Genomic DNA, 60948 nt, shown 5'->3' on the forward strand with positions numbered 1-60948 from the left:
AGCTCAATAAATACCATCGCGGCATTTCTTCGGTTCTTCACAGCTCTCAAACCGTGAGGGGTATTTATTGAGCTCCCTCTGTGACCTGAGGGACTTGCCCGAAGTCACACAGGTCACAGAGGGAGCTCAATAAATACCATCGCGGCATTTCTTCGGTTCTTCACAGCTCTCAAACCGTGAGGGGTGTTTATTGAGCTCCCTCTGTGACCTGAGGGACTTGCCCGAAGTCACACAGGTCACAGAGGGAGCTCAATAAATGCCATCGCGGCATTTCTTCGGTTCTTCACAGCTCTCAAACCGTGAGGGGTATTTATTGAGCTCCCTCTGTGACCTGAGGGACTTGCCCGAAGTCACACAGGTCACAGAGGGAGCTCAATAAATGCCATCGCGGCATTTCTTCGGTTCTTCACAGCTCTCAAACCGTGAGGGGTGTTTATTGAGCTCCCTCTGTGACCTGAGGGACTCGCCCAAAGTCACACAGGTCACAGAGGGAGCTCAATAAATGCCATCGCGGCATTTCTTCGGTTCTTCACAGCTCTCAAACCGTGAGGGGTATTTATTGAGCTCCCTCTGTGACCTGAGGGACTTGCCCGAAGTCACACAGGTCACAGAGGGAGCTCAATAAATGCCATCGCGGCATTTCTTCGGTTCTTCACAGCTCTCAAACCGTGAGGGGTGTTTACTGAGCTCCCTCTGTGACCTGAGGGACTTGCCCGAAGTCACACAGGTCACAGAGGGAGCTCAATAAATACCATCGCGGCATTTCTTCGGTTCTTCACAGCTCTCAAACCGTGAGGGGTATTTATTGGGCGCTTCCTGTGCGCCGGACTGAGCCTGGCGATGGGTGGGCACGGGTGGCAGGGAAGGGGTCGGCGGGCTCACCATTCCTCCAGCTTGAGCTGGTAGAGTTCCCGCCGCTCTCTCCGCCGTCTTTCCCACGCCGTCTCCCCGTACAGCTTCTGCACGGCCGTCAGCCCGCTCCCGGCCAGCGCCCTGCCAAGGCGACCGGGCGGGCTAGCCAAGGGAGACCGAGGCACCGGGGGCGCGTACTACGCTGTCCCCTCCCAAGGGTCAAGAGGTAGTTTAGGGGGCGTCGGGTCCTGTTTGGACAGGAGCGTGAGGGTGGAGGGCTCAGAGGGCATCCTGGGTGGCCACTCAGCACTCCGCACCCCGCGGGCGTCCAGCGAAGAGCCCGGCACGCGGCAGACACTCATTCATTTATTCCATCGTATTTATCGAGCGCTTACTGCGTGCAGAGCACTGGACTAAGCGCTCGGGAAGTACAAGTTGGCAACATATAGAGACGGTCCCTACCGCTCGGCCTCGATGAGGGGGACGATGGTTGGGGCCGGAGGGGCCGGCCCTGCCCTTCACCACCGCGGGCGGCCCCCAGAGACTCTGATAATAATAATGATGGCATTTATTAAGCGCTTACTATGTGCAAAGCACTGTTCTAAGCGCTGGGGAGGTTACCAGGTGATCAGGGTATCCCACGGGGGGCTCCCAGCCTTCATCCCCATTTTCCAGATGAGGGAACTGAGGCCCAGAGAAGTTAAGTAACTAGCCCAAAGTCACCCAGCTGACAATTGGCAGAGTTGGGATTTGAACCCATGACCTCCGACTCCAAAGCTACTGAGCCACGCTGCTGCTCTCCGGCACGTCCGTGCGGCCCGGCCCCACTCACCCCAGCAAGGCTCCGAACACGCTGCCGCCCACCAGGCCGGCCAGGCCCAGCTGCATCCGGAACAGGCCGCCCGTCACCCCTGAAACGCAACCGGACGAGAGAGGGGTCAGCCCCGGGGGGGGGGGGACGGCCGGCAGGGGGAGGCCCGCCTCGGTTCGCCGCGCCGCCTCTGTCGCCCGGGTGACGCGGGGGAGTGGACACCACCTTGGTCGCCCAGGGTGGTGGAAAAGAAAGAAAGAAAGGAAAGAAGGAAGAGGAAGGAAGGAAGAAGGGAAGGGAAGGGAAAAAGAAAGAGAGAGAGAAGGAAGGAAGGAAGGAAGGAGGGAGGGAGGGAAGGAAGGAAGGAAGGAAGGAAGGAAGGAAGGAAGGAAGGAAGGAAGGAAGGAAGGAAGGAAGGAAGGAAGGAAAGAGGGAGGGAGCGGGAGGGAGGAAGGAGGGAGGGAGGGGGAGGGAGAGAGAGAGAGAGAGAGGGAGAGAGGGAGAGAGAGAGAGAGGAAGAGAGGAAGGAAGGAAGGAAGGAAGGAAGGAAGGAAGGAAGGAAGGAAGGAAGGAAGGAAGGAAGGAAGGAAGGAAGGAAGGAAAGAGGGAGGGAGGGGGAGGGAGGGGGGGGAGAGAGGGGGGGGAGAGAGAGAGGAAGGAAGGAAGGAAGGAAAGAAAGAAAGAAAGAAAGAAAGAAAAAGAAAGAAAGAAAGAAAGAAAGAAGAAAGGAAGAAAGGAAGAAAGGAAGAAAGAAAGGAAGAAAGGAAGGAAGGAAGGAAGGAAGGAAGAGAAAGAAAGAAAGAAAGAAAGAAAGAAAGAAAGAAAGAAAGAAAGAAAGAAAGAAAGAAAGAAAGGAAGGAAGGAAGGAAGGAAGGAAGGAAGGAAGGAAGGAAGGAAGGAAGTAAGGAAGGAAGAGGAAGAAAGAAAGAGTGGGCTGGTGGCGAGGAGGGTCAGCCGGCCCTCCTCCGTTGCAGGGGTCGGCCTGGACCCCTCCAGCGCTCTCACCTCCGGCCACGACGAAATGGCTCAGGGCGTCCTTGTCCCGATACACGGTCAAGGCGGTGCTCACCGAGCTGCAGGCAAAGGACAGCGGGGGAGTCAAACGGCCCCCGGGAGGCCCCCCGACCCCCAAAATGCGCGGCCAGCATAGACTGTGAGCCCACTGTTGGGTAGGGACTGTATATGTTGACGACTCTCATCCTATCCCGTCTGGACTACTGCATCAGCCTTCTCTCTGATCTCCCATCCTCGTGTCTCTCTCCACTTCAATCCATACTTCACGCCTCTGCCCGGATCGTCTTTGTCCAGAAACGCTCTGGGCATGTTACTCCCCTCCTCAAAAATCTCCAGTGGCTACCAAGCAATCTGCGCATCAGGCAGAAACTCCTCATCCTGGGCTTCAAGGCCGTCCATCCCCTCGCCCCCTCCTACCTCACCTCCCTTCTGTCCTTCTCCAGCCCAGCCCGCACCCTCCGCTCCTCCACCGCTGATCTCCTCACCGTACCTCGCTCTCGCCCGTCCCGCCATCGACCCCCGGCCCACATCCTCCCCCGGGCCTGGAATGCCCCCAATCCCTCTGCCCCTCCGCCCAGCTGGCTCTCTTCCTCCCTTCAAGGCCCTGCTGAGAGCTCACCTCCTCCAGGAGGCCTTCCCAGACTGAGCCCCTTCCTTCCTCTCCCCGTCCCCCTCTCCATCCCCCCCATCTTACCTCCTTCCCTTCCCCACAGCACCTGTACATATGTATATATGTTTGTACATATTTATTACTCTATTTATTTATTTTATTTATACATATCTATTCTATTTATTTTATTTTGTTAGTATGTTTGGTTTTGTTCTCTGTCTCCCCCTTTTAGACTGTGAGCCCACTGTTGGGTAGGGACTGTCTCTATATGTTGCCAATTTGGACTTCCCAAGCGCTTAGTACAGTGCTCTGCACATAGTAAGCGCTCAATAAATACGATTGATGATGATGATGATGACTCGGACTTCCCAAGCGCTTAGTCCAGTGCTCTGCACAAAGTAAGCGCTCAATAAATACGACTGAATGAATGAATGAATGAATGAACCTCCGTGCCCAGCAGGCACGCGACAGATACCGCCGACCGCCCCCCGGGCGTTGAGGCTTGGGGGCGGGAGATGGCCAAAGCTTTATTTTTTAAAATGGTATTTGTTAAGCGCTTACTATGCGCCCCTCTAGACTGGAAGCTCGCTGTGGGCAGAGAACACGTCTACCAACTCTGCAATATTGTACTTTCCCAAGCGCTTAGTACAGTGCTCTGCGATCAATCGATAATAATAATAATGGCATTTATTAAGCACTTACTATGTGCAAAGCACTGTTCTAAGCGCTGGGGAGGTGACAAGGTGATCAGGTTGTCCCACGGGGGGCTCGCAGTCTTCATCCCCATTTTCCAGATGAGGGAACTGAGGCACAGAGAAGTGAAGTGACTTGCCCAAAGTCACACAGCTGACAACTGGCGGAGCCAGGATTTGAACCCATGCCCTCTGACTCCAAAGCCCGGGCTCTTTCCACTGAGCCACGCTGCTTCCCCGTGGGACAACCTGACCACCTTGTAAACTCCCCAGCACTTAGAACAGTGCTTTGCACATAGTAAGTGCTTAACAAATGCCATCATTATTATCATTATTATTCTATGCCTCAGTCCCCTCATCTGTAAAATGGGGATGAAGGTTGTGAGTCCCACATGGGACAACATGATCACTTTGTATCCTCCCCAGCGCTTAGAGTGGTGATTTGCACATAGTAAGCGCTTAACAAACACCATAATTATTATGGCAGTAATAATAATAATTAATAATAATAATTCTCTGAGGCCCAGAGAATAATAATTATTATCATTATCATCCCCATTATCATCCCCATTATCATTATTATTCTCTGGGCCTCAGTCCCCACATCTGTAACATGGGGATGAAGATTGTGAGCCCCACATGGGACAACCTGATCACTCTGTATCCTCGGTGCTTGGCACACAGTAGGCGCTTAACAAATACCACCATTATTATGGCAATAATAACTAATTAATTAATTATATATGATTGATCATATATAATTATATATTATATATTTCATATGTAATTATGATAATTAATAATAATTCTCTGGGGCCCAGAGAGTAATTATGATAATAATAATAACTATTGTAATGAAGATAATTATTGATATCAATGTTGATTGATTGATGTTGATATATTATTGATTATTGATATTGATAATTATATGATAATGATAATAATTATTATCATTATCATCCCCATTATCATTATTATTCTCTGGGCCTCAGTCCCCTCTTCTGTAACACGGGGATGAAGATTGTGAGCCCCACAATGGGACAACCTGATCACTCTGTATCCTCGGTGCTTGGCACACAGTAGGCGCTTAACAAATACCACCATCATTATGGCAACAATAACTAATTCATTAATTAATTATATGTGATTAATCATATATAATTATATATTTTATATGTAATTATGATAATTAATAATAATTCTCTGTGGCCCAGAGAGTAGTAATGATAATAATAATAACTATTATAATGATGATAATTATTGATATCAATCAATGTTGATTGATGTTGATATATTATTGATTATTGATATTGATAATTATATGATAATGATGATAATTATTATCATTATCATTCTCTGGGCCTCAGTCCCCTCATCTGTAACACGGGGATGAAGACTGGGAGCCCCACATGGGGACAACCCGATGGCTCTGTATCCTCGGTGCTGGGCACATAGGAGGCGCTTAACAAATACCATCATTATTATGGTAATAATAATTAATAATAATTAATAACAATTAATAATAATTCTCTGAGGCCCAGAGAATTATTATTGTGATGATAGTTATTTATATCAATATTGATATCAATCAATACTGATTGATATAAATATTGATTGATTGATATTGATGTATTATTGATAAGTGATATTGATAACTATATGATAGTGATGATAATTATTATCATTATTATTCTCTGGGCCTCAGTCCCCTCATCTGTAACACGGGGATGAAGACTGTGAGCCCCACATGGGGTCAACCCAATGGCTCTGTATCCTCGGTGCCTGGCACATAGGAGGCGCTTAACAAATACCATCATCATCATGGTAATAATAATAATTAATTAATAATCAATAACAATTAATGATAATTAATTAGATAATAATTAATGATAATTAATAATGCTGATTCTCTGAAGCCCAGATAATAATAATAATAATTGTGATGATAATTATTGATATCAATACTGATATCAATCAATACTGACTGATATAAATATTGATTGATTGATATTGATGCATTATTGATTATTGATATTGATAACTACATGATAATGATGATTATTATTATTATCATTATTATTCTCTGGGCCCCAGTCCCCTCATCTGTAACACGGGGATGAAGACTGGGAGCCCCACATGGGGACACCCCGATGGCTCTGTATCCTCGGTGCTTGGCACATAGGAGGCGCTTAACAAGTACCATCATTATTATGGCAATAATAATTAACTGATAATCAATAACAATTAATAATTAAATAAATAAATGATCATTAATAATGCTAATTCTCTGAAGCCCAGAGAATAATAATAATGATAATAATAATTGTTGATATCAATCAATACTGATTGGTATAAATATTGATTGATTGATATTGATGTATTATTGATTATTGATATTGATAACTACATGATAATGATGACGATGATTATTATTATTATTCTTCTCTGGGCCCCAGTCCCCTCATCTGTAACACGGGGATGAAGACTGGGAGCCCCACATGGGGACACCCCGATGGCTCTGTATCCTCGGTGCTAGCTGGGCACACAGGAGGCGCTTAACAAATACCATCATTATTATGGTAATAATAATTAATTAATAATCAATAACAATTGATAATAATTAATTAAATAAAAAATAATTGATAATTAATAATGCTGATTTTCTGAAGCCCAGAGAATAATGCTAACAATAATGATAATAATTATTGATATCAATACTGATATCAATCAATACTGATTGGCATAAATATTGATTGATTGATATTGATGTGCTATTGATTATTGATATTGATAACGATGATTATTACCATTATTATTCTCTGGGCCCCAGTCCCCTCATCTGTAACACGGGGATGAAGACTGGGAGCCCCACATGGGGACAACCCGATGGCTCTGTATCCTCGGTGCTTGCTGGGCACACAGGAGGCGCTTAACAAGTACCAAAATGATTATTACTATTATTCCGAAGCGCTTGGAAGGAACAGTTGGGCGGCAGATAGGGACGATCCCCACCCAAGAGCAGTCTCGGGGGGGGAGGCAAAGAAGAAAACGAGTAGACGGGTGGCCCAGCAGACGAGTGGCGGGATGAGACCCCACGACCTTCGGACCCCCGTTAGTTCCCGCGCCCACGTGTGGGGCTCCGCTCCCGTTTCGGGGACGGTGGGGGTGTCCCGTACATCCCCCGGGCCCCGGCGGGGCGGTTCTCACTTGAAGATGGTGACGAAGGCGGCCGTCCTCCAGCTCCAACGCCAGCCGTAGCGCAGGAAGCCACGCAGGGCCACGCGGTGGGCGGATTGCTGCGGGGGGAGAGACCGAGGTGGGTGGTCCAACTTGGACTTCCCAAGCGTACTTCTCCTCCTCCCGCCCGCCCCCCCGGGCCGGGACCGTGGGCCGTGGCGGCTGCCGGGCGCTTACCACAGCGTCCAGGCGGCTGTGGTACATCTCGGCGTGGCTCCGCTCGATGTAGCGCTGCTTGGCTTGATAGAAGGCGGGCAGGCCGCCGTAGGCCCAGCCGATGATGGCCCCCGAAACCGCCGCTTTCAGCACGTTCTCCACCTCCTCCGCCACCGGCTCCGTGTCACTGAGGCGCCGACGGGAGAGTCACCCCGCCGCCCCCGCCGCCCCCGCCATGAAGCCCTCCTCCCTCCGTCCCTCCACCCCGCACCCGCCGCCGCCCCCTCCTCCGGCTTCCGACTTCGGCGTGGCTCGGTGGGAAGAGCCCGGGCCAGTCGCTTGTCGGCTGGGTGACTTTGGGCAAGTCACTTCACTTCTCTGGGCCTCAGTGACCTCATCTGGAAAATGGGGATTAAGACTGTGAGCCCCCCCGCCCCCCCGGGGATAACCTGATCACCTTGTCACCTCCCCAGCGCTTAGAACAGTGCATTGCACATAGGAAGCGCCTGATACCATCAATATTATTATTATTCTCTGGGCCTCAGTGACCTCATCCATAAAATGGGGATGAAGACTGTGAGCCCCACGGGGGACAACCTGATCACCTTGTATCCCCCCACATTGCTTAGAACAGTGCTTCGCACATAGTAAGCGCCTAATGCTATCACTATCATTATTATTCTCTGGGCCTCAGTGACCTCATCTGTAAAATGGGGATGAAGCCTGTGAGCCCCACGGGGGACAACCTGATCACCTTGTATCCCCCCTCATCGCTTAGAACAGTGCTTCGCACATAGTAAGCGCCTAATACCATCAATATTATTATTATTCTCTGGGCCTCAGTTCCCTCATCTGTAAACTGGGGATGAAGCCTGTGAGACCCACAGGGGACAACCTGATCACCTTGTATCCCCCCTAATCGCTTAGAACAGTGCTTCGCACATAGTAAGTGCCTAATATCATCAATATTATTATTATTCTCTGGGCCTCAGTTCCCTCATCTGTAAAATGGGGATGAAGACTGTGAGCCCCAAATGGGACAACCTGATCACCTTGTATCCCCCCACTCGCTTAGAACAGTGCTTCGCACACAGTAAGCGCCTAATACTTAGAGAAGCAGCGTAGCTCAGTGGAAAAAGCACGGGCTTTGGAGTCAGAGGTCATGGGTTCAAATCCAGGCTCTGCCACATGTCTGCTGTGTGACCTTGGGCAAGTCACTTCACTTCTCTGAGCCTCAGTTAACTCATCTGTAAAATGGGGATGAAGACTGTGAGCCCCACGTGGGACAACCTGATCACCTTGTATCCCCCCCCCATCACTTAGAACAGTGCTTTGCACATAGTAAGCGCTTAACAAATGCTATTATTATTATTATTAATACCATCAATATCATTATTAGTCTCTGGGCCTCAGTTCCCTCATCTGTAAAATGGGGGTGAAGACTGTGAGCCCCACAGGGGACAACCTGATCACCTTGTATCCCCTCCAGCGCTTAGAACAGTGCTTCGCACATAGTAAGCGCTTAACAAATGCCTTTGCTTAAGGGACAGAGTCCGGGCCTGGGAATCTGAAGTTCACGCGTTCTGATCCCGGCTCTGCCGCTTGTCCGCTGGGTGACCTTGGGCAAGTCACTTCACATCTCTGGGCCTCAGTGACCTCATCTGGAAAATGGGGACGACGACTGGGACTGAATCTTACTCCCCGTTCAGACGTAAGTAGGAGGGAGAGCGAGGATTGAACCCCCGTTTTGCATTTGAGGAAACGGAGATCCAGAGAATTCATTCATTCATTCAATCGTATTTATTGAGCGCTTACTGTGTGCAGAGCACTGGACTAAGCGCTTTGGGAAGTCCAAGTTGGATGATGATGGTATTTGTTAGGCGCTTACTATGTGGTAAGCACCGTTCTAAGCGCTGGGGGTGGGGGGGGGATACAAGGTGATCGGGTGGTACAAATGAATGAATGAATGAATTACTGAATGAATAGACTCTGCACAAATGAAATAAACAAAATAAATAAATAAATAATAAACAGAATAAATATGTACAAATAAATGAATGAATAAATTTATTTTATTTTGTTAGTATGTTTGGTTTTGTTCTCTGTCTCCCCCTTTTAGACTGCGAGCCCACTGGTGGGTAGGGACTGTCTCTAGATGTTGCCAATTTGTACTTCCCAAGCGCTTAGTCCAGTGCTCTGCACATAGTAAGCGCTCAATAAATACGATCGATGATGATGATGATGATAAACAGAATATGCACAAACAAAATAAATAAATAAATAAACACGCACAGACAAAATAAATAAATAAATAAATGGAGTAATAAACATATACACATATATACAGGTGGTGTGGGGAGGGAAAGGAGGTAAGGCGGGGGGGATGGGGAGGAGGAGGAGGAGAGGAAGGAGGGGGCTGAGTGTGGGAAGGCCTCCTGGAGGAGGTGAGCTCCTTCGGTAGGGCTTTGAAGGGAGGAAGGGAGCGAGCTTGGCGGATGGGCGGAGGGAGGGCATTCCGGGCCAGGGGGAGGACGTGGGCCGTAACACCGTAATTATTATTATTAATTAGACTGTGAGCCCACTGTTGGGTGGGGACCGTCTCTAGATGTTGCCAACTTGGACTTCCCAAGCGCTCAGTCCAGTGCTCTGCACCCAGTGAGCGCTCAATAGATACGATTGACCGATTGCGACTATTACTACCCGTGCTAGGCCGCGCGTCGGCACTTACTCTCGGTCGAAGAGGCTCCTGAGGCGGGCCCAGCCGGAGTCGGGAATGCTGGGGGGCTGGATGCAGCGCGGAGGAGGCGGCGGCAGCAGCTCTGGGGGCGAGTCGGGGCTCCGCTGGGCAGACACGCGGGGCAGGGGGAGGCGCCGCTCCTGGGACCACCACCGCCTCAGGGACCCCCCCGGGGGGCTCTCCATTCCTACCTGGGAAGACACAGCGGGAAGGTCAGCTGAGCCCCTGGAGCTCATCCATCAATCAATCAATCAATCGTATTTATTGAGCGCTTACTATGTGCAGAGCACTGGACTAAGCTCTTGGGAAGTCCAAGTCGGCAACACACAGAGACGGTCCCTACCTTATCACCTTGTAACCTCCCCAGCGCTTAGAACAGGGCTTGGCACATAGTAAGTGCTTAGTAAATGCCATTATCAAGTCACTTCATTCATTCAATCCTATTTATTGAGCGCTTACTGTGTGCAGAGCACTGGACTAAGCGCTTGGGAAGTACAAGTCGGCAACACACAGAGACGGTCCCTCCCCAACAGTGGGCTCACAGTCTAGAAGGGGGAGACAGAGAACACAACCAAACATACTAACAAAATAAAATAAAACAGGTTCAATAATAATAATAATAATGGTATTTGCTAAATGCTTACTATGTGCAAAGCACTGTTCTAAGCGCTGGGGAGGTTACTAGGTGATCGGGTTGTCCCACGGGGGGGCTCACAGTTTTAATCCCCATTTTACAGATGAGGGAACTGAGGCACAGAGCACTTAGAACATAGTAAATCTTCAGAGTATTTATTTTACTTTTACATATTTATTCTATCTATTTTTTTTTGTTAATGTGTTTTGTTTTGTTCTCGGTCTCCCCCTTCTAGACTGTGAGCCCACTGTTGGGTAGGGACCGTCTCTATCTGTTGCCGACTTAGACTTCCCAAGCGCTTAGTACAGTGCCCTGCACACAGTAAGCGCTCAATAAATACGATTGAATGAATGAAGTGACTTGATAATGGCATTTTTTAAGCACTTACTATGTGCCAAGCACTGTTCTAAGCGCTGGGGAGGTTACAAGGTGATCAGGTTGTCCCACGGGGGGCTCACAGTCTTCACCCCCATTTTACAGATGAGGTCACTGAGGCCCAGAGAAGTGAAGTGACTTGCCCAAAGTCACACAGCTGACAGTTGCCGGAGCCGGGATTTGAACCCATGACCTCTGACTCCGAAGCCTAGGCTCTTTCCACTGAGCCACGCTGCTTCTCAAAGTTCAGGGCTCAAAGCTCATTAGGTTCTTCTAGACTGTGAGCCCGCTGTTGGGTAGGGACCGTCTCTATATGTTGCCAACTTGGACTTTCCAAGCGCTTAGTACAGTGCTCTGCAAACAGTAAGCAATCAATAAATACGACTGACTGTTCAAGGTCAAAGGTCGGGGGGAGCGCAGATGGAGCCAAATATCATCAAGATTATTATGATACTTTGGGGAGGTCGTGTGTCCCCCCCCTTAGAACAATAGTAAGTGCTTCACATATGTCATCATTATTAGTAGTAAGTAGTAGTAGTAAGCGCTTAACAAATATCATCATGATTATTATGATACCTTGGGAAGGTCGTGTCCTCCCCACCCTTAGAACATAGTAAGTGCTTCACAAATGTCATCATTATTAGTAGTAGTAGTAGTAAGCGCTTAACAAATATCATCATGATTATTATACTTCGGGAGGTCGTGCCCCCTCTCCCCACCTTAGAACATAGTAAGTGCTTCACAAATGCCATTATTATTATTAGTAGTAGTAGTAAGCGCTTAACAAATATCATCATGATTATTATGATACTTTGGGAAGGTCGTGCCCCCCCCCCCCCCTTAGAACATAGTAAGTGCTTCACAAATGCCATCATTATTATTATTAGTAGTAGTAAGAATAGTAAGTGCTTCACAAATGCCATCATTATTATTAGTAGTAGTAAGTGCTTAACAAATATCATCATGATTATTATGATCCTTTGGGGAGGTCGTGTCCCCCCCCTTTAGAACAATACTAAGTGCTTCACAAATGCCAACATTATTAGTAGTAGTAGTAGTAGTAAGAATAGTAAGTGCTTCACAAATGCCATCATTATTAGTAGTAGTAGTAGTAGTAGTAGTAGTAGTAAGCGCTTAACAAATATCATCATGATTATTATGATACTTTGGGAAGGTCGTGTCCCCCCCCTTAGAACAATAGTAAGTGCTACACAAATGCCATCATTATTATTAGTAGTAGTAGTAAGCGCTTAACAAATATCATCATTATTATGATACTTTGGGGAGGTCGTGCCCCCCCCTTAGAAGATAGTAAGTGCTTCACAAATGCCATCATTATTAGTAATAGTAGTAGTAAGGATAGTAAGTGCTTCACAAATGCCATCATTAGTAGTAGTAGTAGTAGTAGTAGTAGTAGTAGTAGTAGTAGTAGTAAGTGCTTAACAAATATCATCATGATTATTATGATACTTTGGGAAGGTCGTGTTCCCCCCCCACCTTAGAGCATAGTAAGTGCTTCACAACTGCCATCATTAGTAGTAGTAGTAGTAGTATGCGCTTAATATCATCATTATTATGATACTTTGGGGAGGTCGTGCCCCCCCTTAGAACCATAGTAAGTGCTTCACAAATGCCATCATTATTTGTAGTAGTAGTAGTAAGAATAGTTAGTGCTTCACAAATATCATTATTATTAGTAGTAGTAGTAAGCGCTTAACAAATATCATCATGATTATTATGATACTTTGGGAAGGTCGTGTCCTCCCCCCCCCCCCGCCCCACCTTAGAACAATAGTAAGTGCTTCACAAATGCCATCATTAGTAGTAGTAGTAGTAGTAAGAATAGTAAGTGCTTCACAAATGCCATCATTAGTAGTAGTAGTAAGCGCTTAACAAATATCATCATGATTATTATGACACTTTGGGGAGGTCGTGTGTCTCACACACACACACACACACACACACACACACACACACACACACACACACACACACACACACACACACACACACCCCCTCAGCAAGGCCGGCCGGAAGTGGGGCTCGCGGGGGATGCCGGGAGAGGCCTGGATTGGGATGAAGGGGGTTTGGGGTGAAGGGGGTTTAGGGTGTTTAGGGGGTGGGGGTCGGCTTCGACCCCACCCCACGTGGCTCGGGGGTGGCCTCACCTGCCACAGGGGCGACCACCGACCCAACGACCACCGCCCCAACAACCGCCACGGCCGCCTGGGCCTAGTCCTGCTCCTCCTCCTCCCTGGTCCTGCCTGCCGCGGAGGCTGCCGGGAGGTCGCGGGCACCGCCCCCTGCCGGCCGCCCGGGGACACGGCGCCCCGCGGGGAAGGCGCAAAAAGGGCGCATGCGCGCTCTGCCCCCCCTCTCAGGGAGCATGCGCAGCACTTTTCATTCATCATTCATTCATTCCATCCTATTTATTGAGCGCTTACTGGGTGCAGAGCACTGGACCAATCAATCAATCGTGTTTATTGAGCGCTTACTGTGTGCCGAGCACTGGACTAAGCGCTTGGGAAGTCCAAGTTGGCAACATCTAGAGACAGTCCCTACCCAACAGTGGGCTCACAGTCTAGAAGGGGCAGATGGAGAACAAAACAAAAATATACGGCCTTATGCTAAAATGGTTTTATTTCCACAAGATCTACAAAAAAGACGGAGGCTTCAGCCGCGTCGGAGGGACCGGGCGAAGGCGCATTTCCCCCGCCCTGGTTTAAAACTGGCCCCCAGTGTTTTTACGTAATAATGATGATGGCATTTGTATAAAATGGCATTTGTTAAGCACCTACTATATGCAAAGCCCTGCTCTAAGCGCTGGGGAGGATACAAAGTGATCAGGTTGTCCCATGTGGGGCTCAGAGCCTTAATCCCCATTTTACAGATGAGGGAACTGAGGCTCAGGGAAGTTAAGTGACTTGCCCAAGGTCACACAGCAGACATGTGGTGGAGCCGGGATTAGATATATGTGTGTGTATATATATATATATATATATATATAATGGCATTTGTTAAGCACCTACTATGTGCAAAGCACTGCTCTAAACGCTGGGGAGGATACAAGGTGATCAGGTTGTCCCATGTGGGGCTCAGAGTCTTAATCCCCATTTTACAGATGAGGGAACTGAGGCTCAGGCAAGTTAAGTGACTTGCCCAAGGTCACACAGCAGACGTGGTGGAGCCGGGATTAGATAGATAGATAGATAGATAGATAGATAGATAGATAATGGCATTTGTTAAGCACCTACTATGTGCAAAGCACTGCTCTAAGCGCTGGGGAGGATACACAGTGATCAGGTTGTCCCATGTGGGGCTCAGAGCCTTAATCCCCATTTTACAGATGAGGGAACTGAGGCTCAGGGAAGTTAAGTGACTTGCCCAAGGTCACACAGCAGACATGTGGTGGAGCCAGGATTATGTATGTATATATATATACATATATATATATATATGTATATATATATATAAAATGGCATTTGTTAAGCACCTACTATGTGCAAAGCACTGCTCCAAGCGCTGGGGAGGATACAAGATGATCAGGTTGTCCCTCATGGGGCTCACAGTCTTAATTCCCATTTTACAGATGAGGTAACTGAGGCACAGAAAAGTGACTTGCCCAAAGTCACCCAGCTGACAAGCGGCCAAGCCGGGATTTGAACCCACAACCTCTGACTCCAAAGCCCGGGCTCTTTCCCCTGAGACACGCTGCTTCTCTGGGTCGCAGAAGCGACCCTCACAGAAACTTCCCGTTCTCCATCTCCGCAGTGGGACCATCATCATCATCATCATCATCATCATCAACGGTATTTATTGAGCTCTTACTGTGTGAAGAGCACTGTACTAAGCGTTTGGGAAAGAAAGCTACAATATAGTGGGAAGGCAGGCCCCCCGCCCACAAGGAGCTAATAATAATAATAATAATAATAATAATAATAATAATAATAGCATTTATTAAGCGCTTACTATGTACTACTGTGAGCCCACTGTTGGGTAGGGACCGCCTCTAGATGTTGCCAACTTGGACTTCCCAAGCGCTTAGTACAGTGCTCTGCACACAGTAAGCGCTCAATAAATACGATTGAATGAACGAATGAATGAATGAATGCAAAGCACTATTCTCCAGAGGTGATTAATAAATGTTACCAGTATTATTAGTATTATTATTATTAATAAATACGATAAAATGAATGAACGAAGAGAGTCTTCTAGATTGAGAGCCCACTGTTGGGTAGGGACCATCTCTATATGTTGCCAACTTGGACTTCCCAAGCGCTTAGTACAGTGCTCTGCACACAGTAAGCGCTCAATAAATACGATTGAATGAATGAATGAATGCAAAGCACTGTTCTCCAGAGGATTTTAATAAATGCTATCATCATCATTATTATTATTATTATTATTAATAAATACGATCGAATGAATGAATGGAGTCTTCTAGACTGTGAGCCCACTGTTGGGTAGGAACTGTATATGTTGCCAACTTGTACTTCCCAAGCGCTTAATACAGTGCTCTGCACACGGTAAATGCTCAATAAATACGACTGACTGAATGAATGAATGCAAAGCACTGTTCTCCAGAAGCTTTTAATAAATGCTATCATTATTATTATTATTAAATATGATCGAATGAATGGAGTCTTCTAGCCTGTGAGCCCACTGTTGGGTAGGGACCGTCTCTCTACGTTGCCAACTTGGACTTCCCAAGCGCTTAGTCCAGTGCTCTGCACACAGTAAGTGCTCAATAAATATGATTGAATGAATGAATGAATGAATGAATGCAAAGCACTGTTCTCCAGAGGCGATTAATAAAGGCTACTATTATTATTATTAATCAGTAAGCACTCAATAAATACGATTGAATGAATGAATGCAAAGCACTGTTCTCCAGAGGCTTTTAATAAATGCTATCATTATTATTATTATTAAATATGATCGAATGAATGGAGTCTTCTAGCCTGTGAGCCCACTGTTGGGTAGGGACCGTCTCTATATGTTGCCAACTTGGACTTCCCAAGCGCTTAGTCCAGTGCTCTGCACACAGTAAGTGCTCAATAAATATGATTGAATGAATGAATGAATGAATGAATGCAAAGCACTGTTCTCCAGAGGCGATTAATAAAGGCTACTATTATTATTATTAATCAGTAAGCACTCAATAAATACGATTGAATGAATGAATGCAAAGCACTGTTCTCCAGAGGCTTTTAATAAATGCTATCATTATTATTATTATTAAATATGATCGAATGAATGGAGTCTTCTAGCCTGTGAGCCCACTGTTGGGTAGGGACCGTCTCTCTACGTTGCCAACTTGGACTTCCCAAGCGCTTAGTCCAGTGCTCTGCACACAGTAAGTGCTCAATAAATATGATTGAGTGAATGAATGAATGAATGAATACAAAGCACTGTTCCCCAGAGGCGATTAATAAAGGCTACTATTATTATTATTAATCAGTAAGCACTCAATAAATACGATTGAATGAATGAATGAATGAATGCAAAGCACTGTTCTCCAGAGGCGATTAATAAATGCTATCATTATTATTATTATTATTAATCAGTAAGCACTCAATAAATACGATTGAATGAATGAATGAATGAATGCAAAGCACTGATCTCCAGAGGCGACTAATAAATGCTATTATTATTATTATTATTATTAATAAATACAATCAAATGAATGAATAAAGAGAGTCACGGAGAGAAGAAGGCGATAAAAGGCCCCCATCACCACCACAGGGAGTGTCAGGGTCCCAATGGGGTTGGGGGGGAAGCATCGGTTGTGGTTTCTATTTTAATGACAGGAAAAGCCAGCGGTCACGGGCCGCTGCAGTTGTGGGGCCCGGGGTTCATTCTTTCATTCAATCGTATTTATTGAGCGCTCACTGTGTGCAGAGCACTGTACTAAGCGCTCGGGAAGTCCAAGATGGCAACAGATAGAGACGGTCCCTACCCAAGTGGGCTCACGGTGACTCAGTGGCGGAGCCAGAACAGAACCCCAAAATGCCGCCTCATTAACAGAATAAATAGTATTCATTCATTCATTCAATCGTATTTACTGAGCGCTCACTGTGTGCAGAGCACTGGACTAAGCGCTTGGGAAGGCCAAGTCGGCAACATCTAGAGGCGGTCCCTACCCAACAACGGGCTCACGGTCTAGAAGGGGGAGACGGACGACAAAACAAAACGTGGACGGGTGTCAAGTCGTCAGAACAAATCAATCAATCAATCAATCAATCGTATTTATTGAGCGCTTACTATGTGCAGAGCACTGTACTAAGCGCTTGGGAAGTACAAATTGGCAACACATAGAGACAGTCCCTACCCAACAGTGGGCTCACAGTCTAAAAGGGGGAGACAGAGAACAGAACCAAACATACCAACAAAATAAAATAAATAGGATAGAAATGTACAAGTAAAATAAATAAATAAATAGAGTAATAATTAAAGCTAAATGCACATCATTAACAAAATAAATAGAATTCATTCATTCATTCAATCGCATTTATTGAGCGCTTCCTGTGTGCAGAGCACTGGACTAAGCGCTTGGGAAGTCCAAGTTGGCAACATATGGAGACGGTCTAGACTCACAGTCTAGAAGGGGGGAGTTCACGCTCTCTGTCCCCATTTTATGGATGAGGGAACTGAGGCCTAGAGAAGTGAAGTGACTCGCCCAAGGTCACCCAGCAGAGAAGCGGCAGAGCCCGCATTCGAACCCGCGACCTGATTCCCAGGCCCGGGCTTTGTCCACTGGGCTGCTCCGTGACCCCGGAGAGCGAAGCGGGCAGGGTGAAGATAGAGAAGGGTCTTCCTCTCAAGTGGAGGGGAAACTGAGGATGTAGGAGAATTTCTAGCCCGTGAGCCCGCTGTTGGGTAGGGACCGTCTCTAGATGTTGCCAACTTGGACTTCCCAAGCGCTTAGTCCAGTGCTCTGCACACAGTAAGCGCCCGATAAATACGATTGAATGAATGAGTGAACAAATACCAAAGTTGTTATCATCAATCATATTTATTGAGCGCTTACTGTGTGCAGAGCACTGGACTAAGCGCTTGTTATCATTACGACGCCTGATACCTAGAAAGCGCCTGTTATTAATTAATTTAATAATAACAATTATTCATTGATGGATTCATTTAATACTTAATAACATTTATTATTGGTATCGTCCTTGGCCTTCACAGCCGACCTTGGGGGAGCCCCCCATCCCCGCCCGTCACCCACCCCGAGCCCCCCATGGGACAACCTGATCACCTTGTATCTTTAGAACAGTGCTTGGCCCATCCTTCCCTTCCCCACAGCACCTGTATATATGTATATATATTTGTACATATTTATTTATTGCCCTATTTATTTATTTATTTTACTTGTACATATCTATTCTATTTATTTTGTTAGTACGTTCGGTTTTGTTCTCTGTCTCCCCCTTTTAGACTGTGAGCCCGCTGTTGGGTAGGGACCATCTCTAGATGTTGCCAACTTGGACTTCCCAAGTGCTTAGTCCAGTGCTCTGCACACCGTAAGCGCTCAATAAATACCATTGAATGAATGAGTGAACAAATACCAAAGTTATCATCAATCGTATTTAGTGAGCGCTTACTATGTGCAGAGCACTGGACTAAGCGCTTGTCATCACTACGACGCCTGATACCTAGAAAGCGCCTATTATTAATTTAATAATAACAATTATTCATTGATGGATTCATTTAATACTTAATAACATTTATTATTGGTATCATCCTTGGCCTTCACAGCCGACCTTGGGCGAGCCCCCCATCCCCGCTGTCCGTCACCCACCCCGAGCCCCCCATGGGACAACCTGATCACCTTGTATCTTTAGACCAGTGCTTGGCCCATCCTTCCCTTCCCCACAGCACCTGTATATACGTATATATATTTGTACATATTTATTTATTGCTCTATTTATTTATTTATTTTACTTGTACATCTCTATTCTATTTATTTTATTTTGTTAGTACGTTTGGTTCTGTTCTCTGTCTCCCCCTTTTAGACCGTGAGCCCACTGTTGGGTAGGGACTGTCTCTAGATGTTGCCAACTCGGACTTCCCAAGCACTTAGTACAGTGCTCTGCACACAATACATACGATTGATTGATTGATTGACTCTGGTTTTCATTCATTCATTCATTCAATCGTATTTATTGAGCGCTTACTGTGGGCAGAGCACTGGACTAAACGCTTGGGAAATCCAAGTTGGCAGCATATAGAGACGGTCCCTACCCAACAGTGGGTTCACGGTGATTCAGTGGTGGAGCCAGAGCAGAACCCCGAAATGTCGACTCTGGTTTTCATTCATTCATTCAATCGTATTTATTGAGCGCTTACTGTGGGCAGAGCACTGGACTAAGCGCTCGGGAAGTACAAGTTGGCAACAGATAGAGACGGTCCCAACACAACAGCGGGCTCACGGTGACTCCGTGGCGGAGCCAGAGCAGAGCCCTGAAATGTCGACTCTGGTTTTCATTCATTCATCCAATCGTACTTATTGAGCGCTTACGGTGTGCAGAGCACTGGACTAAGCGCTTGGGAAGTCCAAGTTGGCAACATGTAGAGACGGTCCCTACCCAACAGCGGGCTCACAATCTAGACGAGGGAAACAGACAACGAAACAACACATATTAGGGAAGCAGCGTGGCTCCGTGGAAAGAACAGGGGCTTTGGAGTCAGAGGTCATGGGTTCAAATCCCGGCTCCGCCAATTGTCAGCCGTGTGACTTTGGGCAAGTCACTTCACTTCTCTGGGCCTCGGTTACCTCATCTGGAAAATGGGGATTAAGACTGTGAGCCCCCCGCGGGACAACCTGATCACCTTGTAACCTCCCCAGCAGTGCTTTGCACATAGTAAGCGCTTAATAAATGCCATCATTATTATTATTATATTAACAAAATTTGAACCCATGACCTCTGACTCCGAAGCCCGGGCTCTTTCCACTGAGGCACGATGCCCCCGTGGGCACGCCCTCAATGCCAACGCCAGGCCCGGGCCCTCTCTCGCTGAGGCCCAAAGGGAAAACCTTGCCTCTCTGAGCCCCAAGGGAGGAAGGCGGCGTGGACTATTCATTCATTCAATCGTATTTATTGAGCGCTTACTGTGTGCGGAGCACTGTACTAAGCGCTTAGGAAGTCCAAGTTGGCAACATCTAGAGACGGTTCCTACCCAACAGCGGGCTATGCAAAGAGCACAATAATAATAGTAACGATGGCACTCATTAAGTCGCTGAGCCCACTGTTGGGTAGGGACCGTCTCTATATGTTTCCAACTTGTACTTCCCAAGCGCTTAGTACAGTGCTCTGCACACAGTAAGCGCTCAGTAAATACGATTGATCGATTGATTGATTGAGGGAGAGTCAAGGATGGAGATGGGAGAGTCAGGAGTTTGTGGCTCAGTGGAAAGAGCCCGGGCTTTGGAGTCAGAGGTCATGGGTTCAAATCCCTGCTCCGCCGCTTGTCAGCTGGGTGACTTTGGGCAAGTCACTTCACTTCTCTGGGCCTCAGTTACCTCAACTGTAAAATGGGGATTAAGACTATGAGCCCCCCGTGGGTCCACCTGATCACCTTGTAACCTTCCCAGCGCTTAGAACAGTGCTTGGCACGTAGTAAGCGCTTAATAAATGCCATCATTAGTATTATGGGGTCAAATCCCGGCTCCGCCAATTGTCAGCTGGGTGACTTTAGGCAAGTCACTTCACTTCTCTGGGCCTCAGTGACCTCAGATGGAAAATGGGGATGAAGACTGGGAGCCCCCGGTGGGACAACCTGATCACCTTGTAACCTCCCCAGCGCTTAGAACGGTGCTTTGCACATAGTAAGCGCTTAATAAATGCCATCATCATTATTATTATTATGGGTTCAAATCCTGGGCCTCAGTGACCTTAGATGGAAAATGGGGATTAAGACTGTGATCCCCACGTGGGACAACGTGGTTACCTTATATCCCCCCAGTGCTTACAACAGTGCTTTGCACATAGTAAGCGCTTAACAAATGCCATCATTATTATTATTGGATGGTCCTGGTGGGTGACTGGAGGATGGTCAGGGAGGGACAGAAGAAAGGCGGGTGTTGCTGGAAAATCAGGAATGGAGAGGACCACGAGGGTGGGCTTCCAGGAGGGTCGACGACACAGCTGCTCCTCCAAATTTTCCGACACTCCGAGGGAGACCGAGTCCTGGACTGGCTGGGCCGTGGGGCACGCCGTGTCTGCTGGTCCTTTGACTTAATGTGGCTGAGTTTTCCTTTTCACTTCTTAATCCACGCAGGAACCAGTCAAACCGCCCGGAGAAGAGGGGAATGTGGCTGAGTTTTCCTTTTTATTTAATCCACGCAACGGCGGAAATGGTCGAACCGCCCGGAGAAGAGGGGAATGTGGCGGCTGAGTTTTCCTTTTTACTTCTTAATCCACGCAACGGCGGAACCAGTCAAACCGCCCGGAGAAGAGGGGAATGTGGCTGAGTTTTCCTTTTTACTTCTTAATCCACGTAACGGCGGAACAAGTCGAACCGCCCAGAGAAGAGGGGAATGTGGCTGAGTTTTCCTTTTTACTTCTTAATCCACACAACGGTGGAACCGGTCGAGCCACCCGGAGAAGTGGGGAATGTGGCTGAATTTTCCTTTTTATTTAAACCACGCAACGGCGGAACCAGTCGAACCGCCCGGAGAAGAGGGGAATGTGGCTGAGTCTTCCTTTTTACTTCTTAATCCACACAACGGCGGAACCGGTCGAACCGCCCGGAGAAGAGGGGAATGTGGCTGAGTTTTCCTTTTTATTTAATCCACGCAACGGCGGAACTGGTCGAACCGCCCGGAGAAGGGGGGATTGTGGCTGAGTTTTCCTTTTTACTTCTTAATCCACGCAACGGCGGAACCAGTCAAACCGCCCGGAGAAGAGGGGAATGTGGCTGAGTTTTCCTTTTTACTTCTTAATCCAAGCAACGGCAGAAACCGGTCGAACCTCCCGGAGAAGAGGAGAATGTGGCTGAGTTTTCCTTTTTATTTAATCCACGCAACGGCAGAACCAGTCAAACCGCCCGGAGAAGAGGGGGAGACCGGGAAAGAGGCGAGAGAAGGGAGAAATCCGAAATCCGAAGCGAGACCCCCACGAAGTACAGAGGCTGCTTCCTGACACGGCCGGTTCCTCCGGGATGAGGGAGTCGCATCCGGCTCCCTTCCGGCCTGGAAAACGGGGGGGATCCAGGGAGCGCCGGGCTGCGGCACTCGAGGGACGTGTCTTCTAGCCTGTGAGCCCACCGTTGGGTAGGGACCGTCTCTATATGTTCCCAACTTGTACTTCCCAAGCGCTTAGTCCAGTGCTCTGCACACAGTAAGCGCTCAATAAATACGATTGATTGAGGGACGTCCGAGCCGAGGCTCGGTCCCCGGGATGAGCTATGCGATCTAGTCTGCAAGCCCGCTGTCGGCTAAGGACCGCTCTATATGTTGCCAACTTGGACTTCCCAAGCGCTTAGTACAGTGCTCTGCACACAGTCGGCGCTCTATTTATTTATTTATTTTACTTGTACTTATTTATTCTACTCATTTTATTTTGTTAATATGTTTTGCTTTGTTCTCTGTCTCCCCCTTCTAGACTGTGAGCCCGCCGTTGGGTAGGGACCGTCTCTACGTGTTGCCGACTTGGACTTCCCAAGCGCTCAGTACAGCGCTCTGCACACAGTAGGCGCTCAATAAATGCGATTGAATGAATAAATATGATTGAAGGAACGAATGAATGAATGATCCCCGCCCGTTTCAGCCGCCGCCATGGCGAGAGGGGCTTTCCCCGGAGGGCCGCTTCGGGGAGGCGTCTAAAGTTCAGTTTTCACACGTTTGGGGAGGATTTCTTGGTAGTTTTCCTTCCTCTTCACCTCGTAGGTCAGGACTCGGGCGAATTCGGTCAGCAGCGTCTCCCAGTAGCACGAGACGTCGGCCATCCGCAGGTGGTCGGTGACGAACCGGCGACCCCTACGAGCACACGGGTTCAAAGGGGAGACCTCACATCTTCTCCTCATTCAATCGGGGCTATTTACTGAGTGCTTACGAGGTGCAGAGCATTCATTCATTCAGTCGTATGTATTGAGCGCTTACTGTGTGCGGAGCACTGGACTTAGCGCTTGGGAAGTCCAAGTTGGCAACATATAGGGACTGTGTCTGCTCTGTTAATAATAATAATAATGGCATTTGTTCATTCATTCATTCATTCATTCATTCATTCAATCGTACTTATTGGGCACTTACTGTGTGCAGAGCACTGGACTAAGCGCTTGGGAAGTACAAGTTGGCAACATATAGGGACTGTGTCTGCTCTGTTAATAATAATAATAATGGTATTTGTTCATTCATTCATTCATTCATTCAATCGTACTTATTGGGCACTTACTGTGTGCAGAGCACTGGACTAAGCGCTTGGGAAGTACAAGTTGGCAACATATAGGGACTGTGTCTGCTCTGTTAATAATAATAATAATGGTATTTGTTCATTCATTCATTCATTCATTCAATAGTACTTATTGGGCACTTACTGTGTGCACAGCACTGGACTAAGCGCTTGGGAAGTACAAGTTGGCAACATATAGGGACTGTGTCTGGTCTGTTAATAATAATAATAATGGTATTTGTTCATTCATTCAATTCAGTGCTAAGCGCTTAGTCCTGTGCTCTGCACACAGTAAGCGCTCAATAAATGATTGAATGAATGAATCGTATTTATTGAGCGCTTACTGTGTGCGGAGCACTGGACTAAGCGCTTGGGAAGTACAAGTTGGCAACATATAGGGACTGTGTCTGCTCTGTTAATAACAATAATGGTATTTGTTCATTCATTCATTCATTCATTCAATCGTACTTATTGGTCACTTACTGTGTGCAGAGCACTGGACTAAGCGCTTGGGAAGTACAAGTTGGCAACATATAGGGACTGTGGTCTGTTAATAACGATAATAATAATAATAATGATGGTATTTGTTCATTCATTCAATTCAGTGCTAAGCGCTTAGTCCTGTGCTCTACACACAGTAAGCACTCAATAAATACGATTGAATGAATGAATGAATCGTATTTATTGAGCGCTTACTGTGTGCAGAGCACTGGACTAAGCACTTGGGAAGTCCAAGTTGGCAACAAATTGGGACTGTGTCTGCTCTGTTAATAATGATAATAATAATAATAATAATAATAATGGTATTTGTTCATTCATTCATTCATTCAATCGTATTTACTGGACGCTTACTGTGTGCAGAGCACTGGACTAAGCGCTTGGGAAGTCCAAGTTGGCAAGAAATTGGGACGGTGTCTGCTCTGTTAATAATGATAATAATAATAATAATAATAATGGTATTTGTTCATTCATTCATTCAATCGTATTTATTGGGCGCTTACTGTGTGCATAACATTGGACTAAGCATTTGGGAAGTACAAGTTGGCAACATATAGGGACTGTGTCTGCTCTGATAATAATAATAATAATAATAATAATAATAATAATAATAATGATGATGGTATTTGTTCATTCATTCATTCAATCGTATTTATTGAGCTCTTACTGTGTGCAGAGCACTGGACTAAGCGCTTGGGAAGTCCAAGTTGGCAACATATAGGGACTGTGTCTGGTCTGTTAATAATAATAATAATGGTATTTGTTCATTCATTCAATCGCATTTATTGAGCGCTTACTGTGTGCAGAGCACTGGACTAAGCGCTTGGGAAGTACATGTTGGCGACATATAGAGACGGTCCCTACCCAACAGCGGGCTCACGGTGTAGAAGGGGGAGACAGACGACAAAACAAAACATGTGGACGGTTGTCGAGTCATCAGAATAAACAGAAGTAAAGTTAGATGCACCTCATGAACAAAATAAATAGAATAGTAAATATGTACAAGTAAAATAAATAGAGTAATAAATCTGGACAAACATATATACAGCTGCTGTGGGGAGGCCCGTTGTTGGGTAGGGACCATCTCTATATGTTGCCAACTTGTCCTTCCCAAGCGCTTAGTCCAGTGCTCTGCACACAGTAAGCGCTCAATAAATACGACTGAATGAATGAATAATAGTGGTATTTATAGACTTCTAGACTGTGAGCCCATTGTTGGGTAGGGACCGTCTCTATAAGTTGCCAACTTGGACTTCCCAAATGCTTAGTCCAGTGCTCTGCACACAGTAGGCGCTCAATAAATACAATTGAATGAATGAAAGAATAATAATAATTATAATAGTGGTATTTGTAGACTTCTAGACTGTGAGCCCGTTGTTGGGTAGGGACCGTCCGTCTCTATATGTTGCCAACTTGTACTTCCCAAGAGCTTAGTACAGTCCTCTGCGCACAGTAAGCACTCAATAAATACGACTGAATGAATGAATGAATGAATAATAATTATTATAACAGTGGTATTTATAGACTTCTAGACTGTGAGTCTGTTGTTGGGTAGGGACCGTCTCTATATGTTGCCAACTTGGACTTCCCAAGCGCTTAGTCCAGTGCTCTGCACACAGTAAGCGCTCAGTAAAGACGACTGAATAATCATAATAATGATGGCATTTATTAAGCGCTTACTGCATGCAAAGCACCGTTCTAAGCGCTGGGGAGATTACAGGGTGATCAGGTGGTCCCACGGGGGGCTCACAGTTTTCATCCCCATTTCCCAGGTGGGGGAACTGAGGCCCAGAGAAGTGAAGCGACTTGCCCAAAGTCACCCAGCTGACCGTTGGCGGAGCCGGGATTGGAACTCCAAATCCCGGGCTCTTCCCACTGAGCCACGCTGCTTGTCCTTCCCAGACTGGGCCCCTTCCTTCCTCTCCCCCTCGTCCCTCTCTCCATCCCCCCCATCTTACCTCCTTCCCTTCCCCACAGCACCTGTATATATGTTTACATGTTTGTACATATTTATTACTCTATTTTTCTATTTATTTTACTTGTACATATCTATCCTATTTATTTTATTTTGTTAGTATGTTTGGTTCTGTTCTCTGTCTCCCCCTTCTAGACTGTGAGCCCGCTGTTAGGTAGGGACCGTCTCTATATGTTGCCAACTTGGACTTCCCAAGCGCTTAGTCCAGTGCTCTGCACAAAGTAAGCGCTCAATAAATATGATTGATTGATTAGGAGGCCTTCCCAGACTGAGCCCCTTCCTTCCTCTCCCCCTCGTCCCCCTCTCCATCCCCCCATCTTACCTCCTTCCCTTCCCCACAGCACCTGTATATACGTATACATGTTTGTACATATTTATTACTCTATTTATTTATTTATTTTACTTGTACATATCTATCCTATTTATTTTATTTTGTGAATATGTTTTGTTTTGTCACCCATCTCTCCCTTCTAGACTGTGAGCCCACGGTTGAGTAGGGACCGTCTCTAGATGTTGCCAACTTGGACTTCCCAAGCGCTTAGTCCAGTGCTCTGCACACAGTAAGCGCTCAATCAATACGATTGATTGATTGATCGATTGATTGTCCAGCCTGACTGAACCGCGGCTACCCGGCGGGCGCGTGGGGCACCGGGGGGACGACGGGGAAAGGAAGCGGTACCTACCTCTCGGCGATTTCCCGGGCCAGCCCGTCATTTTCTTTCACAAACTGCAGCAGCTCCCTAGGGTGAATCAATCAATCAATCAATCAATCGTATTTATTGAGCACTTACTGTGTGCAGAGCACTGTACTAAGCGCTTGAGAAGTACAAGTTGGCAACATGTAGAGACAGTCCCTACCCAACAGCGGGCTCACAGTCTAGAAAATCTAGGCATCCCGCCTCCGGCCTGGACTACCCTCCCTCCTCGTATCCGACGGACGATCCCTCTCCCTGCTTTCAAAGCCTTATCGAAGGCCCGTCTCCTCCCAGAAGCCTTCCCTGACTGCGCCCTCCTTTCTTCTAATAATAATGGCATTTATTAAGCGCTTACTATGTGCACTGTTCTAAGCGCTGGGGAAGTTACAAGGTGATCAGGTTGTCCCACAGGGGGCTCACGTTAATCCCCATTTTCCAGATGAGGGAACTGAGGCCCAGAGAAGTGAAGTGACTTGCCTAAAGTCACCCAGCTGACAATTGGCAGAGCCGGGATTCGAACCCATGACCCCTGACACCAAAGCCCGGGCTCTTCCCACTGAGCCATGCTGCTTCTCCCCGTCCTTTCTGCGTCACCCGCCCTTTATTCATCCCCCCGCCCAACCCGACAGCACTTAAATCCATCTCTGTCATTTATTGATTTCTATTAATGTCCGTCTCCCCTTCTGGACTGTCGGCTCATTCTAGACCGTGAGCCCGCTGTTGGGTAAGGACCGTCTCTAGATGTTGCCAACTTGGACTTCCCAAGCGCTTAGTACAGTGCTCTGCACACAGTAAGCGCTCAATAAATATGATTGAATGAATTAATTGTAGGCAGGGATTGTGTCTGCTTACTGTTCCACTGTTCTCTACGCTAGAGAAGCGCGTGGCTCAGTGGAAAGAGTCAGGGGTCGTGGGTTCAAATCCCGGTTCCGCCAATTGCCAGCTGGGTGACTTTGGGCATGTCACTTCACTTCTCTGGGCCTCAGTTCCCTCATCTGGAAAATGGGGATTGACCGCGAACCCCCCGTGGGACAGCTTGTTCACTTTGTAGCCTCCCCAGTGCTTTGAACAGTGCTTTGCACATAGTAAGTGCTTAATAAACGCCATCATTATCATTATTATTACTGACCCCTCTCAAGCGCTTAGTCCAGTGCTCTGCCCACAGTAAGCGCTCGATAAATACAACTGGCTACAAAACCTTTCATCCCAGTCCTACCTCGGACTGCTTGGCTACCCTAGAAAGGCCAACAAGTCCATCCTTCTAGACTGCGAACCCGCTGTTGGGTAGGGACCGTCTCTATCTGTTGCCGACTTGGACTTCCCAAGCGCTTAGTACAGCGCTCTGCACACAGTAAGTGCTCGATAAATACAACTGGCTGCAAAACCTTTCACCCCAGTCCTACCTCGGACTGCCTGGCTACCCTAGAAAGGCCAACAAGTCCACCCTTCTAGACTGTGAGCCCACTGTTGGGTAGGGACCGTTTCTATATGTTGCCGACTTGGACTTCCCAAGCGCTTAGTACAGTGCTCTGCCCACAGTAAGCGCTCGATAAATACAACTGGCTACAAAACCTAACACCCCAGTCCTACCTCGGACTGCCTGGCTACCCTCGAAACGCCAACAAGTCCACCCTTCTAGACTGCGAACCCGCTGTTGGGTATGGACCGTCTCTATCTGTTGCCGACTTGGACTTCCCAAGCGCTTAGTACAGTGCTCTGCCCACAGTAAGTGCTCAATACAACTGGCTACAAAACCTTTCACCCCGGTCCTACCTCGGACTGCCTGGCTACCCTCGAAACGCCAACAAGTCCACCCTTCTAGACTGTGAGCCCACTGTTGGGTAGGGACCGTCTCTATATGTTGCCGACTTGGACTTCCCAGGCGCTTAGTCCAGTGCTCTGCCCACAGTAAGAGCTCGATAAATACAACTGGCTACAAAACCTTTCACCCCAGTCCTACCTCGGACTGCCTGGCTACCCTCGAAACGCCAACAAGTCCACCCTTCTAGACTGCGAGCCCACCGTTGGGCAGGGACCGTCTCTATCTGTTGCCAACTTGGACTTCCCAGGCGCTTAGTACAGTGCTCTGCCCACAGTAAGCGCTCAATACAACTGGCTACAAAACCTTTCACCCCAGTCCTACCTCGGACTGCCTGGCTACCCTGGAAACGCCAACAAGTCCACCCTTCTAGACTGCGAACCCGCTGTTGGGTAGGGACCATCTCTATATGTTGCCAACTTGGACTTCCCAAGCGCTTAGTACAGTGCTCTGCCCACAGTAAGCGCTCGATAAATACAACTGGCTACAAAACCTAACACCCCAGTCCTACCTCGGACTGCCTGGCTACCCTCGAAACGCCAACAAGTCCACCCTTCTAGACTGCGAACCCGCTGTTGGGTAGGGACCGTCTCTATCTGTTGCCGACTTGGACTTCCCAAGCGCTTAGTACAGTGCTCTGCACACAGGAAGCGCTCAATAAATATGATTGAATGAATGAACACCATCATTATCATTATTATTACTGACCACTCTCAGGCGCTTAGTATAGGGCTCTGCCCACAGTAAGCGCTCGATAAATACAACTGGCTGCAAAACCTTTCACCCCAGTCCTACCTCGGACTGCCTGGCTACCCTAGAAACGCCAACAGGTCCACCCTTCTAGACTGCGAGCCCGCCGCTGGGTAGGGACCGTCTCTATCTGTTGCTGACTTAGACTTCCCAAGCGCTTAGTACAGTGCTCTGCACACAGGAAGCGCTCAATAAATACAACTGAATGAATGCAGGGGCCATGCCAACTAGCTCACGGGTGCCCGAGTGGACTTTCCAGCGGGTCCCCGGGCTGCCCCTTTGGGGTCCCCGGGGGGTCTCGGGGGGGTGGATGGGGTCCTCACCGGACATTGGAGAGGTCCGCGTTGACCGGGATGTAGTGGACCCAAGGCTTCAGCTGCGGGTAGAAGAATTCCAGCCACTCGGCGCCCACGTGGAAGACGAGGGAGCCGCACAGGAACAGGTGTTTGAAGCGGAAGCTGGCCGCCACCCCTCGGAAATTGAACAGGTACCTACGGGAGGGACGGGAGCCCGGGGGGCGCAGCGGTCAGCGCCCCGCTCCGGGACTCCGGCCGGAGTCCACAGTCCATTCTGGACTGGGAGCCCGCCGTTGGGTAGGGACCGTCTCTAGATGTTGCCAACTTGGACTTCCCAAGCGCTTAGTCCAGCGCTCAATAAATACGATTGAATGAAATCCGTCCTCGGCTAGCATTCATTCATTCATTCGAGCGCTTACTGTGTGCAGAGCGCTGGACTAAGCGCTTGGGAAGGCCAAGTCGGCAACACACAGAGACGGGCCCTACCCAACAGCGGGCTCACCGTCTAGAAGGGGGAGACAGACAACAAAACAGAACGTATTAAGAAAATAAAATAAATAGAATGAATATGTACAAATAAAATAGTCATTTATTCATTCATTCAGTCGTATTTATTGAGCGCTTACTGTGCGCAGAGCACTGGACTAAGCGCTTGGGAAGGCCAAGCTGGCAACATACAGAGACGGTCCCTACCCAACAGCGGGCTCACAGTCTAGAACGGGGGGGGCAGAGAACAAAACAGAACGTATTAAGAAAGTAAAATAAATAGAATGAATATGTACAAATAAAATAGTCATTTATTCATTCATTCAGTCGTATTTATGGAGCGCTTACTGTGTGCAGAGCACTGGACTAAGCGCTTGGGAAGGCCAAGTTGGCAACATACAGAGACGGTCCCTACCCAACAGTGGGCTCACAGTCTAGAAGGGGGAGACGGACAGCAAAACAAAACATATTAACAAAAGAAAATAAATAGAATATGTACAAATAAAATAGAGTAATAAATATGTATATTCATTCATTCAGTCGTATTTATTGAGCGCTTACTGTGCACAGAGCACTGTACTAAGCGCTTGGGAAGGCCAAGTTGGCAACATATAGAGACGGTCCCTACCCAACAATGGGCTCACAGTCTAGAACAGGGAGACAGAGAACAAACAAAACATATTAACAAAATAAAATAAATAGAATATGTACAAATAAAATAGAGTAATAAATACGTACATTCATTCATTCAATCGTATTTATTGAGCGCTTACTGCGTGCAGAGCACTGTACTAAGCGCTTGGGAACTCCAAGTTGGCAACATCTAGAGACAGTCCCTACCCAACAGCGGGCTCACAGTCTAGAAGGGGGAGACAGACGACAAAATATATTAACAAAATAAAATAAGTAGAATAAATACGTACAATTGCGCCCAATAGCACCCAGTAAAGATTGTGAGCCCGTTGCTGGGTAGGAACCGTCTCTATATGTTGCCGATTTGTACTTCCCAAGCGCTCAGTACACAGTAAGCGCTCAATAAATATGATTGAAGGAAGTACTCTGTCCCCCGGAGGTGTCTTGGACACTGCCCGGTACCTGAGAACGGACCAAGAAGCGGGACACGAAGCTCGTTGTGGGCAGCGAATGTGTCTATCGTCCTCTCCCGAGCGCTTAGCGCAGTGCTCTGCACACAGTAAGCGCTCAATAAATACGACTGATTGATTGATTGATTGATTGAGGAGAGTGTGTCTGTGTTCAGGAGCTTACCTGTATTTGCAGTGATCGACGAGAGAGACTTCCTTAGCCGGGGGTCTCCCAAGTGTGTCCTTCAGGGGGAAAGAAATGAACAGTTAATGCCCACAGCCCCCTTTGGTGGCTTCCTTCATTCAATCGTATTTATTGAGCGCTTACTGTGTGCAGAGCACTGTACTAAGCGCTTGGGAAGTACAAGTTGGCAACATCTAGAGACAGTCCCTACCCAACAGTGGGCTCACAGTCTAGAAGGGGGAGACAGAGAACAAAACATACTAACACAATAAAATAAATAGAATAAATATGTACAAGTAAAATAGAGTAATAAATATGTACAAACATATGTACATATATACAGGTGCTGTGGTAGGGACCGTCTCTAGATGTTGCCGACCTGGACTTCCCAAGCGCTCAGTCCAGTGCTCTGCACGCAGTAAGCGCTCAACAAATACAATTGAATGGATGGAGAGCACTGTACTAAGCGCTTGGGAAGTCCAAGTCGGCAACATATAGAGACGGTCCCTACCCCACAGTGGGCTCACAGTCTAGAAGGGGGAGACGGACAACAAAACAAAACATATTAACAAACTAAAATAAATAGAATAAATATGTACAAGTAAAATAGAGTAATAAATACGTACATTCATTCATTCATTCATGCAATCGTATTTATTGAGCGCTTGCTGTGTGCAGAGCACTGTACTAAGCACTTGGGAAGTCCAAGTTGGCAACATATAGAGACAGTCCCTACCCAACAGCGGGCTCACAGTCTAGAAGGGGGAGACAGACAACAAAAAAAACACCATATAAACCAAATAAAATAAATAGAATAAATATGTACAAGTAAAATAGAGTAATAAATATGTACATTCATTCATTCATTCATGCGATCGTATTTATTGAGCGCTTACTGTGTGCAGAGCACTGTACTAAACGCTTGGGAAGTCCAAGTTGGCAACATCTAGAGATGGTCCCTACCCACCAGCGGGCTCACAGTCTAGAAGGGGGAGACAGACAACAAAACCAAACATATTAACAAAATAAAATAAATAGAATAAATCTGTACCAGTAAAATAGAGTAATAAATACGTACATTCATTCATTCATTCAATCGTATTTATTGAGCGCTTACTGTGTTCAGAGCACTGGACTAAGCGCTTGGAAAGTCCAAGTTGGCAACATATAGAGATGGTCCCTACCCAACAGCGGGCTCACAGTCTAGAAGGGGGAGACAGAGAACAAAACCAAACATATTAACAAAATAAAATAAATAGAATAAATATGTACAAGTAAAAATAAATAGAGTAATAAATACGTACAGACATATATACATATATACAGGTGCTGCGGTAGGGACCGTCTCTATCTGTTGCCGACTTGGACTTCCCAGGCGCTCAGTCCAGTGCTCTGCACACAGTAAGCGCTCAATAAATACAACTGAATGGATGGAGAGCACTGTACTAAGCGCTTGGGAAGTACAATTTGGCAACAGATCGAGACGGTCCCTACCCCACAGCGGGCTCATGGTCTAGAAGGGGGAGACGGACAACAAAACACGGAGACGGGTGTCAGAATCGTCAGAACAAATAGAATTAAAGCTGCAGGTGCATCGTCAACAAAATCAATAGGATAGTAAATATGTCCAAGTGAAATAAACAGAGTAATAAATCTGACAGAATAGTAAATTATGTCCTAGGGAAATAGAGTAATAAATCTGTACAAATATATATATATATAGAGAGAGAGAGAAGCAGCGTGGCTCAGTGGAAAGAGCCTGGGCTTTGGAGTTAGAGGTCATGGGTTCAAATCCCCACTCTGCCAATTGTCAGCTGTGTGACTTTGGGCAAGTCACTTCACTTCTCTGGGCCTCAGTTACCTCATCTGTAAAATGGGGACTAAGACTGTGAGCCCCCCGTGGGACAACGTGATCACCTTGTAACCTCCCCAGCGCTTAGAACAGTGCTTTGCACATAGTAAGCGCTTAATAAATGCTATCATTATTATTATTATTATTATTATATACATATATATATATATATATACAGGTGCTGTGGGGAGGGGAAGGAGGAGAGGAAAAAGGGGGCTCCATCCTACAGGCCCCGCTGCTTCTTGGAGTCGCCCCGAGATCCCCCCCCACCATTCATTCATTCATTCAATCGTATTTATTGAGCGCTTACTGTGTGCAGAGCACTGTACTAAGCGCTTGGGAAGTCCAAGTTGGCATCATCTAGAGACGGTCCCTCCCCAACAGTGGGCTCACACTCCGTGCCCCCCGCCCGCCCGGAGACGGAGTATGAGAAGCAGCGTGGCTCAGTGGAAAGAGCCCGGGCTTTGGAGTCAGAGGTCATGGGTTCGAATCCCAACTCCACCACATGACGGCTGTGTGACCCTGGGCAGGTCACTTAATGTCTCTGAGCCTCAGTGACCTCATCTGTAAAATGGGGATTGATTGTGAGCCCCACGTGGGGCAACTTGATCACCGTGTATTCCCCCCCAGCGCTTAGAACAGTGCTCTGCGCATAGTTAGCGCTTAACAAATGCCGCCATTATTATCATTATTATTATTATTTCGGTGCCGATTCCATCCCGCCCCGACCCCAGCCCGGCCCCGATTACTTTCTCGGATTTCCAGGCTTGGTTCTTGGTGTACTGGGCGTCCACCAGGCCCGGGTCTTCCCGGGACAGAAGAACGAGGGGATCGCGCTCCGGGCTGGTCCTGAAAGAGAAGCGGCGGCGGCCCGTCGCAGACGGACGCCCCGGGGTCGCCCGGGGTGCGGGGAGAAGCAGGGCGGCTCCGTGGGAACAGCCCGCGGACTCAGAGGTCGTGGGTTCGAATCCCGGCTCCGCCACCTGTCTGCTGGGTGGCTTTGAGCAGGCCACTTCACTTCTCCGGGCCTCAGTGACCTCAACTGTAAATACTGTACTAGTACCTCAACTGTAATAGTAAGCACCTAACAAATGCCATCATTATTATTATTCTCTGGGCCTCAGTGACCTCATCTGTAAAATGGGGATTAAGACTGTGAGCCCCACGTGGGACAACCTGATCACCTTGTATCCCCTTGCACATAGTAAGCGCTTAACAAATGCCATCATTATTATTATTATTATTCTCTGGGCCTCAGTGACCTCATCTGTAAAATGGGGATTAAGACTGTGAGCCCTAACCTGATCACCTTGTATCCCCCCAGCGTTTAGAACAGTGCTCGGCACATAGTAAGCGCTTAAAAAATGCCATCATTATTATTATTATTATTATTCTCTGGGCCTCAGTGACCTCATCTGTAAAATGGGGATTAAGACTGTGAGCCCTAACCTGATCACCTTGTATCCCCCCAGCGTTTAGAACAGTGCTCGGCACATAGTAAGCGCTTAAAAAATGCCATCATTATTATTATTATTATTATTCTCTGGGCCTCAGTGACCTCATCTGTAAAATGGGGATTAAGACTGTGAGCCCCACGTGGGACAACCTGATCACCTTGTATCCCCTTGCACATAGTAAGCGCTTAACAAATGCCATCATTATTATTATTATTATTATTATTCTCTGGGCCTCAGTGACCTCATCTGTAAAATGGGGATTAAGACTGTGAGCCCTAACCTGATCACCTTGTAACCTCTGCAGCGCTTAGAACTGTGCTTTGCACATAGTAAGCGCTTAACAAATGCCATCATTATTATTATTATTATTATTCTCTGGGCCTCAGTGACCTCATCTGTAAAATGGGGACTAAGATTGTGAGCCCTAACCTGATCACCTTGTAACCTCTGCAGCGCTTAGAACAGTGCTTTGCACATAGTAAGCGCTTAACAAATGCCATTATTATTATTATTATTATTATTCTCTGGGCCTCAGTGACCTCATCTGTAAAATGGGGATTAAGATTGTAAACCCCAAGTGGGACAACCTGATCACCTTGTATCCCCCTCCCCAGCGCTTGGAACAGTGCTTTGCACATAGTAAGCGCTTAACAAATGCCATCATTATTATTATTATTCTTCTCTGGGCCTCAGTGAATTCAACTGTAAAATGAGGGTTAAGATTGTTAGCCTGACGTGGGACAACCTGATCACCTTGTATCCCCCTCCCCAGCGCTTAGAACAGTGCTTTGCACATAGTAAGCACTTAACAAATGCCATTATTATTATTATTCTCTGGGTCTCAGTGACCTCATCTGTAACATGAGGATTAAGATTGTGAGCCCCATGTGGGACAACCTGATCACCTTGTATTCCCCCCCCCCAGCGCTTAGACCAGTGCTTCGCATATAGTAAGTGCTTAACAAATGCCATCATTATTATTATTATTCTCTGGGCCTCAGTTCCCTCATCTGTAAAATGGGGATTAAGACTGGGAGCCCGACGTGGGACAACCTGATGACCTGTATCCTCCCGAGCACTTAGAACAGTACTTTGCACAGAGTAAGCGCTTAATACCCAAATTATTAAGACTGTTAACAACAATAATAATAATAATAATAACAATGGCATTTATTAAGCGCTTACTATGTGCAAAGCACTGTTCTAAGCACTGGGGAGGTTACAGGTTACAGGTTAGCCCCATGTGGGACAAACTGATCGCCTTGTATCCCCCCCAGCGCTTAGAACAGTGCTTGGGACGTAGTAAGCGCTTAACAAATGCCACCATTATTATTATTACTATTATTATAGTAATGCCTGTCTCCCCTATCATTACTATTATTATTATTATTATTATAGTAATGCCTGTTTCCCCCTCTAGGCTGTACGCTCAATCAATCAATCAATCGTATTTATTGAGCGCTTACTGTGTGCAGAGCACTGGACTAAGCGCTTGGGAAGTCCAAGTTGGCAACATATAGAGACGGTCCCTACCCAACAGCGGGCTCACAGTCTAGAAGGGGGAGACAGACAACAAAACCAAACATATTAACAAAATAAAATAAATAGACTAGATATGAACAAGTAAAAAAAATAGAGTAATAAATATGTAAATAATAAATACGTACAAACATATATACGCTCCTTGTGGGTCGGGAATGTTTCTGTTGATTGTTACATCGTCCTCTCCCGAGTGCTTAACACAGTGCTCTGCACACGGTAAGCGCTCAATAAATACGACTGACTGACGGAGAAAGGGGGTTTCAGAGAGGGTGGGGTTAGTGTCCCCCGACTGTGGTTTTCCATTGGAGCCCGGGGTCCCTCCCGGCTCCCAGGAAGGGGATTTTTCCGGGATGAGGAGGGGGGGCAGGACGCGGCTCTGAAATCCCGCTCACCTGGACCCTCGGAAATAGCCCTGGGCTATTTTTCTGTCCCACGGCCACTGTTCGGCTGCCCTGAAACCAAAGAACACCAAAAAGAAGCACATAAGAATCACCCCCGAATCATCACCATCTATTTATTCGTTCATTCAAGCGTATTTATGGAGCGCTCACTGTGTGCAGGGCACTGTACTAAGCGCTTGGCAACATCTAGAGATGTCTAGAAGGGACTGTGAGCCCGCTGTTGGGTAGGGACCGTCTCTAGATGTGGCCAACTTGGACTCCCCAAGCGCTTAGTCCAGTGCTCTGCACACAGTAAGCGCTCAATAAATACGACTGAATGAATGAATGAAAAGGGGGAGGCTTACTGTGTGCAGGGCACTGTACTAAGCGCTTGGCAACATCTAGAGATGTCTAGAAGGGACTGTGAGCCTGCTGTTGGGAAGGGACCGTCTCTAGACGTGGCCAGCTTGGACTCCCCAAGCGCTTAGTCCAGCGCTCTGCACACAGGAAGCGCTCAATAAATACGACTGAATGAATGAATGAAAAGGGGAAGGCTTACTGTGTGCAGGGCACTGTACTAAGCACTTGGCAACATTTAGAGATGTCTAGAAGGGACTGTGAGCCCGCTGTTGGGTAGGGACCGTCTCTAGACGTGGCCAACTTGGACTCCCCAAGCGCTTAGTCCAGTGTTCTGCACACAGGAAGCGCTCAATAAATACGATTGAATGAATGAATGAATGAAAAGGGGGAGGCTTACTGTGTGCAGGGCACTGTACTATGCGCTTGGCAACATCTAGAGATGTCTAGAAGGGACTGTGAGCCCGCTGTTGGGTAGGGACCGTCTCTAGACGTGGCCAGCTTGGACTCCCCAAGCACTTAGTCCAGTGCTCTGCGCACAGGAAGCGCTCAATAAATACGACAATGAATGAATGAATGAAAAGGGGGAGGCTTACTGTGTGCAGGGCACTGTACTAAGCGCTTGGCAACATCTAGAGGAGCGGCGTGGCTCAGTGGAAAGAGCCCGGGCTTTGGAGTCAGAGGTCATGGGTTCAAATTCCAGCTCCGCCAATTGTCAGCTGTGTGACTTGGGCAAGTCACTTCACTTCTCTATGCCTCAGTTACCTCATCTGTAAAATGGGGATTAAGTCTGTGAGCCCCACGTGGGACAACCTAATCACCTTGTATCCCCCCAGCGCTTAGAACAGTGCTTTGCACATAGTAAGCGCTTAATAAACGCCATTATTATTATTATTATTATTATCTAGAGATGTCTAGAAGGGACTGTGAGCCCGCTGTTGGGTAGGGACCGTCTCTAGACGTGGCCAACTTGGACTCCCCAAGCGCTTAGTCCAGTGCTCTGCGCACAGTAAGCGCTCAATAAATATGATTGAATGAATGAATGAATGAAAAGGGGGAGACCGGTGACAAAACCAAGAATATCAACAAGATAAAATAAACAGAATAACGATGTCCAAGTAAAATAAATACAGTAATAAATCTGTACAAACATATAGACAGGGGCTGTGGGGAGGGGAAGGAGAGGGGAGAGGAAGGAGGGGGCTCATTCATTCATTCAGTCGTATTTATTGAGCGCTTCCTGTGTGCAGAGCACTGGACTAAGAGCTTGGGAAGTGCTTTGCACATAGTAAGCACTTAATAAATGCCATTATTATTATTATTAATACAAGGGTATCTCCCCCAGCGCTTAGAACAGTGCTTTGCACATAGTAAGCACTTAATAAATGCTATTATTATTATTATTAATACAAGGGTATCTCCCCCAGCGCTTAGAACAGTGCTTTGCACATAGTAAGCACTTAATAAATGCTATTATTATAATTATTATTAATACAAGGGTATCTCCCCCAGTGCTTAGAACAGTGCTTTGCACATAGTAAGCGCTTAATAAACGCTATTGGTATTATTATTAATACAAGGGTATCTCCACCAGTGCTTAGAACAATGCTTTGCATATAGTAAGCACTTAATAAATGCTATTATTATTATTATTAATACAAGGGTATCTCCCCCAGCACTTAGAACAGTGCTTTGCACATGGTAAGCACTTAATAAATGCTATTATCATTATTACTAATACAGGGTGCACATGGTAAGCGCTTAATAAATGCTATTATTATTATTATTAATAATACAAGGGTATCTTCCCCAGCACTTAGAACAGTGCTTTGCACATAGTAAGCGCTTAATAAATGCTATTATTATTATTAATACAAGTGTATCTCCCCCAGCGCTCAGAACAGTGCTTTGCACATAGTAAGCGCTTAATAAATGCTATTATTATTATTATTAATACAAGGGTATCTCCCTCAGTGCTTGGAACAGTGCTTTGCACATCGTAAGTGCTTAATAAATGCTATTATGATTATTATTAATACAAGGGTATCTCCCCCAGCGCTCAGAACAGTGCTTTGTACATAGTAAGCACTTAATAAATGCTATTATTATTATTATTAATACAAGGGTATCTCCCCCAGCGCTTAGAACAGTGCTTTACACATAGTGAGAGCTTAATAAATGCTATTGGTATTATTATTAATACAAGGGTATCTCCCCCAGCGCTTAGAACAGTGCTTTGCACATAGTAAGTGCTTAATATATGCTATTATTATTATTATTAATACAAGGGTATCTCCCCCAGCACTCAGAACAGTGCTTTGCACATAGTAAGCACTTAATAAATGCTATTATTATTATTATTATTAATACAATAGTATCTTCCCCAGCACTTAGAACAGTGCTTTGCACATAGTAAGTGCTTAATAAATGCTATTAATATATTATAAATAATAACACAAGGGCAGCGTGGCTTAGTGGAAAGAGCCCGGGCTTGGGAGTCAGAGGTTGTGGGTTCTAATCCCGCCTCCCCCACTTGTCAGCTGGGTGACTTTGGGCAAGTCACTTCACATCTCTGGGCCTCAGTTCCCTCATCTGTAAAATGGGGATGAAGACTGTGAGCCCCCATGGGACAACGGGATCACCTTGTAAACTCCCCGGCGCTTCGAACAGTGCTCTGCACATAGTAAGCGCTTAATAAATGCCGTTATTATATTATGATGATGATGACGACGATGAGAAAATGGGGATTAAGACTGTGAGCCCCACATGGGACAACAGGATCACCTTGTAAATTCCCCAGCGCTTCAAACAGTGCTCTGCACATAGTAAGCGCTTAATAAAGGCCGTTATTATATGATGATGATAACGACGATGAGAAAATGGGGATTAAGACTGTGAGCCCCCCTTGGGACAACGGGATCACCTTGCAAATTCCCCAGCGCTTCGAACAGTGCTCTGCATATAGTAAGCGCTTAATAAATGCCATTATTATATTATGATGATGATGACGATGATGAGAAAATGGGGATTAAGACTGTGAGCCCCACATGGGTCAACGGGATCACCTTGCAAATTCCCCGGCACTTCGAACAGTGCTCTGCACATAGTAAGCGCTTAATAAATGCCGTTATTATATTATGATGATGATGATGACGATGAGAAAACGGGGATTAAGACTGTGAGCCCCCCATGGGACAACGGGATCACCTTGTAAATTCCCCGGCGCTTCGAACAGTGCTCTGCACATAGTAAGCGCTTACTAAATGCCGTTATTATATTACGATGATGATGGAGACGATGAGAAAACGGGGATTAAGACTGTGAGCCCCACATGGGACAACGGGATCACCTTGCAAATTCCCCAGCGCTTCGAACAGTGCTCTGCACATAGTAAGCGCTTAATAAATGCCGTTATTATATTATGATGATGATGACGATGATGAGAAAATGGGGATTAAGACCGTGAGCCCCCCGTGGGACAACGGGATCACCTTGCAAATTCCCCAGCGCTTCGAACAGTGCTCTGCATATAGTAAGCGCTTAATAAATGCCATTATTATATTATGATGATGATGACGACGATGAGAAAATGGGGATTAAGACTGTGAGGCCCCCATGGGACAACGGGATCACCTTGTAAATTCCCCAGCGCTTCGAACAGTGAATAGTAAGCGCGTAATAAATGCCGTTATTATATTATGATGATGATGACGACGATGAGAAAACGGGGATTAAGACTGTGAGCCCCACATGGGACAACGGGATCACCTTGCAAATTCCCCAGCGCTTCGAACAGTGCTCTGCACGTAGTAAGCGCTTAATAAATGCCGTTATTATATTATGACGATGATGACGATGATGAGAAAACGGGGATTAAGACCGTGAGCCCCACATGGGACAACGGGATCACCTTGTAAATTCCCCGGCGCTTCGAACAGTGCTCTGCACATAGTAAGCACTTAATAAATGCCGTTATTATATTATGATGATGATGACGACGATGTGAAAATGGGGATTAAGACTGTGAGCCCCACATGGGACAACGGGATCACCTTGCAAATTCCCCAGCGCTTCGAACAGTGCTCTGCACGTAGTAAGCGCTTAATAAATGCCGTTATTATATTATGACGATGATGATGATGATGAGAAAACGGGGATTAAGACCGTGAGCCCCACATGGGACAACGGGATCACCTTGTAAATTCCCCGGCGCTTCGAACAGTGCTCTGCACATAGTAAGCACTTAATAAATGCCGTTATTATATTATGATGATGATGACGACGATGTGAAAATGGGGATTAAGACTGTGAGCCCCACATGGGACAACGGGATCACCTTGCAAATTCCCCGGCGCTTCGAACAGCGCTCTGCACATAGTAAGCGCTTAATAAATGCCGTTATTATATTATGATGATGATGACGACGATGAGAAAATGAGGATTAAGACCGTGAGCCCCCCATGGGACAACGGGATCACCTTGCAAATTCCCCAGCGCTTCGAACAGTGCTCTGCACATAGTAAGCGCTTAATAAATGCCATTATTATATTATGATGATGATGATGACGATGAGAAAATGGGGATTAAGACTGTGAGCCCCACATGGGACAACGGGATCACCTTGTAAATTCCCCAACGCTTCGAACAGTGCATAGTAAGCGCGTAATAAATGCCATTATTATATTATGATGATGATGACGACGATGAGAAAATGGGGATTAAGACTGTGAGCCCCCCATGGGACAACGGGATCACCTTGTAAATTCCCCAGTGCTTCGAACAGTGCATAGTAAGCATGTAATAAATGCCGTTATTATATTATAATGATGATGACGACGATGAGAAAACGGGGATTAAGACCGTGAGCCCCACATGGGTCAACGGGATCACCTTGCAAATTCCCCGGCGCTTCGAACAGTGCTCTGCACATAGTAAGCGCTTAATAAATGCCATTATTATATTATGATGATGATGACGACGACGAGAAAATGGGGATTAAGACTGTGAGCCCCACATGGGACAACGGGATCACCCTGCAAATTCCCCGGCACTTCGAACAGTGCTCTGCACTTAGTAAGCGCTTACTAAATGCCGTTATTATATTATGATGATGATGACGACGATGAGAAAACGGGGATTAAGACTGTGAGCCCCCCATGGGACAATGGGATCACCTTGTAAATTACCCGGTGCTTCGAACAGCGCTCTGCACATAGTAAGCGCTTAATAAATGCCGTTATTATATTATGATGATGATGACGACGATGAGAAAACAGGGATTAAGACTGTGAGCCCCCCATGGGACAACGGGATCACCTTGCAAATTCCCCAGCGCTTCGAACAGCGCTCTGCACATAGTAAGCGCTTAATAAATGCCGTTATTATATTATGATGATGATGACGACGATGAGAAAATGGGGATTAAGACTGTGAGCCCCCCATGGGACAACGGGATCACCTTGTAAATTCCCCGGCGCTTCGAACAGTGCTCTGCATATAGTAAGCGCTTAATAAAGGCCGTTATTATATTATGATGATGATGACGACGATGTGAAAATGGGGATTAAGACTGTGAGGCCCCCATGGGACAACGGGATCACCTTGTAAATTCCCCAGCGCTTCGAACAGTGCATAGTAAGCGCGTAATAAATGCCGTTATTATATTATGATGATGACGACGATGAGAAAATGGGGATGAAGACTGTGAGCCCCCCATGGGACAACGGGATCACCTTGAAAATTCCCCAGCGCTTCGAACAGTGCTCTGCACATAGTAAGTGCTTAATAAATGCCGTTATTATATTATGATGATGATGACGACGATGAGAAAATGGGGATGAAGACCGTGAGCCCCACATGGGACAACAGGATCACCTGGTAAATTCCCTGGCGCTTCGAACAGTGCTCTGCACATAGTAAGCGCTTAATAAGTGCCGTTATTATATGATGATGATGACGAGGACGATGAGAAAATGGGGATTAAGACTGTGAGCCCCACATGGGACAACGGGATCACCTTGTAAATTCCCCAGCGCTGTGAACAGTGCTCTGCACATAGTAAGCGCTTAATAAATGCCATTACTATATTATGATGATAATGACGACGATGAGAAAATGGGGATTAAGACTGTGTGCCCCACATGGGACAACAGGATCACCTTGCAAACTCCCCGGCTCTTCGAACAGTGCTCTGCACATAGTAAGCGCTTAATAAATGTCGTTATTATGTTATTATGATGATGATGACGATGACGATGAGTCTGCCAGGGCCTACCTGGCGAGGTGGTCGGTCAAGAGGTCCCAGCGGCCGAGGCCAGTGGGGTAGATGGGCCACACGGCAGGGCCGCCTTCCCAGAAGGTCCAGGCGGGGTACATGATGTCGCTGTAGTCGGCCGTCTTGCTGAAGGAGAAGACGGGCGCCACGCTGCCCGCCCACTTGGGCACCTGGGGGGAATCGCGCACGTTGATCACCAGCTCGACGTCCGGCAGGCGGTCGATGACTTCCAGGATGAAGTGCTCCACCCCGCTGCACCTGCCGCCCGCCCACGGCGGACCACGGACGGAAGCGAGGCGGTGAGCGCTCAATAAACGCGATTGATGGATCGATTGTACGTCCCAAGCGCTCAGTCCACTGCTCCGCACACAGTGAGCGCTCAATGCGATTGAATGAATGAATGAGGGAGGACGGGCGGAGGGGGGGATGGAGACGGAGGGGCGGGAGGGAAGTGAGGTAGTAAGCGCTCAATAAACGCGACTGATTGATCAATTGTACATCCCAAGCGCTCGGTCCACTGCTCCGCACACAGTGAGTGCTCAATACGGTTGAATGAATGAATGAATGACGGAGGAAGGGCAGAAGGGGGGATCAATCGTATTTATTGAGCGCTTACTGTGTGCACTGTTGAGCACTGTACTAAGCGCTTGGGATGGACAAGTTGGCAACATATAGAGACGGTCCCTACCCAACAGTGGGCTCACAGTCTAAAAGGGGGAGACAGGGAACAAAACCAAACATACTAACAAAATAAAATAAATAGAATAGATATGTACAAGATAAATACATAAATAGAGTAATAAATATGCACAAACATATATACGTCTATACAGGTGCTGTGGGGAAGGGAAGGAGGTAAGATGGGGGGACGGAGAGGGGGACGAGGGGGAGAGGAAGGAACTGCTCTGCATACAGTGGGCGCTCAATACGACTGAATAAATGAATGACGGAGGACGGGCGGAGGGGGGATGGAGACGGAGGGGCGGGAGGGAAGCGAGGCAGTAAGCGCTCAATAAACACGATTGATTGATTGACTGTCCATCCCAAGCGCTCAGTCCAGTGCTCTGCACACAGTAAGCGCTCAATAAATACGACTGAATGAATGAATGAATGATGGAGGACGGACAGAGGGGGGATGGAGACGGAGGAGCGGGAGGGAAGCGAGGCAGTGAGCGCTCAATAAACACGATTGATTGATTGATTGTACATCCCAGGCGCTCGGTCCACTGCTCTGCACACAGTGAGCGCTCAATACGATTGAATGAATGACGGAGGACGGGCGGAGGGGGGATGGAGACGGAGGGGCGGGAGGGAAGCGAGACAGTAAGTGCTCAATAATAATAATAATAATAATAATAATGGTATTTATTAAGCGCTTACTATGTGCAAAGCACTGTTCTAAGCGCTGGGGAGGTTACAAGGCGATCAGGGTGTCCCACGGAGGGCTCACAGTCTTCATCCCCATTTTACAGATGAGGGAACCGAGGCACAGAAAAGTGAAGTGACTCGCCCAAAGTCACACAGCTTAGAATTGGCGGAGCCGGGATTTGAACCCATGACCTCTGACTCCAAAGCCCGGGCTCTTTTCCACTGAGCCACGCTGCTTCCCCAATTGATTGATTGATTGTACATCCCAAACGCTCGGTCCACTGCTCTGCACACAGTGAGCGCTCAATACGGTTGAATGAATGAATGACGGAAGAGGGGCGGAGGGGGGGATGGAGAGGGAGGAGCGGGAGGGAAGCGAGGCAGTGAGCGCTCAATAAACACGACTGATTGATTGATTGTACATCCCAGGCGCTCAGTCCAGTGCTCTGCACACAGTGAGCGCTCAATACGATTGAATGAATGAATGAATGACGGAGGACGGGCGGAGGGGGGGATGGAGACGGAGGAGCGGGAGGGAAGTGAGGAAGTAAGCGCTCAATAAACACGACTGATTGATTGATTGTACATCCCAGGCGCTCAGTCCAGTGCTCTGCACACAGTGAGCGCTCAATACGATTGAATGAATGAATGAATGACGGAGGACGGGCGGAGGGGGGGATGGAGACGGAGGAGTGGGAGGGAAGTGAGGCAGTAAGCGCTCAATAAACACGACTGATTGATTGATTGTACATCCCAAGCGCTCAGTCCAGTGCTCTGCACACAGTGAATGAATGAATGATGGAGGACAGGCGGAGGGGGAATGGAGACGGAGGAGCGGGAGGGAAGCGAGGCAGCATCAACTGTCTGGCCACCCTTTCGCCGGGATCCGGATTCCCCTCTCCACCTGCCCTCTCGGTACTTCATTCATTCGGCCGTGTTTATTGAGCACACAGTAAGCGCTCAATAAATGCGACTGAATGAATGAATGAATGAAAACTGTGGTATCTGTTACGCGCTTACTATGTGCCCGGCACTGTACCAAGCGCCGGGGTGGATGCGAGCAAATCAGGTTGGACAGAGTCCCTGCCCATCCCGGCTCCGCCAATTGTCAGCTGGGTGACTTTGGGCAAGTCGCCTCCCTTCTCTGGGCCTCAGTTCCCTCATCTGGAAAATGGGGATGAAGACTGTGAGCCCCCCATGGGACAACCTGATCCCCTTGTAACCTCCCCAGTGCTTAGAACAGTGCTTGGCACATAGTAAGCGCTTAATAAATGCCACCATTACCATTATTATTATTATTATCCCCGCTCCGCCCGCCCTCTCGGTACTTCATTCATTCAGCTGTGTTTATTGAGCGCTGACTGTGTGCAGAGCGCTGGACTAAGCGCTCAGTACTTGCCCGGATGGGCACCTCTGCTGGTCTAAGGAACCACAGTACCCAAAGCACTCGGGCTCTAATAATAGTAATAATAATTGTGGTATCTGTTACGCGCTTACTATGTGCCCAGCACTGTGATAATAATAATAATGATGGCATTTGTTAAGCGCTTACTATGTGCCAAGCGCTGTTCTAAGCGCTGGGGGGATACAAGGTGATCAGGTTGTTCCACGTGGGGCTCACAGTCTTCATCCCCATTTTACAGATGAGGGAACTGAGAGAAGTGAAGCGACTTGCCCAAAGTCACCCAGCTGACAGTTGGCAGAGCCGGGATTCGAACCCGTGACCTCTGACTCCAAAGCCCGGGCTCTTTCCGCTGAGCCACGTGTGACCTTGGGCTGGTCACTTCACTTCTCCGGGCCTCAGTTCCCTCATCTGATAAGGGGGATGAAGACCGGGAGCCCGTTGTCGGGTAGGGACCGTCTCAACCCGTTGCCGACTTGGACTTCCCAAGCGCTTAGTCCAGTACTCTGCGCGCGGGAAGCGCTCAATAAATACGACCGAATGAACGAATGACTGTGTGACCCAAGTGGACGGGGACTGCGTCCAGCCCGACGAGCTCAAATTTACCCCAGCGCCCAGGACATAGTAAGCGCTTAACAAATGCATGCATGCATGCAATCATATTTATTGAGCGCTTACTGTGTGCAGAGCACTGTACTAAGCGCTTGGGAAGTCCAAGTTGGCAACATATAGAGACGGTCCCTACCCAACAGCGGGCTCACGGTCTAGAAGGGGGACAACAAATCCTCATCATTCATTCGATCGTGTTTATTGAGCGCTTACCGTGCGCAGGGCACTGTACTAAGCGCTTGGGAACTACAAGTTGGTAACATATAGGACGGAGCGGGCACCCACCTACCCACCCTAAGCGCTTCGGAAGTCCAAGTTGGCAACATATAGAGACGGTCCCTACCCAACAGCGGGCTCACAGTCTAGAAGGGGGAGAACAAATAATAATAATAATAATAATAATGGCATTTATTAAGCGCTTACTATGTGCAAAGCACTGTTCTAAGCGCTGGGGGGATACAAGGTGATCAGGTTGTCCCACATGGGGCTCACAGTCTTCACCCCCATTTTCCAGATGAGGGAACTGAGGCACAGAGAAGTTAAGTGACTTGCCCAAAGTCACACAGATGACAAGTGGCGGAGCCGAGATTTGAACCCATGACCTCTGACTCCAAAGGCCATGCTCTTTTCCACTGAGCCACGCTGCTTCTGAATGACGGCATTTGTTAAGCTCTTACTATTTGCAAAGCACTGTTCTAAGCACTGGGAAGGATACAAGGTGAGCAGGTTGTCCCACGTGGGGCTCACAGTCTTAGTCCCCATTTTACAGACGAGGTAACTGATGCACAGAGAAGTTAAGTTACTTGCCCAAAGCCACACAGCTGACAGTTGGCAGAGCTGGGATTTGAACCCATGACCTCTGACTCCCAAGCCTGGGCTCTTTCCACTGAGCCACGTAAGATGCTCAAATCCTCATCATTCATTCAATCGTGTTTATTGAGCGCTTACCGTGTGCAGGGCACTGTACTAAGCGCTTGGGAACTACAAGTTGGTAACATATTGGACGGAGCGGGCACCCACCCGTCGGCCGGCTCACCTGGAGGGGAACATACAGTCGCGCTCGCGATAGAGCCTGTTTTGGACGATCTGGTAGTGGGTCCCCAGCTTCCGGCCGACCAGATCCGACATGTCCCGGCGGGAGACGCCGCCGCGGAAGGGCTCCAGATCCCGGTCGAGGACCCTGGCCGGGAAGAGCGGGAATTGAGGCCGGCGGGCGTCCCCGGGGCCGGAAGTCGGGGGGAGGAAGGCGCGCCGCCCGCCCCCAACCCCTCCGTCGGGCCGGGAATAATAATAATAATAATAGTGATGGCATTTATTAAGCACTTACTAGGTGCAAAGCACTGTTCTAAGCGCTGGGGGAGATACAAGGTAATCAAGTTGTCCCACGGGGGGCTCACAGACTGAATCCCCATTTTCCAGATGAGGTCACTGAGGCCCGGAGAAGTGAAGTGACAGGCCCAGACTCACCCAGCTGACAAGTGGCGGAGCCGGGATTTGAACCCATGACCTCGGACTCCAAAGCCCGGGCTCCTTCCGCTGAGCCGCGCTGCTTCCCCTGGGGATGGGCACGGGGGGTGGCTGACAGGGTCCGGGGAGCTTACACAGTCACCATCTCTCTTTTAGAGAAGCAGCGTGGCTCAGTGGAATGAGCCCGGGCTTTGGAGTCAGAGGTCATGGGTTCGAATTCCGGCTCTGCCACATGTCTGCTGTGTGACCTTGTGCAAGTCACTTAGCCTCAGTTACCTCATCTGTAAAATGGGGATTGACTGTGAGCCCCACGTGGGACAACCTGATCACGTTGTATCCCCCCCAGCGCTTAGAACAGTGTGCTGCACATAGTAAGCGCTTAACAAATGCCATTAAAAAAACCCAAAAACGATGGTATTTGTTAAGCGCTTACTATATGCAAAGCACTGTTCTAAGCGCTGGGGAGGATACAAGGTGACAAGACCCGGATTCTAGTCCCAGCTCCGCCACCGGCTCGCTGTGTGGCCTCGGCCAAGTCAGCGTGGCTCAGTGGAAAGAGCCCGGGCTTTGGAGTCGGAGGTCAGGGGTTCGAATCCCGGCTCCACCACGTGTCTGCTGTGTGACCCTGGGCAAATCACTTCACTTCTCGGAGCCTCAGTTACATCTGCAAAATGGGGTTGATAACTGTGAGCCTCATGCGGGACAACCTGATCACCTTGTATCCCCCCCAGCGCTTAGAACAGTGCTTTGCACATAGTAAGCGTTTAACAAATGCCATTGTTATTATTATTATTATTAAGTCACAACTTCTCTGTGCCTCAGTTCCCTCATCTGTAACATGGGGATGAAGACTGTGAGCCCCCCGTGGGACAACCTGATCACCTTGTATCTCCCCCAGTGCTTAGAACAGTGCTCGGCACATAGTAAGCGCTTAACAAATGCCATCATTATTATTACTCTCTGCGCCTCAGTGACCTCATCTGTCAAAGGGGGATGAAGACTGTGAGCCCCCCGTGGGACAACCTGATCACCTTGTATCCCCCCAGCGCATAGAACAGTGCTTTGCATGTAGTAAGCGCTTAAATGCCATCACTATTATTATTCTCTGTGCCTCAGTGACCTCATCTGTCAAATGGGGATGAAGACTGTGAGCCCCACGTGGGACAACCTGATAACGCTGGTATTTGTTAAATCGCTTACTACGTGCCAAGCACTGTTCTAAGCGCTGGGGGAGATACAAGATAATCAGGTTGCCCCACACGGGGCTCACAGTCTTAATCCCCATTGAGATACAACATAATCAGGTTGCCCCAAGTCTTAATCCCCATTTGAAGGATGAGGTAACTGAGGCACAGAGAAGTAACTTGCCGATCACCTTGTATCCCCCCCAGCGCTTAGAACAGTGCTTTGCATGTAGTAAGCGCTTAACAAATGTCATCATCATTATTATTATTATTGTTATTATTATTAGTAGTAGTAGTAGTAGTAGTATTACAGGAGCAATTTCTTCTCCCCCTTCCACCCAATCGGGGCTTTCCCGCCAATTCCTCCCGCCCCCCCGAAGTCTCCAATAATAATAATAATAATAATGGCATTTATTAAGCGCTTCCTCTGTGCAAAGCACTGTTCTAAGCGCTGGGGGGATACAAGGTGATCAGGTTGCCCCACAGGGGGCTCCCAGTCAATCCCCATTTTACAGATGAGGGAACTGAGGCCCAGAGAAGTTAAGTGACTTGCCCAAGGCCACACAGCTGGCAACTGGGGGAGCCAGGATTTGAACCCATGACCACTGACTCCAAAGCCCGGGCTCTTTCCATTGGGTCACGCTGCTTCCCTCCAATAATCACTCCCTTCCCACCCACTGCCCCCCCATCATCATCAGTCGTATTTATTGAGCGCTTACTATGTGCAGAGCACTGGACTAAGCGCTTGGGAAGTACAAATTGGCAACATCTAGAGACAGTTCCTACCCAACAGTGGGCTCACAGTCTAAAAGGGGGAGACAGAGAACAAAACCAAACATACTAACAAAATAAAATAAATAGAATAGATATGTACAAGTAAAATAAATAGAGTAATAAACTCCTCTCTCCCCTCACCGCCATCCCTTCTCTCCCCAGCTTAGCGATCCCACCCTCAAATCCCCCTCTCACCCGCCCAAGGGGCATCGAGACCGTGAGCCCGCTGTTGGGTAGGGACCGTCTCTAGACGCTGCCAACTTGGACTTCCCAAGCGCTTAGTACAGTGCTCTGCACACAGTCAGCGCTCAATAAATATGATTGATTGATTGATTGATTGATTGATTGATTGAGGCCAACAACCCAAACCCCACCACCCCACCCCGAGCTGGAAGGCGACCCTCACCCTCTGTGGCAACTGCAGTTGGCACTGTCGCAAGGCCGGTGGTCTGCCACGGCCCGGGCGATCCGGCCCACGAACGTCTCCCATGGGCGACCTGGGGAGGGGGAAAGCGGTGGGTGAGCGTCGCAATAATAATAATAATGACACTTGCTCCCCTTCTAGACCGTGAGCCCGCTGTTGGGTAGGGACCGTCTCTACATGTTGCCAATTTGGACTTCCCAAGCGCTTAGTACAGTGCTCTGCACACAGTAACCTCTTAATAAATACGATTGAATGAATGAATGAATTTGTTAAGTGCTTACCGGGTGTCAAGCACTATTCTAAGCACTGGGGTCGATAACAATAATAATAATGATGGCATTTATTAAGTGCTTACTATGTGCAAAGCACTGTTCTAAGCGCTGGGGAGGTTAGACGGTGATCAGGTTGGCCCACGGGGGGCTCACAGTCTTCATCCCAGCGTGGCTCATTGGAAAGAGCCCGGGCTTTGGAATCAGAGGTCATGGGTTCAAATCCCGGCTCCGCCAATTGTCAGCTTGGTGACTTTGGGCAAGTCACTTCACTTCTCTGGGCCTCAGTGACCTCATCTGGAAAATGGGGATTAAGACTGTGAGCCCCAAGTGGGACAACCTAATCACCTTGTATCCTCCCTGTGCTTAGAGCAGTGCTTTGCACATAGTAAGCGCCTAACAAATGCCATCATCATTATTATTATTATCCCCATTTTCCAGATGAGGTCACTGAGGCCCAGAGAAGTGAAGTGACTTGCCCAAAGTCACCCACCTGACAATTGGCAGAGCTGGGATTTGAACCCATGACCTCTGACTCCAAAGCCCAGGTTCTTTCCACTGAGCCACGAGTCGGAGGTCATAGGTTCTAATCCCAGCTCCGCCACTTGTCCGCTGCGGGACTTTGGGCAAATCACTTCACTTCTCTGGGCCTCAGTGACCTCATCTGGAAAATGGGGATGAAGACTGGGGGCCCCACGTGGGTCAACCTGATGAGCCTGTATCTACTAGTATCTACTAGAGAAGCAGCGTGGCTCAGTGGAAAGAGCCCGGTCTTTGGAGTCGGAGGACATGGGTTCAAATGCCGGCTCTGTCGATTGTCCGCTGTGTGACTTTACTTCTCTGTGCCTCAGTTCCCTCATCTGTCAAATGGGGATGATGACTGTGAGCCCCACGTGGGACAACCTGATCACCTTGTAATAATAATAATAATAATGTCGGCATTTGTTAAGTGCTTACTATGTGCAAAGAACTGTTCTAAGCGCTGGGGGAGCTACAAAGTGATCAGGTTGTCCCACGTGGGGCTCACAGTCTTAATCCCCATTTTACAGATGAGGTCACTGAGGCTCAGAGAATAATAATAATAGTAATAATAATGGCACTTATTAAGCGCTTACTATGTGCAAAGCACTGTTCTAAGCACTGGGGGGGGATACAAGGTGATCAGGTTGTCCCACGTGGGGCTCACAATCTTAATCCCCATTTTCCAGATGAGGCAACTGAGGCCCAGAGAAGTGAAATGACTTGCCCAAAGTCGCACAGCTGCCAATTGACAGAGCCGGGATTTGAACCCGTGACCTCTGACTCCAAAGCCCGGGCTCTTTCCACTGAGTCCCGCTGCTTCTCCAAGAGAAGTGAAGCGACTTGCCCAAGGTCACGCAGCAGACATGTGGTGGAGCCGGGATTCGAACCCACGACCTCTTTCCACTGAGCCCCGCTGCTTCCCTATATCTGCTTCTGCTCCCCAGCGCTTAGAACAGTGCTTTGCACGTCGTAAGCGCTTAACAAATACCATCATCATTAGTATTACTCATTCATTCAATCAATCGTATTTATTGAGCGCTTACTGTGTGCGGAGCACTGTACTAAGCGCCTGGGAAGTACAAGTTGGAAACATATACAGACCCAACAGCGGGCTCACAGTCTAGAAGATCATTAATAATTATTATTATTACCCCAGCGCTTAGGACAGCGCTAGGCACATAGGAAGCGCTTATCAAACGCCATTTTTAGAAAAGCAGTCTATGGTATTCATGAATGAATGAATGAATGTATTGAGCGCTTCCTGTGGGCAGAGCACTGTACTAAACGCTTGAGGGAGGGCAATAGATTAAAAAAGGGTGACATTCCCTGCCCGTCCCCGAGGCCCTTCCCGGCCTGCGGCTCACCTGAGGAGCCATGGTGCCCACTGTGTCCCTGAGGGAACAAGGGCAAAAGCAGCAGCAGGCCCGGCCACAACAATGGCGCCATGAGCAGCCGGAAGTCAGCTCCTCCAGGCCCGGCCGGCCCGCACCAACATGGCCGCTCGAGAGGCCGGGCCAAGGAGGACCGACACGTCCCCCCGACCAGAGATGGCCGACAGAAGGCCCCGCCGGGGGAGGGGAGGGTCGTTCTCCGCACCAAGATGGGGAGGGGCCTCGAGGAGCTGCCGTTCCCCTTATAAAGATGGCTGTCAAAAGGGTCGTTCCTCTCATAAAGATGGCTGACAAGGAGGCGGGGTCCAGGGTCGTTTCCCTCACAAACATGGTTCCCAAAAGGGCGGAGAACTACGGTCGTTCCCCTCGCAAAGATGGTTGACAAAGGGGCGGGGTCCAGGGTCGTTTCCCTCACAAACATGGTTCCCAAAGGGGCGGGGATCTAGGGTCGTTCCCCTCTCAAAGATGGCTGGCAAAGGGGTCGGGGTCCAGGGTCGTTCTCCTCACAAAGATGGCTGACAACGAGGCGTGATCCAGAGTCGTTTCCCTCACAAACATGGTTCACAAAGGGGAGGGGAACAAGGGTGGTTCCCCTCATAAAGATGGCTGTCAAAAGGGGCGGGGTCCAGGGTCGTTCCCCTCGCAAAGATGGCTGACAAAGGGGCAGGGTCCAGGGTCGTTTCCCTCACAAACATGGTTCACAAAGGGGCGGGGATCTAGGGCCGTTCCTCTCATAAAGATGGCTGTCAAAAGGGGCGGGATCTAGGGTCGTTCCCCTCGCAAAGATGGCTGACAAACAGGCGTGATCCAGAGTCGTTTCCCTCACAAACATGGTTCACAAAGGGGCGGGCATCTAGGGTCGTTCCCCTCACAAAGATGGCTGACAAAGGGGCAGGGTCCAGGGTCGTTTCCCTCACAAACATGGTTCACAAAGGGGCGGGGATCCAGGGTCGTTCTCCTCATAAAGATGGTTGTCAAAAGGGGTGGGGTCCAGGGTCGTTCCCTTCACAAAGATGGCCGACAAAGAGGCGGGGTCCAGGGTCGTTCCCCTCACAAACATGGTTCCCAAAGGGGCCCCCTCATAAAGATGGCTGTCAAATGGGGCGGGGTTCAGGGTCGGTCCCCTCACAAACATGGTTCATAAAGGGGCGGGGTCCAGAGTCGTTCCCCTCATAAAGATGGCTGTCAAAAGGGGGCGGGGGTCCAGAGTGGTTCCCCTCACAAACATGGCTCACTAAGGGGCGGGGGTCCAGGGTCGTTCCCCTCACAAAGATGGCTGACAAAGTGGCGAGTTCTAAGGTCGTTCGCCTCATAAAGATGGCTGTCAAATGGGGCGAGGTTCAGGGTCGTTCCCTTTACAAGGATGGATGCCTAAGAGGCGGGGGCCACGGTGGTTCCCCACATAAAGATGGCCTTGCCTAACCAGTCAGACATCATCCCCTGCCCCGGATGGAGCAACAATAATAATAATAGTGGCGTTTATTAGTATATTAATAATTATAATTATTATTATAATATTATATTATTATAATATTTATTATAATGTTAATATTATATACGTTATTGTAATAATAATAATGGCATTTATTAAGCTCTTACTATGTGCCAAACACTGTTCTAAGCTCTGGGGAGGTTACAAGGTGAACAGGTTGACCCACGGGGGGCTCACAGTCGTCACCCCCATTTTCCAGATGAGGGAACTGAGGCCCAGAGGCAGCGACTTGCCCAAAGTCCCACAGCTGGCAAGTGGCAGAGGCGGGATTAGAACCCACGACCTCTGACTCCAAAGCCCGGGCTCTTTCCACTGGCCAAACTGCTTCTTAGTGGTGTTTGTTAAGCCCTTGCTCTGTGCCAGGCACTGTACTAAGCGCTGGGGTGCATACCAGTCTCACCCGCCTGGGGCTCACAAGCCTCAATCCCCATTTTCCAGATGAGGTCACTGAGGCCCAGAGAAGTGAAGTGATTTGCCCAAAGTCACACAGCTAAGTGGCAGAGGTGGGATTAGAACCCATGACCTTCCAGCTCCCAGACCTTTGCTCTGCCCGCTGGGTCACGTTGCTCAGTGTTTTATAATAATAGTAATATTTGTTAAGCGCTTATTCATTCATTCAATGGTATTTATTAATAATAATAATAATGATGGCATTTATTAAGCGCTTACTATGTGCGAAGCACTGTTCTAAGCGCTGGGGAGGTTACAAGGTGATCAGGTTGTCCCACGGGGGGCTCACAGTCTTAATCCCCATTTTCCAGATGAGGCAACTGAGGCCCAGAGAAGTGAAGCGACTTGCCCAAAGTCACCCAGCTGACAATTGGCGGAGCCGGGATTTGAACCCATGACCTCTGACTCCAAAGCCTGGGCTCTTTCCACTGAGCCACGCTGCTTCTCTGTGTTTTCACCTTGTAGCCTCCCCAGCGCTTAGAACAGTGCTTCCCCCTTCTAATAATAATAATAATAATGATGGCATTTATTAAGCGCTTACTATGTGCAAAGCACTGTTCTAAGCGCTGGGGAGGTTACAAGGAGATCAGGTTGTCCCACAGGGGTCTCACAGTCTTCATCCCCATTTTACAGATGAGGGAACTGAGGCACAGAAAAGTTAAGTAACTTGCCCAAAGTCACACAGCTGACAATTGGAAGAACCAGGATTCGAACCCGTGACCCCTGATTCCAAAGCCCGTGCTCTTTCCACTGAGCCACACGCCCACTGTTGGGGAGGGACCGTCTCCATATGTTGCCAACTTGTACTTCCCAAGCGCTTAGTACAGTGCTCTGCAAACAATAAGCGCTCAATAAATTAGGGAAGCAGCATGGCTCAATGAAAAGAGCACGGGCTTTGGAGTCAGAGGTCATGGGTTCGAATCCCGCTCCGCCACATGTCTGCTGTGTGACCTTGGGCAAGTCACTTCACATCTCTGAGCCTCAGTTCCTTCATCTGTAAAATGGGGATTAAGACTGTGAGCCCCCCGTGGAACAAACTGATCACCTTGTTTCCCCCTCGGCGCTTAGAACAGTGCTTTGCACATAGTAAGTGCTTAACATATACCATTATTATTATAAAAATGATTGAATGAATGAATGAATGCTTTGCACATAGTAAGCGCTTAACAATAATACTATTATTATTATTATTATTTTCAAATACCACAATTATTTCTATTATTAGAACACATCTTTTAGACTGTGAGCCCACTGTTGGGTAGGGACTGTCTCTATATGTTGCCAACTTGTACTTCCCAAGCGCTTAGTCCAGTGCTCTGCACACAGTAAGCGCTCAATAAATACGATTGATTGATTGATTGATTTTGATTCCCCTTGTAGACTGTAAGGTCCTTGTAGGAAGGGATTGTGTGTACCGACTGTGTTATATTGTGTTCTCCCCACAAAATCATCATCATCATCATCATCATCAATCGTATTTATTGAGCGCTTACTGTGTGCAGAGCGCTGTACTAAGCGCTTGGGAAGTACAAATTGGCAACATATAGAGACAGTCATCATCATCATCAATCGTATTTATTGAGTGCTTACTGGGTGCAGAGCACTGGACTAAGCGCTTGGGAAGTACAAGTTGGCAACATTTAGAGACAGTCCCTACCCAACAGTGGGCTCACAGTCTAAAAGGGGGAGACAAAACCAAACATACTAACAAAATAAAATAAATAGAATAGATATGTACAAGTAAAATAAATAAATAAATAAATAGAGTAATAAAATCATGAAAAATGATCGATTTTTCCCAGTCTTTAAGGAGTTTGGAATCTGATACCGTTTTTCCCTTAAAAGCCTGGGGGCCTGAGGCCACGAAAGTTGGTTTTATTCCACTTTGTTATTCCGTTTTCACGCACCGGGGGATGGGGAGAGGAAAAGAAGGGCCTTGATCTTGTCGGAATATCAATTCAACGCCTTTATGGGCTCCTAATGGGCCGGGGTCACCAGGGGGTTGCCCTAAAACCAAACTTCCCTCCAGCACTCAAAACTGGAGTTGCCAACTTGTACTTCCGAAGCGCTTAGTACAGTGCTCTGCACACAGTAAGCACTCAATAAATACGATTGATTGATTGATTGATTGATTGGAAGTTGTTGACCCTCGAGGGGTCTGCCCACTGTAGAAGTCCAGTGTGAAGACTGTGAGCCCCAAGGAGGCCAACCTGATCACCTTGTATCTCCCCCAGTGCTTAGAACAGTGCTGGCACATAGTAAGCGCCTAACAAATACCATCCATCCATTCATTCAATCGTATTAATTGAGCGCTTACTGTGTGCAGAGCACTGGACTAAGCGCTTGGGAAGGACAGGTCGGCAACAGAGACGGTCCCTACCCAACAACGGGCTCACGGTCTAGAAGGACAACAAAACAAAACATGTAGACAGGTGTCAAAATCGTTAGAATAAATACAATTATAGCTAGATCAATCAATCAATCGTATTAATTGAGCGCTTACTGTGTGCAGAGCACTGGACTAAGCGCTTGGGAAGGACAGGTCGGCAACAGAGACGGTCCCTACCCAACAACGGGCTCACGGTCTAGAAGGACAACAAAACAAAACATGTAGACAGGTGTCAAAATCGTTAGAATAAATACAATTATAGCTAGATCAATCAATCAATCGTATTTATTGAGCGCTTACTGTGTGCAGAGCACTGGACTAAGCGCTTGGGAAGTACAAGTTGGCAACATGTAGAGACGGTCCCTACCCAACAGTGGGCTCACAGTCTAGAAGGGGAAGACAGAGAACAAAACCAAACATATTAACAAAACAAAATAAATATGCACATCATTAACAAAATAAATAGAATAGTAAATATGGACAAGTAAAATAGGGTAATAAATCTGTACAGATGCCTGACTACCTTGTAATAATAATAATGACGATGATGGCATTTGTTAAGCGCTTACTATGTGCAAAGTAAAATAGAGTAATAAATCTGTACAGATACCTATCTTGTAATAATAATAATAATGATGATGGCATTTGTTAAGCGCTTACTATGTGGAAAGTAAAATAAATAGAGTAATAAATCTATACAGATACCTGACTACCTTGAAATAATAATAGTAATGATGATGATGGCATTTGTTAAGTGCTTACTATGTGCAAAGCACTGTTCTAAGCGCTGGGGGAGGATACAAGGTGATCAGGTTGTCCCACTTGGGACTCACAGTTGTCACCCCCATTTTGCAGATGAGGGAACTGAGGCTCCGAGAAGTGAAGTGACTCGTCCCAGGTCACACAGCAGACACGTGGTGGAGTCGGGATTCAAACCCATAACCTCTGCCTCCAAAGCCCGGGATCTTTCCACTGAGCAACGCTGCTATCTCGGGAAGCAGCGTGGCTCAGTGGAAAGAGCCCTGGCTTGGGAGTCAGAGGTCGTGGGTTCGAATCCCACCTCTGCCCCTTGTCAACTGTGTGACCTTGGGCCAGTCACTTCACTTCTCTGGGCCTCAGTGATCTCATCTGGAAAATGGGGATGAAGACTGTGAGCCCCACGTGGTAAGTGCTTAACAAATACCATAACCTGACTACCTCGTATCTCCCCCAGCGCTTAGAACAGTGCTTGGCACATAGTAAGCTCTTAACATGCATTTGAAGACTGTGGGCCCCCCCGTGGGACAACCTGATCACCTTTCATTCATTCAATCGTATTTATTGAGCACTTACACTGTGCAGAGCACTGTACTAAGTGGACTAAGTGGAGAAGCAGCGTGGCTCAGTGGAAAGAGCCCGGGCTTTGGAGCCAGAGGTCATGGGTTCGAACCCCGACTCCACCACGTGTCCGCTGTGTGACCTTGGGCAAGTCACTTAACTTCTCGGAGCCTCAGTTACCTCACCTGTAAAATGGGGATGATAACTGTGAGCCCCATGCGGGACAATCTGATCACCTTGCATCCCCCCCCCAGCGCTTAGAACAGTGCTTTGCACATAGTAAGCGCTTAACAAATGCTATCATCATTATTATTACTAAGCGCTTGGGAAGTACAAGTTGGCAACATATAGAGCTCCGCCGCATGTCTGCTGTGTGACCTTGGGCAAGTCACTTAACTTCTCGGAGCCTCAGTTCCCTCATCTGTAAAATGGGGATGATGACTGTGAGCCCCACACGGGACAACCTGTTCACCTTGTATCCCCCCAGCGCTTAGAACAGTGCTTTGCACATAGTAAGCGCTTAACAAATGCCATAATAATATAGAGACGGTCCCTACCCAACAGTGGGCTCAGTCTAGAACCTGTAACCTCCCCAGCGCTTAGAACTCTGCTTTGCATATAATAAGCACCTAATAAATGCCATTATTATTATCATCATATATTATATCTTAATATTATATTTTATAATGCATTATCTATTTATTATGTTATATATTATGTATTATTATTAACAAATACCGCCATTATGATTATTATTCCAGTGCTCTGCACAGAGTAAGTGCTCAGGAAATACCCCTGATTGAGCTATTAAAGAGAGCTGGGGTCTCCTTGGTGCTGAGGGGTTTGGGGAGTCTCCAGAGGAGTGGGGGGCTGGGGTGGGGGGTCCCCGGGGGTACTGGGGGGCTGGAGAGGGTCTCCTCATGGTGCAGAGGCTGGGGAGGGTCGCCCGAGGTTCAAGGGATGGGGAGGGGTGTCTTCTGCAGTGCAGGGAGCTGGGGAGGGGTCTCCTGAAGTCCAGGGGATGAAGACTGTGAGCCCCCCGTGGGACAACCTGATCACCTTGTATCCTCCCCAGCGCTTAGAACAGTGCTTTGCACATAGTAAGCGCTTAATAAATGCCATTATTATTATTATTATATGTAGAGCGCTCTCCTGGGTATCTACTGGGTGCAGACCGCTGTACTAAGCATCTACTGTGTGCCAAGAATTGCCCTGGGTTCCTGCGGTAGAAATAAGATTGTACTGGGCAACTTTTGAGTGCAGAGTGCTTTGCTGGACACTTAGAAGCACACAAGAGCCGAAGACTCTGTTCCTGCCCTCGAGGAGTTAGCCATCAAATGACCCGCAAATTCGGGAAGGGTTCCAGATTTTTCTATTTATTTTCTTTTGTTAATATGTTTTGTTTTGTTGCCTGTCTCCCCCTTCTAGACCGGGAGCCCGCTGTTGGGTAGGGACCGGCTCCCTATGTTGCCAATTGGTACTTCCTAAGAGCTCAGAGAAGCAGCATGGCTCAGGGGAAAGAGCCCGGGCTTTGGAGTCCAGGGGCTGGGGAGAGGTCTCCTGAGGTCCGGGGAGTTGGGGAGGGGGTCTCCTGCCGGGCAGAGAGCTGGGGAGGGGTCTCCTGCCGGGCAGAGAGCTGGGGAGGGGTCGCCCGAGGTCCAGGGAGTTGGGGAGGGGTCTCCTGCAGTGCAGAGAGCTGGGGAGGGGTCTCCTGAGGTCCAGGGGCTGGGGAGGGGGCTTCCTAGGCCCAGGGGGCTGGGGAGGGGTCTCCTGAGGTCCAGGGAGTTGGGGAGGGGTCTCCTGCAGTGCAGAGAGCTGGGGAGGGGTCTCCTGAGGTTCAGGGGCTGGGAAGGGGTCTCCTTAGGCCCAGGGGGCTGGGTAGGGGCCTTCCTAGGCCCAGGAGGCTGGGGAGGGGTCTCCTGAGGTCCAGGGAGTTGGGGAGGGGTCTCCTGCAGTGCAGAGAGCTGGGGAGGGGTCTCCTGAGGTCCAGGGGCTGGGAAGGGGTCTCCTTAGGTCCAGGGGGCTGGGGAGGGGTCGCCTGAGGTCCAGGGAGTTGGGGAGGGGTCTCCTGCAGTGCAGAGAGCTGGGGAGGGGTCTCCTGAGGTCCAGGGGCTGGGAAGGGGTCTCCTTAGGTCCAGGGGGCTGGGGAGGGGTCTCCTGAGGTCCAGGGAGTTGGGGAGGGGTCTCCTGCAGTGCAGAGAGCTGGGGAGGGGTCTCCTGAGGTCCAGGGTCTGGGAAGGGGTCTCCTTAGGTCCAGGGGGCTGGGGAGGGGTCTCCTGAGGTCCAGGGAGTTGGGGAGGGGTCTCCTGCAGTGCAGAGAGCTGGGGAGGGGTCGCCTGAGCTCCAGGGGCCGGGAAGGGGGTCTCCTTAGGTCCAGGGGGCTGGGGAGGGGTCTCCTGAGGTCCAGGGAGTTGGGGAGGGGTTTCCTGCAGTGCAGAGAGCTGGGGAAGGGTCTCCTGAGGTCCAGGGGCTGGGAAGGGGTCTCCTTAGGTCCAGGGGGTTGGGGAGGGGTCTCCTGAGGTCCAGGGAGTTGGGGTGGGGTCTTCTGCAGTGCAGAGAGCTGGGGAGGGGTCTCCTGAGGTCCAGGGGCTGGGAAGGGGTCTCCTTAGGTCCAGGGGGCTGGGGAGGGGTCTCCTGAGGTCCAGGGAGTTGGGGAAGGGTCTCCTGAGGTCCAGGGAGTTGGGGAGGGGTCTCCTGCAGTGCAGAGAGCTGGGGAGGGGTCTCCTGAGGTCC

The 60948-nt window shown here is 48.1% G+C and overlaps 2 protein-coding genes across 3 annotated transcripts in view; both read right to left on the minus strand.

Annotated features, from left to right (window-relative positions):
• The window catches only part of TIMMDC1 (translocase of inner mitochondrial membrane domain containing 1), a 14217-nt gene extending 837 nt beyond the window's left edge, over positions 1-13380 (minus strand). Inside the window, exons 1-7 of the mRNA XM_038758362.1 lie at positions 13287-13380; positions 10101-10300; positions 7394-7559; positions 7187-7275; positions 2669-2736; positions 1685-1763; positions 883-993 (exon numbers count right to left, since the gene is read on the minus strand). Coding sequence (XP_038614290.1) covers positions 883-993; positions 1685-1763; positions 2669-2736; positions 7187-7275; positions 7394-7559; positions 10101-10294 — 707 coding nt within the window. The 5' untranslated portion in view covers positions 10295-10300; positions 13287-13380. The remainder of the gene's footprint in view (positions 1-882; positions 994-1684; positions 1764-2668; positions 2737-7186; positions 7276-7393; positions 7560-10100; positions 10301-13286) is intronic.
• Positions 13381-22810: 9430 nt separating this feature from the next.
• POGLUT1 (protein O-glucosyltransferase 1) lies at positions 22811-53025 on the minus strand. Of its 2 annotated transcripts, XM_038757809.1 has the most exons (10): positions 52541-53003; positions 50368-50458; positions 47573-47716; positions 43158-43415; positions 36539-36598; positions 33897-33996; positions 31296-31354; positions 29571-29738; positions 26667-26723; positions 22811-23098 (listed from the first exon to the last, which is right to left on the minus strand). In XM_038757809.1, exons 1-10 carry the CDS (start codon positions 52986-52988, stop codon positions 22942-22944), a joined length of 1542 nt encoding a protein of 513 aa, XP_038613737.1. In that variant the 5' UTR covers positions 52989-53003; the 3' UTR covers positions 22811-22941. The 2 variants fall into 2 exon arrangements, with proteins under 2 accessions (XP_038613737.1, XP_038613738.1); XM_038757810.1 differs by lacking the exon at positions 47573-47716 and having other exon boundaries at positions 52541-53025.
• Positions 53026-60948: the final 7923 nt, after the last annotated feature.

This window comes from Tachyglossus aculeatus, chromosome 16, assembly GCF_015852505.1.
Source record: "Tachyglossus aculeatus isolate mTacAcu1 chromosome 16, mTacAcu1.pri, whole genome shotgun sequence".
NCBI lineage: Eukaryota > Metazoa > Chordata > Mammalia > Monotremata > Tachyglossidae > Tachyglossus > Tachyglossus aculeatus.

What these genes read in the sequence shown, in the direction of transcription:
- POGLUT1 (XM_038757809.1), bottom strand. Translation starts at nt 52,988, where the DNA reads ATGTTTGTGAGGGAAACGACCCTGGACCCCGCCCCTTTGTCAACCATC. An exon ending in GCGGACCTCTCCAATGTCCG is followed by an intron (nt 26,724 to 29,570) that starts GTGAGGACCCCA and finishes GATTCACCCTAG; the next exon opens with GGAGCTGCTGCAGTTTGTGA. An exon ending in GCCCGGGAAATCGCCGAGAG is followed by an intron (nt 23,099 to 26,666) that starts GTAGGTACCGCT and finishes GTGTGCTCGTAG; the next exon opens with GGGTCGCCGGTTCGTCACCG.